At 43.1% G+C, this 72089-nt stretch overlaps 3 protein-coding genes across 5 annotated transcripts in view; 2 read left to right on the top strand and 1 right to left on the bottom strand.

Annotated features, from left to right (window-relative positions):
* LOC121004842 (zinc finger and SCAN domain-containing protein 20-like) overlaps nt 1–4956 on the top strand; it is a 71272-nt gene extending 66316 nt beyond the window's left edge. For all 3 annotated transcript variants that reach the window (XM_040437232.1, XM_040437231.1, XM_040437230.1), the window contains exons 4-7: nt 1613–1672; nt 1845–1992; nt 2745–3348; nt 3444–4956. In XM_040437232.1, coding sequence (XP_040293166.1) covers nt 1613–1672; nt 1845–1992; nt 2745–3348; nt 3444–3585 — 954 coding nt within the window. In that variant the 3' untranslated portion in view covers nt 3586–4956. The remainder of the gene's footprint in view (nt 1–1612; nt 1673–1844; nt 1993–2744; nt 3349–3443) is intronic.
* A 5162-nt stretch (nt 4957–10118) lies between these two features.
* Nucleotides 10119–11669, bottom strand: LOC121005823 (E3 ubiquitin/ISG15 ligase TRIM25-like). The gene has a single exon (XM_040438585.1). It carries the CDS (start codon nt 11667–11669, stop codon nt 10119–10121), a length of 1551 nt encoding a protein of 516 aa, XP_040294519.1.
* Nucleotides 11670–47522: 35853 nt separating this feature from the next.
* On the top strand, nt 47523–50712 carry LOC121005235 (manganese-dependent ADP-ribose/CDP-alcohol diphosphatase-like). Its single transcript, XM_040437849.1, has 4 exons — nt 47523–47629; nt 48603–49204; nt 49506–49622; nt 49724–50712. Exons 2-4 carry the CDS (start codon nt 48604–48606, stop codon nt 50089–50091), a joined length of 1086 nt encoding a protein of 361 aa, XP_040293783.1. The 5' UTR covers nt 47523–47629; nt 48603; the 3' UTR covers nt 50092–50712.
* The last annotated feature ends 21377 nt before the right edge of the window (nt 50713–72089 follow it).

Here is a 72089-nt window from a genome sequence, read left to right as displayed (position 1 = left end):
GCAAATCCTTTGCAGTCAATTACAGCCTGAAGTCTGGAACGCATAGACATCACCAGGCGCTGGGTTTCATCCCTGGTGATGCTCTGCCAGGCCTCTACTGCAACTGTCTTCAGTTCCTGCTTGTTCTTGGGGCATTTTCCCTTCAGTTTTGTCTTCAGCAAGTGAAATGCATGCTCAATCGGAGTGATTGACTTGGCCATTGCAGAACATTACACTTCTTTCCCTTAAAAAACTCTTTGGTTGCTTTTGCAGTATGCTTTGGGTCATTGTCCATCTGCACTGTGAAGCGCCGTCCAATGAGTCTGAAGCATTTGGATGAATATGAGCAGATAATATTGCCCGAAACACTTCAGAATTCATCCTGCTGCTCTTGTCAGCAATCACATCATCAATAAATACAAGAGAACCAGTTCCAATGGCAGCCATACATGCCCACGCCATGACACTACCACCACCATGCTTCACTGATGAGGTGGTATGCTTAGGATCATGAGCAGTTCCTTTCCTTCTCCAAACTCTTCTCTTCCCATCAGTCTGGTACAAGTTGATCTTGGTCTCATCTGTCCATAGGATGTTGTTCCAGAACTGTGAAGGCTTTTTTAGATGTCGTTTGGCAAACTCTAATCTGGCCTTCCTGGTTTTGAGGCTCACCAATGGTTTCCATCTTGTGGTGAACCCTCTGTATTCACTCTGGTGAAGTCTTCTCCTGATTGTTGACTTTGACACACATACACCTACCTCCTGGAGAGTGTTCTTGATCTGGCCAACTGTTGTGAAGGGTGTTTTCTTCACCAGAGAAAGAGTTCTTCGGTCATCAACCACAGTTGTTTTCTGTGGTCTTCCAGGTCTTTTGGTGTTGCTGAGCTCACCGGTGCGTTCCTTCTTTTTAAGAATGTTCCAAGCAGTTGTTTTGGCCACGCCTAATGTTTTTGCTATCTCTCTGATGGGTTTGTTGTGTTTTTTCAGCCTAATGATGGCTTGCTTCACTGATAGTGACAGCTCTTTGGATCTCATCTTGAGAGTTGACAGCAACAGATTCAAAATGCAAATAGCAGACGTGAAATGACCTCTGGACCTTTTATCTGCTCATTGTATCTGGGATAATGAGGGAATAACACACACCTGGCCATGGAACAGCCGAGAAGACAATTGTCCCATTACTTTTGGTTCCTTAAAGGGCTTCTACCACCAGATTTGGTCCTATTTAGCTGACTGACACTAGCGATCTGCTAGTGTCAGCAGTCCATAACAGTTTTTAAGGTGAACGGCAGCAGACAGATGATAAGTAAGAACACTGTTATGGACTGCTGACACTAGCACATCGCTAGTGTCTTTTAGCTAAATAGGACCAAATCTGGTGGTAGAAGCCCTTTAACAAGTGGGAGGCACATATGCAAACTGCTGTAATTCCTGCACCGTTCACCTGATTTGGATGTAAATTCCCTCAAATTCCCTCAAATTCAAGCTGACAGTCTGCAGGTAAAGCACATCTTGTTTGTTTCATTTCAAATCCATTGTGGTGGTGAATAGAGCCAAAAACTTTAGAATTGTGTCCATGTCCCAATATTTATGGACCTGACTGTATGTGATGTTTTTTTCCATGGTTTTCCAGGAATGGGTCATTGTGAACAAGAACTCTATCCATCAAGGCGTGCACCAGCTGACCGGAGAGGTGAGCAGCCATGTTGTCTCATGCTAGTGACATTCCCCAACCTTTGATACCGGAATTCATGAGTTCTGTAAGAGAGGAATATAAACGGCTATTGAGCATTTCTGTTACTGAGGAGACGGTGGAGCAATCCGTCTGCTCTGCGGTCAGCTAATAGAAGTCGCATGTTTTTCAGTTTCCCGTGAAGTGTGACGACGTGGCCGTCTACTTTACAGTAGATGAATGGAGCTATATAGACCAGCACAAGGATGACTACGCGGACTTTGTTACAGATAATATCCCAATGAATCGCACATGGGAAGTCCCAAAATATTGGGATTCTGGTAAGAACTGCTTCACGTCCCTGTGATGGCACTGTCGGCTCTGCTGCATATGGGCATCTTCGCTTAGCCCTGTAGATTACTGGGAGGTCATGGCTATATGGGATGATTTGTTCCATGGTGCACCACGTGATGCAAGTTCTCCATAATGCATTGCCCTCTACAGGACAGTGGAAAAAGCAGCATCTTATCTGTTTTTAACGTCCAGTTTTCGTCCTTCTTGCATCAGTTTTTAACAGCCATTAAAAACCGACCAGTTGGCTTTTTTTTTATGTTTTAAAAACCTCAACACCTGCAGGGCCTCCAGTATATATTATTCCCCCCTAGTGGCCCCAGAACATTTAATGGCCCCCATAGTGCCTCCTGTATTATAAATGGCCCCCGTTTATATAATGTCTCCCTCTTTCCCCGTAGTGCCAACGAATAAAATTATAAAAACCTCATACTCTCCTCACCACAGGCACTTGGCGGGGACACTTGCTCCGCACTGGATGCAGCAGGACCTGACGCTCCCAGCATAGAGATGTCACATGATCAAGCTGATGATGTCAGGTCCTGCTGCCTCCAGTGCGGAGCAAGTGTTCCTGCACCTGCCTGTGGTGAGCAGAGTATTCTTCTGAGGACTAACAGCTAGGACCTGTGTCATCCTGTGATTGAGAGCTGACAGAAAACTGGCAGAATTGGGAATAAAGCTTTGTATGTGACAAGAGTATAGGACTGTGCCTTGTTTTTGTACCTGACAGATCCCATGACAGATCCCATGACTGAGGATGATGATATAGAGAATATCCCAAATGAAGTAACCTCCTCAGACTGGGAACCAGGCAGCGAATGTGGCAGCGAATCTGAGAAAGAAATAGATGAAGAGCCCAGCAAGAGCCCTGAGAGACCATATAAGTGTGAGAAGTGTGAAGAGGCTTTCCTGGATACAGAGTCTCTGGAGACACACAAAATAACACACGTGGAGACGTGCGAGGACTGTGAGGAGCAGTTCAGCTCTAAAGCAGAACTCATCAAACACCGGGCCGAGAACCACGCTGTCAAACGCTACGCCTGCACCATCTGCGGGATCCAGTACGACTACAAGTCTCAGTTCGTCATACACCAGAGGGCGCACACCGGGGAAAAGCCCTTCGAGTGTGAAGAGTGCGGGGTGAAGTTTGGCTACAAAAGCAGTTTGCTGGTTCACCAAAGGAGGCACACAGAAGGAAAAACGTTTGAGTGCAGCAAATGCGATAAACGGTTCGACAAAAGAAGCGAAATGATCAAGCACGAGAAGATCCACACCAAGACAAAGCAGTACAAGTGCCAGAAATGTGGGAAGACGTTCGTCCATAAAGGGCGTTACGACAAACACAAGTGGGCTCATGATGACTGCTAAAAACCTTTTGTATTTCAGAAACGAGACTTGAGTTTTGGGTGTTTATTTTATCTTTTTTTTTCTGTTTTTCTAGGTCAAGCGACAAAGAATGCGAGATGGCCAACTGTGATGAAATCTACTACAGAAAAAAGTACAAGTGCCGGAAATGTGAGAAAAGGTTTGTTCTGAAATGGGCTTACGAGAAGCACAAATGGACTCATGATGGCGAAGACTGAAGACGTTTCACATCTTTTTGAACAGAGACTTGACTTTTTGGGTTTTGTTTACTTCTGTTCTTTCTCGTTTTTCTAGGTTATGTCTGGGAGAGAGGTGTGTTTAAGAGTTTGTTGTTGTACCACATCATCTCCATCAGGTTGTCTTGTCATGTGGAAGTTCTGCTTCCTTCTAGCTTCTCGGAACTGATGTAACCTGGTCATCTGGTTGATGGACCAATGACCTGGTTGTCGGTGCCAAGTCCATTCTAGTCTATAGTTCATTCAAAGCAATAGTTACATCCATCAAGTGATTTAGAAAATAAGGAAATGTCCACTGTATTGATTGGAGCCCCCCTTTGGCTGGTACCTGAGGGGTTGTCCAAACAGAACAGTCTATTTTTGGGGTGGGGCATTTAAGTTCAGATTTCTTCATAGACATGCCAATAATATGAATGATGGAACCAAACCATCGACACCTCTGTGGACACCAATCATTTGTGATCACAATTGAACCAATGGTCTGTCCGTTTTTTTGTTCTTAGCCAAGTCTACCAGATTATTGCCACTGCTGTGGCCCCTTTAAGAGATTTCTCAGGAACGATCCATGATCAGTATTACTACTGTTGTAGTGCCTAATGATAACATGGGGTGACGGAGTTGTGCCCTCTGTACAGACGCTTGCCAGCATGGGAAGGGTATCCCCCCCCCCAATTAAAGGGGTTGTCTGGGTTCAAATCTGAACCTGGACACATCTCCTCCTTGACCTAGCCAGCCCCTCAGAGATGAGCATTTCATGCTCTGATGCTATCCCTTGTCCTGCACTGAATCGCACAGGGCAAGGGCTTTTTCTGCAGATCCAGGTGACATACTAGGTCTCTGCCAAGCGGTGGCTTCCACCTAGCAGTGTTCCGGGTGACGTCACCGGCACTAATGGACGGACTTTAGCACTGCCCTAGCCTGTAAAACATAAGTGCCGGTGACATCACCAGCAACACTGCTAGGTTGAAGCCACCGCCTAGCAATGTAAACAAAAAAGCCCTTGCCCTGCGCGATACAGTGGGGGGGGGGGGGGGGGGGGGGGGTATGAAATGCTCCAATTCCCATCTCAGAGGGTCTGCCTGGGTGAAGGAGGGGATATTTCCGGGTTCTGAACCTGCACAACCCCTTTAAATCACAATCACTGCTCAATGTCTGCGCACATGTGCTGAGGTCAGACACTTTGAACATAGCCGCCGGTAACAATGTACTGAATAAACAGGAAGGCTGTAGTTACTTTCAACTATTAGGACTTCTCTTCTTAGGTTTTTACACTGGTCACTTTACATTTTATATGTTTATTGAACTTGTTTAATAAATTTGTATTCTAAAAGAAAGGAATCGGATGCGGCTGTTCTGTAGGCTCCTTGGTGACCCTAGTACGACACACATAGCACTGCCGAGGTCACAACTAATGCACATGAATGGGGTTGCATTGCAAGTAGTGTTGAGCGAACTTGTGTTTTAAGTTCGGCGTCTAAAGTTCGGGTTATCGAAGTATCCCGTTATGGATTCCGCTATCCCATAACGGGATAATTCGATAACCCGAACTTTAGACGCCGACCTTGCAATTAGTGTTGAGCAAACTTGTGTTTTAAGCTCGGCCTCTAAAGTTTCGGGTTCGGGTTATCGAACTATCCCGTTATGGATATACCGAACTTTAGACGCCGAACTTAAAACACAAGTTCGCTCAACACTAATTGCAAGTTACTGTAACCGGACAGTCACAACTCGCACGGTGTTACAGGAGTTGCCATAAAACCTGTATCGTTATCATTTAAAGGGGTTTCCTGATTATTTTATATTGATGACCTAGATTCAGAATTAGTCAGTGATGGCTAACCTCCGGCACTCCAGCTGTGGAGAAACTACGACTCCCAGCATGCTCCATTAATTTCTGGGGAGCTCTGAGAACAGACAAGCAAGTGTCCATCTTGGGAGTTGTAGTTTTACCACAGCTGGAGGTTAGCCACCACAGGGATAGGTGATTGATGGGGGCCTGCACATTACGTAGTGGCCCTATTCATAGGCCATGTGACCGCGCAGGCTGGGGAAGAGGCAGCAGTCTCTCCAAAAACGGATAGGCTGCGGAGCTGGACCCCCCTGATAAGATATTAATGACCTACGATTAGAAAAACATGACTGCTTTCAGAAGCACCACACCAGGCCTCAGGTTGTGTGTGGTATTGCAGTTCAGCCCTAATGGAGTTGAGCTTCAATACTAATCACAATGGATGGATGGATGGATGGAGGTGCAGCTGTATTTTGGAAGAAAGCAGCTATTTTTTTTTTTTCTAATCCTGGGCAACCCCTTTAGTTGGGCAGAAGAATCTTCATAGGGGCACCATCTGTGATGATGTCACATCATGTCCTGCAAAACGGCAAATTGTCTAGAATGGACCATCTGGTGAAGTATCCTGTCCCATCAACAAGTTCGCTTTCGTGTTGTCATCAACCAGAATGTTATAATCTCAAATATCATAAGATTGCAGGGCGAGTCCTCGAGCTCCGGCCACTGCATAACAAAGGGGCTACAGTAGAGCACTGGTGCCCCCAATCATTGGTGGTGAAAGATCATAGGCTCCACTGTGTCATCCTCTCACCTCTATGGCGTGTTAGATGGTCCTTTCAGGCTGCCTTGGAACCCAGCCATAGATCACCGTTTATGGCAGACCTGGGCAAACTACGGCCCGCGGGCCGTATACGGCCCGGCGGACCTTTTAATCCGGCCCCCGGGCGGAGCCAGAGGCGTGCCAAGCAACGATACCCCTCCTCCGCGAATGAAGAGGACTTCCGACTCGGCGTGCTGCGTGTGGCATGGCGCGGTGGCAGGGAGGCAGCGTCAGCGGCAGTACTGTCTAGGTAAGACACAGCAGGGGGGGGGGGTGCCTCGTGCGAGCCGTACCCGGGACCCGGCCGCAATTATTCCCTTCTCTGTAACAGCGCAGCGCCCGCGGCTCTCATAGTATCGGCTGTGACTGTCTGACACTGACAGTCACAGAGCCGACAAGCATGAAGCTGCGGCCGCCTCCCCCTGTGCTGTGTGTAGTCAGTGTGACTAACACATGGCTGATCATCTCTGAGCATTACGTTTCTAAAGGCAAGGGGGGGGGGGGGGGGGTGTGTACTTTTGTAAGGGGGGGGGGGGTGTTCTGTATATGATGGGGGGGCCGGGGGGGTGTTCTGTACACAAGGGGACAATGGCTGGATTCACAGGGGACAATGGCTGGATTCACAGGGGACAATGGCTGGATTCACATTGGACAATGGCTGGATTCACAGGGGGACAATAGCTGGATTCACAGGGGACAATGGCTGGATTCACATGGGGACAATGGCTGGATTCACAGGGGGACAATGGCTGGATTCACAGGGGGACAATGGCTGGATTCACAGGGGGACAATAGCTGGATTCACAGGGGGACAATGGCTGGATTCACAGGGGGACAATGGCTGGATTCACATTGGACAATGGCTGGATTCACAGGGGGACAATGGCTGGATTCACAGGGGGACAATTGCTGGATTCACAGGGGACAATGGCTGGATTCACAGGGGGACAATGGCTTTCACTAATATGAGTCACAAATAGTGAAAAATGTTCATTGTTTTGGGAAATTTTGTTTAATAAATTTAAATTTTTTTCTTGTAAGGCAACCTCACTTTTTCATTGTTTAACTATAACAAGTACTCGTACCAGTTGTCCAACAATGATATTTACTGCTTTTTATAAAGAAATACAATTGATTTTATGCAGTATTGAGTTTAGCCTTTTGGCCCGGCCCTCCAAAATATTTTCAGTTTCTCATGTGGCCCCATCGAAAAAATAATTGCCCACCCCTGGTTTATGGGATTCTGCATGTCATCCATGAGCGGCACGATGGCAGAGTGGTTTGCACTGGTGGGGCCTGGGTTCAGATCTGACCAGGGACCACGTCTGCATGGAGTTTGTAAGACAGTGACGGGCCTCATATACAATGGAAGGTATGTGTCTCCGAGACTGGTGCAGGAAGCATATTGAGACGTGCCACCAAGGTATCCGGCCTTGGAGTGGAAGCCACTAGCTAGAGCAGGTATGCCCAACCTGAGGCTCTCCAGCTGTTGCAAAACTACAACTCCCACCATGCCCAGACTACCTACAGCCATCAGCTTACAGCAGGGCATGGTGGGAGTTGTAGTTTTACAACAGCTGGAGAGCCGTAGGTTGGCCATGCCTGAGCTAGAGTGTCTACTAAGGGCTCTTTCACACCTGCGTTCTTGTCTTCCGGCATAGAGTTCCGTCGCCGGGGCTCTATGCCGGAAGAATCCTGATCAGGATTATCCTAATGCATTCTGAATGGAGAGAAATCCGTTCAGGATGTCTTCAGTTCCGGAACGGAACGTTTTTTGGCCGGAGAAAATACCGCAGCATGCTGCGCTTTTTGCTCCGGCCAAAAATCCGGAACACTTGACGCAAGGCCGGATCCGGAATTAATGCCCATTGGAAGGCATTGATCCGGATCCGGCCTTAAGCTAAACGTCGTTTCGGCGCATTGCCGGAGCCGACATTTAGCTTTTTCTGAATGGTTACCATGGCTGCCGGGACGCTAAAGTCCTGTTTGCCATGGTAAAGTGTAGTGGGGAGCGGGGGAGCAGTATACTTACCGTCCGTGCGGCTCCCGGGGCGCTCCAGAGTGACGTCAGGGCGCCCCAAGCGCATGGATCACGTGATCGCATGGCACGTCATCCATGCGCATGGGGTGCTCTGACGTCACTCTGGAGCGCCCCGGGAGCCGCACGGACGGTAAGTATACTGCTCCCCTGCTCCCCACTACTACTATGGCAACCAGGACTTTAATAGCGTCCTGGCTGCCATAGTAACACTGAAAGCATTTGGAAGACGGTTCCGTCTTCAAATGCTTTCAGTACACTTGCGTTTTTCCGGATCCGGCGGGCACCTCCGGCAACGGAAGTGCACGCCGGATCTCAACAATGCAAGTGTGAAAGAGGCCTAAGATAGATAGTGGACACTGTTGCTACCTAGTATAGCTGGTATCAGCTAATCCGGGCCTGGCTTTTACTGGGAGCAAGCAAAGAGCTGGGTGGGTGCTTACTCCCCACGATCCACTCCGGGGTTTACACGTGGCTCATGTCCACGATTGTTTTTTAAAAGTCAGCAGCATGAAGCAGGGTGTGTCTGTGGAGTGAGCGGCTGCAGATCACAGAGTGCAAAGCACGTGTGGAGCAAACACCGGCCTGTGGACCGATTACCTGACCCGGCTGTAACTGAACTCTAAGGCCTTTTTCGCACGAGTGTGACGGATTACGTCCGGATGAGTCAGTGAAACTCGCACCACTTTGCAAGCAAACTCAGTCAGTTTTATCTGTGATTGCGTTCAGTTTTTTCAGCGCGGGTGCAATGCGTTTTTCATGTGCGTGATAAAAAAAAACCTGAAGGTTTACAAACATCTAGCAACCATCAGTGAAAAACGCATTGCATCCGCACTTGCTTGCGGATGCAATGCGTTTTTCACGGAAGCCCCATTCACTTCTATGGAGCCCAGGGCTGCGTGAAACACACACACACACACTTTGGCTTCCTATGAAATTCACCATCGTGAGTGTTGTGTTGGGGTCCAGCCACTGACTTCCCAGGGAGTCTCCTCAGCCACACAACTATCTCTGCATTTTTGAGCCCCTGTGAGAAGAGCGCCTTACAAATGTCGTTGACCGGCTGCGGACAGTCATAACTTCACAGTTGCACATAAAGAAATTCCCTAAAGCACTAACCTGTGTATGAGCATTTCAAGTAGTGACCACCTGGGTTCCTTGGTCTCAGCAGGACGTCGACTCCATGCATGCTCTGTCTTCCTCAGTTTCTGGAGAGAGTGGACATGGACCCCTCGTTCTCAGAGGTTCCACCATAACACTTCCTACTAGGACAACCCACTCAAGTATGAAATTATATTACACTTAACCATTGCATCAAGAGGCCATGTGTGGTCCACCTCAAGGGAATAGATGTTTGGCTATGATGTATGATGGACTAGTCTCAGCTTTGCCGTTTTTAATTCTCACGGTTACAATTGTATTACATTTATTTGCTTTGGTGTAGAAGCTCCAGATCCACCACCGATGAGGAAAGAAAACCATTACATATTTTAAAGAACATGTAAATAAAAGGATAGGATATTAAAAAGGGTTGTCCAGGATTTTCTTATTGATGGCCTATCCCCAGTGACCACGTGACAGATGTACGGTGACAACACTGGCCTAGGATGACGCTGGGGCACTCACCGGAGCAAAACAGCCACTTCGTACAGCTGATCGGCAGGGGTGCCAGGAGTCGGACCCCTGCTGATCTCATTGATGACCTATACTGAGGATAGGCCATCAGTAGGAAAATCCTGGAGAACCCCTTTAATGATGTTTCTCCTATACATGGGATCCACAATTTTTGCATGGATGGGGCAGTAGTAGCAGAATGAAAATTTGTACAAATAGTGACTATGTTTGGAGTCTCCCTTTAAACAGCCCTCTCATGATTTCCTGATTTTTATCCACCCATTATCATTTACCCAGAATGCAGCATGGAGGGGCTCGGTGAAGGTTCCACTGAAAGTGTATACATGTCTGATGGGCTCACACAGGTGGTAAAAGGACAGCTGGCCTGAGTCATAGTCCACGTGTATCCCATAACGATTAGAGGACATACCGGAGAAGAGCTGAATGTCTTTACTGTTATGTCGTATGGAGTATTCCTCATGCCACCTGCAGAAGCACCAGGACCTCTTATTGTTCCCTATCCACGACTGTTCCCCTTCGGTCTCCGTACTGGGGTAAGCCATGCCCACCATCCAGTATTCTGCCTCGCTGGCCTCCACTTCCCAGTAATGTTGTCCTGAAAGAATTCCCTGGATGCTGAAAACTTGATATTGTTGGAACCTCTTGGGCGTTTCTTTTCGGCGTTGACTCATCACTGACCACGTGGCGGATTTGAGGTCCTCTGTAATGGCCACGTTATTGGCGGCAGTGTTTTTATCCAGTAATATCTCTGAAGACTCAATTACGTAAAAGTCCTCCTTTGCCTTTGTCACAATGTTGCCTAAACCATCATATATGGTCAGAGCTATTAGGAAATGATTGAGGTTCCCAGAGCTGTGGATATTTTTGTCAGTCTCCTCTGCATCATTTTTCTTGACACCATCTAAGAAGGTCACCACCTGACATTTTAAGACAGATGAGGGATCAGTAGAGGTGAGAAGCTTTTCAATGTGACGGATCTCGCTGGACAACTCATCTTTCTGTATTTCCAGCTGCTGGATCAGATTGGAAATGGAGGCTGTCACCTGGACCTTCTGCCTGGAGACTTCACTCAGGACTTTCTTCTCTAAATCTTCCAGTTGTCTTCTGATTTCTGTAAAGAGAGCCGTCACGGTTTCTGTGAGACTGGTTACTTTGTCAGGAATCTCATTCTGACCTTTCAGTAAATTCTGGATCTCTTTATCTGTCTTTTCTCTCTTTGTGTCTAGTGTTTGTAGAACATCTTTTAGTCTCTCCTTCCTCTTTTCGGTGGCCTCGTTTAGTGGCTCCAGCTGGTGTGTCCTGTGCGTCTCAGCCAGGCAGTACACACAAATACAAGTCTCATCCTCATTGCAGTAATACTCCAGGATCTTCCTATGTACAGAGCACTTCTGCTCCTCCAGAACAGTGGTGGGCTTAGATAAGACATGTTCTGGGCTCTTGATGTGGACTCTTAGGTGGTCGTCACATAGGGAAGCCTCACAATGCAGACAGGTTTTAACAGCAGGTGTGGAAGAGTGAATACAATAAGAACAAGGAATGACCAGCTGCACCTCCTGTACCTGAGAAGACGGGAGTTCCTCAACTTCATTCCTCCAAGTCCAGGTTTTTAGGGAGGGATGTTCCTCAGGTTCTTTGCACTTAGGACAGAAGTTTACTTTAGACTCTGCCTGTGTGTCCTGGACTTGATCAATGCACCCCTGGCAGACGCTGTGTCCACATCTCAGGGTGACTTCTTCCGTATACTTGGTCAGGCAGATGCAGCAGGTTTCTGGAGCAGACGCCATTGCAGGAGGCAGGAAGATGAATCAGGAAGTGGGTTTGTTTCTTTGGCTCCAGTGACTCCCGGCCGCTCATGTGCATTGAATGTTCACTGATCAGTTCACTTGTGATCTCCTGAGCCTCCAGGTCCTAGGGAGGAGAAGGTCTGAGACCAGGGGACTGCTGGACTGTCCCGCCATTACACTGCCGAGGGGGGGAGTAGCTTCATCTTAACCCTTCACTCTCCAAGTCTTTCAGATGATTCTTTACCTTAGTACTAAATAAACCTGACGGTCATATTTATCAAGCTTTATACTGGCTCAGCATGCAGTATCACACATGAGGGGCTTAGATACACAGCTCAGCAGACAGTATCACACAGGATAGGATTAGATACACAGCTCAGCAGACAGTGTCACACATGAGGGGCTTAGATACACAGCTCAGCAGACAGTATCACACAGGGTAGGATTAGATACACAGCTCAGCATGCAGTATCACACAGGATAGGATTAGATACACAGCTCAGCAGACAGTATCACACAGGATAGGATTAGATACACAGCTCAGCAGACAGTATCACACAGGATAGGATTAGATACACAGCCCAGCAGACAGTATCACACAGGATAGGATTAGATACACAGCTCAGCAGACAGTATCACACAGGATAAGATTAGATACACAGCTCAGCAGACAGTATCACACAGGATAGGATTAGATACACAGCTCTGCAGACTGTATCACACAGGATAGGATTAGATACACAGCTCAGCAGACAGTATCACACAGGATAGGATTAGATACACAGCTCAGCAGACAGTATCACACAGGATAGGATTAGATACACAGCTCAGCAGACAGTATCACACAGGATAGGATTAGATACACAGCTCAGCAGACAGTATCACACAGGATAGGATTAGATACAGCTCAGCAGACTGTATCACACAGGATAGGATTAGATACAGCTCAGCAGACAGTATCACACAGGATAGGATTAGATACACAGCTCAGCAGACTGTATCACACAGGATAGGATTAGATACACAGCTCAGCAGACAGTATCACACAGGATAGGATTAGATACACAGCTCAGCAGACAGTATCACACAGGATAGGATTAGATACACAGCTCAGCAGACAGTATCACATAGGATAGGATTAGATACACAGCTCAGCAGACAGTATCACACAGGATAGGATTAGATACACAGCTCAGCAGACAGTATCACACAGGATAGGATTAGATACACAGCTCAGCAGACAGTATCACACAGGATAGGATTAGATACACAGCTCAGCAGACAGTATCACACAGGATAGGATTAGATACACAGCTCAGCAGACAGTATCACACAGGATAGGATTAGATACACAGCTCAGCAGACAGTATCATATAGGATAGGATTAGATACACAGCTCAGCAGACAGTATCACACAGGATAGGATTAGATACACAGCTCAGCAGACAGTATCACACAGGATAGGATTAGATACACAGCTCAGCAGACAGTATTACACAGGATAGGATTAGATACACAGCTCAGCAGACTGTATCACACAGGATAGGATTAGATACACAGCTCAGCAGACAGTATCACACAGGATAGGATTAGATACACAGCTCTACAGACATTATCACACAGGAGGGGATTAGATACACAGCTCAGCAGACAGTATCACTCAGGATAGGATTAGATACACGGCTCAGCAGGCAGTATCACACAGGATAGGATTAGATACACAGCTCAGCAGACAGTATCACACATCATAGGATTAGATACACAGCTCAGCAGACAGTATCACACAGGATAGGATTAGATACACAGCTCAGCAGACAGTATCACACAGGATAGGATTAGATACACAGCTCAGCAGACAGTATCACACAGGATAGGATTAGATACACAGCTCAGCAGACAGTATCACACAGGAGAGGATTAGATACACAGCTCAGCAGACAGTATCACACAGGATGGGATTAGATACACAGCTCAGCAGACAGTATCACACATGATGGGATTAGATACACAGCTCAGCAGACAGTATCACACAGGACAGGATTAGATACACAGCTCAGCAGACAGTATCACACAGGATAGGATTAGATACACAGCTCAGCAGACAGTATCACACAGGATAGGATTAGATACACAGCTCAGCAGTCAGTATCACACAGGCTAGGATTAGATACACAGCTCAGCAGACAGTATCACACAGGATAGGATTAGATACACAGCTCAGCAGACAGTATCACACAGGATAGGATTAGATACACAGCTCAGCAGACGGTATCACACAGGATAGGATTAGATACACAGCTCAGCAGACGGTATTACACAGGATAGGATTAGATACACAGCTCAGCAGACAGTATCACACAGGATAGGATTAGATACACAGCTCAGCAGACGGTATCACACAGGATAGGATTAGATACACAGCTCAGCAGACGGTATCACAAAGGATAGGATTAGATACACAGCTCAGCAGACAGTATCACACAGGAGAGGATTAGATACACAGCTCAGCAGACAGTATCACACAGGATAGGATTAGATACACAGCTCAGCAGACTGTATCACACAGGATAGGATTAGATACACAGCTAAGCAGACAGTATCACACAGGATAGGATTAGATACACAGCTCAGCAGACAGTATCACACAGGATAGGATTAGATACACAGCTCAGCAGACAGTATCACACAGGATAGGATTAGATACACAGCTCAGCAGACAGTATCACACAGGATAGGATTAGATACACAGCTCAGCAGACAGTATCACACAGGATAGGATTAGATACACAGCTCAGCAGACAGTATCACACAGGATAGGATTAGATACACAGCTCAGCAGACAGTATCACACAGGATAGGATTAGATACACAGCTCAGCAGACAGTATCACACAGGATAGGATTAGATACACAGCTCAGCAGACAGTATCACACAGGATAGGATTAGATACACAGCTCAGCAGACAGTATCACACAGGATAGGATTAGATACACAGCTCAGCAGACAGTATCACACAGGATAGGATTAGATACACAGCTCAGCAGACTGTATCACACAGGATAGGATTAGATACACAGCTCTGCAGACAGTATCACACAGGATAGGATTAGATACACAGCTCAGCAGGCAGTATCACACAGGATAGGATTAGATACACAGCTCAGCAGACTGTATCACACAGGATAGGATTAGATACACAGCTCAGCACCATATTACACTTTATTCAGCTGATCACAGATATTTCATCCCGTCTTTATGATGCTGCGTTCCTATTACGGTTGCCACCTTTCCCAAGAAAAATACCGTCCAAGTTAAGCCACACCCCAAAGGTGGTGTGGTTGTTTGGGCGTGGCTTAACACAGGGTGTTAAGTCGCTATGTCATTATGTGCCCCCCCCCCCCAGTAATATTAGTTCCCCCATTAATAGTAAGTCCCAATTAGTGCCCCCATTAATAGTTATGCCTTCATTAGTGCCCCCAGTATTAATAATGCTCCCATTAGAACTCCCCAGTAATATTAATACCCCATTAGTGCTGCCAGTAATAGTAATGACCCCATTAGTGCAACCCAGTAATATTAATACACCATTAGTGCCCCCAGTAATAATAATACCCCCATTAGTGCCCCCAGTAACAGTAATGCCTTCATTAGTGCCCCCAGTAATAATAATACCCCCATTAGTGCCCCCAGTAACAGTAATGCCTTCATTAGTGCCCCCAGTAATAGTAATGCTTTCATTAGTGACCTCCAGTATTAATAATGCTTTCATTAGGCTCTCCAGTAATATTAATGCCCCATTAGTGCCCCCCAGTATTAATAAGGCCCCCATTAGTGCACCCAGTAATAGTAATGCTTCCATTAGTGCTCCCCAGTAATAATAATACCCCATTAGTGCCCCCAGTAATAGTAATGACCCAATTAGTGCCGCCAGTAATAGTAATGCCCCCATTAGTGCCCCCAGTAATATTAATACGCCATTAGTGCCCCCAGTAATAATAATACCCCTATTAGTGCCCCCTTCTCTGCAATTCACCTCCTCCATTTGATGCTGCCGGGTTCAGGACCTGCATTTCAGCGCGATGAAGTTTCACAGCATTGACTGGAAGCAGCAGGACCTGCGAGACGTCATCACACGGGAGTGCAGGTCCTGAGCTTCCAGTCAGCAGTGAGCGTTCACCACCGCGCCATCAATGAAAGCGCTCATTAGTAACAGACCGCCAATTATCATGGACAGAAAAAGACAATTACCGGCACTGGCAGGGGCTCTAACTTACTGGCTTGGCCAGCGAGTTACTGGCCGGGTGGCACCCCTAGTCCACTCCACATCATGGTTTTGTCCTATGTTTAACATGTTCTATGCTTTTCCAAAAAAATGCGTGCAGATATGTTATTTTGGTTGCAGGCATCTGTTTAACATACATGTCATGCAGAGACATTAACTCCTTAAAGGGGTCCTCTCACTTCAGTACATGGCATTTATAGAGGAAGTCTATAGTATGGGGATTCTCCATATTGCCTCCTTCGCTGACTTCATTATACGCGTCACCTCATCCCGCAAAAAAATGGGAGACACTAAAGTGGAGACACAAACAAAATTTAGATTTTTAAAAAATACTTTTATTGTGTAAAACCAATATATATATATTAAGTATTGCTGTATCTGTAATGACCGGCTGTATAAAATTATCACATGATCAACCTCGTTAGATGAACGCCGTAAAAAATCTAAGTAAAAACACTGCTAAAAGAGACATTTTTTTTCACCTTACAACACAAAAATACCAAGCGATCAAAAAAGTGTTATGTACCGCAAAATACTACCAATAAAAACCGTCATCTCATCCCGAAAAAAAATTAGCCCCTACATAAAACAATCTCCTGAACAATAAAAAAAAATATAGCTTTCAGACAATGGGGACAAAAAGGGTTGTTTTTCTTTAAAAAATTCTTTTATTGTGTAAAACCTAAATAAATTTAAAAATAGGTATTTCCGCATCCGTAACAACCTGCTCTAAAGAAAAATCACACGATCCACCCCGTCAAGAGAACACTGTAAAAAAACTAAATAAATAAAAACCGTGCCAAAAAGCAATTTTTTTGTCATCTTACATCAAAGAAAGTGTAATACCAAGCGATCAAAAAGTCGTATGTACCTCAAAATAGTACTTATCAAACCGTCTTCTCATGCCACATAAAATAAGCCCCATATAAGGTAATCACACAATAAATAAAAACAAAATAAGCCTTTCAGAAATGTGCATTCTTGTACATAGGAGCAGTATTATAGTAGTTATATTCTTGTACATAGGAGCAGTATTATAGTAGTTATATTCTTGTACATAGGAGCAGTATTATAGTAGTTATATTCTTGTACATAGGAGCAGTATTATAGTATTTATATTCTTGTACATATGAGGCAGTATTATAGTAGTTATATTCTTGTACATAGGAGCAGTATTATAGTAGTTATATTCTTGTACATAGGAGCAGTATTATAGTAGTTATATTCTTGTACATAGGAGCAGTATTATAGTAGTTATATTCTTGTACATAGGAGCAGTATTATAGTAGTTATATTCTTGTACATAGGAGGCAGTATTATAGTAGTTATATTCTTATACATAGGAGCAGTATTATAGTAGTTATATTCTTGTACATAGGAGCAGTATTATAGTAGTTATAGTCTTGTACATAGCAGCAGTATTATAGTAGTTATATTCTTGTACATAGGAGCAGTATTATAGTAGTTATATTCTTGTACATAGGAGCAGTATTATAGTAGTTATATCCCTGTACATAGGAGCAGTATTATAGTAGTTATATTCTTGTACATAGGAGCAGTATTATAGTAGTTATATTCTTGTACATAGGAGGCAGTATTATAGTAGTTATATTCTTGTATATAGGAGGCAGTATTATAGTAGTTATATTCTTGTACATAGGAGCAGTATTATAGTAGTTATATTCTTGTACATAGGAGCAGTATTATAGTAGTTATATTCTTGTACATAGGAGCAGAATTATAGTAGTTATATTCTTGTACATAGGAGCAGTATTATAGTAGTTATATTCTTGTACATAGGAGCGGTATTATAGTAGTTATATTCTTGAACATAGGAGGTAGTATTATAGTAGTTATATTCTTGTACATAGGAGGCAGTATTATAGTAGTTATATTCTTGTACATAGGAGCAGTATTATAGTAGTTATATTCTTGTACATAGGAGCAGTATTATAGTAGTTATATTCTTGTACATAGGAGCAGTATTATAGTAGTTATATTCTTGTACATAGGAGGCAGTATTATAGTAGTTATATTCTTGTACATAGGAGGCAGTATTATAGTAGTTATATTCTTGTACATAGGAGCAGTATTATAGTAGTTATATTCTTGTACATAGGAGCAGTATTATAGTAGTTATATTCTTGTACATAGGAGCAGTATTTTAGTAGTTATATCCATGTACATAGGAGCAGTATTATAGTAGTTATATTCTTGTACATAGGAGCAGTATTATAGTAGTTATATCCATGTACATAGGAGCAGTATTATAGTAGTTATATTCTTGTACATAGGAGCAGTATTATAGTAGTTATATTCTTGTACATAGGAGGTAGTATTATAGTAGTTATATTCTTATATATAGGAGGCAGTATTATAGTAGTTATATTCTTGTACATAGGAGCAGTATTATAGTAGTTATATTCTTGTACAGAGGAGCAGTATTATAGTAGTTATATTCTTGTACATAGGAGCAGTATTATAGTAGTTATATTCTTGTCCATAGGAGCAGTATTATAGTAGTTATATTCTTGTACATAGGAGGCAGTATTATAGTAGTTATATTCTTGTACATAGGAGAGGATAGACGTGTGCTGCTGAGCTCCCTGCAGGGAGGGGGCATGGCTTCTGACCCAGGTGGAGCAGAGGGAAGCTGGGCTGATGATCCTGGGAAAGCCCAGAGCCTGGAGTGTGGCCTGCAGCATGGAGAGGAGAGTTTGGAAATGGTGGCTGGTGAGTCTTCTGAATGCAGCAATGTTTCTGACTTAAACATAAATGTGACCAGGAAAAATATATTTAAACTTGAAATGAAGATCCACAGATTAAGAGATGAAATTAGCAAAGAGTCTGATCCTAAAACAAAGCTGATGAAGTGTGAGTGTCTGGATGGTTGCACACGTGAGCTGGCTGTACTGAAGGGGAGTCTGGAGGAAGATAAAAGTATAATATCTAAAATACAAAACTGGGCAAGTGACAAAAAGAAAGAATCTAGAGCCCAAGTTGTGAAAAGGAGAGAAATTCTTAGAAAAAAAGAAACTGAATATGAGACTGGTCGCAATGTTGTGAAGCAGAGGAGCCCTATGGTATATGGGGGTGCAGAGACTGGAGGATCACAGCTCTTGTGTGAACCATGTTTGGGGCCTGAGCCATCAACCTCTGCAAATGCTGCAGAACAAAGTGTGCCAGACAGCAAGGGGTTAAGCACAGTGGACTTTGTTTGTAGCACTGATGAATTGAATTCTAGTGTCAGTCCTGTGATTCAGCAAGAAAACTCTTTATGTGCTGATATGGTCAGTGAGACCCCGCTCAGTGCTGCGAGTGACAATGTACCCCATATTGAGCCAACTGCACAGCGTGCAGCAGAGGTTACAGACATTGTACAGGACCCTCAGCTCTCCACAGTGCAGGCAGGACTATCTGCAGCTGAGGAGCGGCCGAGTACTGATCCATCTGCTGAAGAACCTCAGTACAGGAGACTGTTCTCTAATGTCACCAGACCGGCGAACCCCCCACCTCAGAGGAGGAACGCAGTAAGAATCAGGTACACAGGACCAGAGGAGAACATCCCCTCCAGACTGCACATTGGGAAAGTTCTTCTGAAAGAGTTCATGAAGTTTAAGGCTTCTGAGGTGTACGCTCTGATCCATATTCCTTCCACTAGGAATTATGACGTCAGCTTTAAGCTTCAGTTCAGTCTGGATTTATTCTGGAGCATTTATAATGATACTAAAGAGAACAAGATTTGGGAGCACCTCAGAGTGATCCAGCTGTCTAGGCCCCAGGTGGTCACGGCCACTGTCCTCTTCCAGTCAGAGGTGGTCGCACTGGCAGATCTGGAGCTCTGGCTGAACAGACAGTGTATAGTAGAAAGCCGGCCAGCAAAAATCTATGATGAGGAGGGTATATGGAATGGGGGCTACACTGTCAGAGTTCAGCTCGTCCAGCACAACGGGGTGACCAGCCATCTGCCGCACTCCTTCTACCTGGGCTCTGAGAGAGGGATATGTTATTACCCTGGGCAGCCGCGCCTGTGCCATAGATGTGGGGGCAGACACTTCGCCCACAGCTGCTCTCGCACCAAGTGCTCATTATGTGGACAGTTGGGGCATGTAAAGGACGAGTGCACAGGCCCGGTCATCTGTAACCTGTGCTTAGGACAGGGCCACACGTTTCGGGACTGTCCGCACGCAGAACACAACAAGGTCACTGAGGAGATGTTCACAGAAAACATGGAGGAAGACCAGGAGGATGTCCCTACAACTACAGATATAGTCCCAGAAACTGTCAATCCCAATGATGTTAGAAGGCAAGGTACCAGTGACCCTGCTGTAGAGACTGATGTGCCACCCATGGGTGCTGCTTCACAAATATCACCAGCCACCGAAGAGAAATTCCTTTCAAGCAGCAAAATATTCAAGAAAGTTATCAATGAATTAATGAAACAAAAGCTCAGCACGCCTGAAGAACCAGCTGCCACCAAACCACCTGAACAGAGGGCCTGCGTGTCAACAGAACCAGCTAACCCTGCAGGGGTCACACTTGTAGAACGAACTGATCCAGCCACAAAGACCATGTCCACAGAGCCAGCTGGTCCAGCCACAGAGACCATGTCCACAGAGCCAGCTGGTCCAGCCATAGAGACCAGTGTGGATGATGATGGGTTCCAGACAGTAAGAAGGAAAAACAGCACAGTGAAGAGAACACCTGAGCTATCGGTGCTGGAAGTAGCTTCTGGACGTTACAGTGTACTGGGAGAAGAAGATCAGAAGGAAGAGGCACAAATGGAGCAAGTTCATTCACTCAATCATGAGGATGACCCTCAGAAAGAAGATCTTGTTTCCTCAGTGTCCACCAAAAGATGGGGCTCTACAGTTCACAACAGTGGGAGGAGGAAAAAAAGGGCAAAGAAGTTTAAGTGACCTGAATAAAACTGCAAAAAAAAAAAAACCCTCTTAATGTGAACAGTGTAAAGACTAAGAACAGGCGGCAGGCGAGTTTCTTAGGAGAGATCTGATGTCTTCTCCATCCATACAGGAGACTTATCTGAAGAGCAATGCTCATGAGTTTGCAGCCGGGAGACAAGAGGCGTCTTTCTAATCCTTTGTGCTGGAGATAAATGATTGTGTGATAGGATAGAAGATGAGAAAAATAACTGCAATAATGTGTAGTGGAGGAACATCCGTGTGTCAGCATGTGTATAATGTTTGTGATGTAACTTTATTTCATTTATTTTCTATGACTTTATTGTAAATATATTGTAATATTTTGTTGCTTGATTTTAAATAAAAAGATCATTATAGTAGTTATATTCTTGTACATAGGAGCAGTATTATAGTAGTTATATTCTTGTACATAGGAGTCAGTATTATAGTAGTTATATTCTTGTACATAGGAGCAGTATTATAGTAGTTATATTCTTGTACATAGGAGCGGCATTATAGTAGTTATATTCTTGTACATAGGAGCAGTATTATAGTAGTTATATTCTTGTACATATGAGGCAGTATTATAGTAGTTATATTCTTGTACATAGGAGCAGTATTATAGTAGTTATATTCTTGTACATAGGAGCAGTATTATAATAGTTATATTCTTGTACATAGGAGCAGTATTATAGTAGTTATATTCTTGTACATAGGAGGCAGTATTATAGTAGTTATATTCTTGTACATAGGAGGCAGTATTATAGTAGTTATATTCTTGTACATAGGAGGCAGTATTATAGTAGTTATATTCTTGTACATAGGAGCAGTATTATAGTAGTTATATTCTTGTACATAGGAGGCAGTATTATAGTAGTTATATTCTTGTACATAGGAGGCAGTATTATAGTAGTTATATTCTTGTACATAGGAGCAGTATTATAGTAGTTATATTCTTGTACATAGGAGCAGTATTATAGTAGTTATATTCTTGTACATAGGAGCAGTATTATAGTAGTTATATTCTTGTACATAGGAGCAGTATTATAGTAGTTATATCCCTGTACATAGGAGCAGTATTATAGTAGTTATATTCTTGTACATAGGAGCAGTATTATAGTAGTTATATTCTTGTACATAGGAGGTAGTATTATAGTAGTTATATTCTTGTATATAGGAGGCAGTATTATAGTAGTTATATTCTTGTACATAGGAGCAGTATTATAGTAGTTATATTCTTGTACAGAGGAGCAGTATTATAGTAGTTATATTCTTGTACATAGGAGCAGTATTATAGTAGTTATATTCTTGTACATAGGAGCAGTATTATAGTAGTTATATTCTTGTACATAGGAGGCAGTATTATAGTAGTTATATTCTTGTACATAGGAGGCAGTATTATAGTAGTTATATTCTTGTACATAGGAGCAGTATTATAGTAGTTATATTCTTGTACATAGGAGCAGAATTATAGTAGTTATATTCTTGTACATAGGAGCAGTATTATAGTAGTTATATTCTTGTACAGAGGAGCAGTATTATAGTAGTTATATTCTTGTACATAGGAGCAGTATTATAGTAGTTATATTCTTGTACATAGGAGCAGTATTATAGTAGTTATATTCTTGTACATAGGAGGCAGTATTATAGTAGTTATATTCATGTACATAGGAGCAGTATTATAGTAGTTATATTCTTGTACATAGGAGCAGTATTATAGCAGTTATATTCTTGTACATAGGAGCAGTATTATAGTAGGTATATTCTTGTACATAGGAGGCAGTATTATAGTAGTTATATTCTTGTACATAGGAGCAGCATTATAGTAGTTATATTCTTGTACATAGGAGCAGAATTATAGCAGTTATATTTTTGTACATAGGAGCAGTATTATAGTAGTTATATTCTTGTACATAGGAGCAGTATTATAGTAGTTATATTCTTGTACATAGGGGCAGTATTATAGTAGTTATATTCTTGTACATAGGAGGCAGTATTATAGTAGTTATATTCTTGTACATAGGAGCAGTATTATAGTAGTTATATTCTTGTACATAGGAGGCAGTATTATAGTGGTTATATTCTTGTATATAGGAGGCAGTATTATAGTAGTTATATTCTTGTACATAGGAGCAGTATTATAGTAGTTATATTCTTGTACATAGGAGCAGTATTATAGTAGTTATATTCTTGTACATAGGAGGCAGTATTATAGTAGTTATATTCTTGTACATAGGAGGCAGTATTATAGTAGTTATATTCTTGTACATAGGAGCAGTATTATAGTAGTTATATTCTTGTACATAGGAGCAGTATTATAGTAGTTATATTCTTGTACATAGGAGGCAGTATTATATTAGTTATATTCTTGTACATAGGAGGCAGTATTATAGTAGTTATATTCTTGTACATAGGAGGCAGTATTATAGTAGTTATATTCTTGTACATAGGAGCAGCATTATAGTAGTTATATTCTTGTACATAGGAGCAGAATTATAGCAGTTATATTTTTGTACATAGGAGCAGTATTATAGTAGTTATATTCTTGTACATAGGAGCAGTATTATAGTAGTTATATTCTTGTACATAGGGGCAGTATTATAGTAGTTATATTCTTGTACATAGGAGGCAGTATTATAGTAGTTATATTCTTGTACATAGGAGCAGTATTATAGTAGTTATATTCTTGTACATAGGAGGCAGTATTATAGTGGTTATATTCTTGTATATAGGAGGCAGTATTATAGTAGTTATATTCTTGTACATAGGAGCAGTATTATAGTAGTTATATTCTTGTACATAGGAGCAGTATTATAGTAGTTATATTCTTGTACATAGGAGGCAGTATTATAGTAGTTATATTCTTGTACATAGGAGCAGTATTATAGTAGTTATATTCTTGTACATAGGAGGCAGTATTATAGTGGTTATATTCTTGTATATAGGAGGCAGTATTATAGTAGTTATATTCTTGTACATAGGAGCAGTATTATAGTAGTTATATTCTTGTACATAGGAGCAGTATTATAGTAGTTATATTCTTGTACATAGGAGGCGGTATTATAGTGGTTATATTCTTGTACATAGGAGCAGTATTATAGTAGTTATATTCTTGTACATAGGAGCAGTATTATAGTAGTTATATTCTTGTACATAGGAGCAGTATTATAGTAGTTATATTCTTAACCATATTTCTTTTTTTTGAAAGAGAGCAAAAGATTAGGGTCGAGATCCATACATGACATTACAGTGGCGGTGGCAAATCTCCATACGTTCATCCAGCATATACATCATGTATAGACATTACTTGCAATCTTGCCATAGTCAATAAGAGACATCAAATAAAAATGTAAAAGGGAAGAGGGGAAAGGGACAATCAGGAGGGAGAGAAGGGAGGAGGGGGGAAAACGGGGAAGTGAGGTAACTTCTGCTCTATCATGTAAAATTTCTATGAGCTTTCCATGGGGACCACAATTTTAAGAAGCGGGCACGTGAGTTAGTCTCCCAATGCGCAAGCTCCTCAAAACGGTAAATTTGATCCACCTTATCAGTCCACATATGGAGAGTCGGTGGGGAGTCATTCTTCCACAAAAAGGGAATAAGTAGCTTAGCTGCTGTAAGCAACATCGTAGGTAGGTCATGCTTAGAGGGGGTGAGAGAGCTGTTAGGGCACCATAAGAGCACTAGTTTAGCATCTATTGATATCTTAGTGTCGCATATTTGGTTGACCACCGTCTCGATTGATTTCCAAAACGGTTGAATCTTGTGACAAAACCACCAAATATGCGACAAAGACCCAATACCTGTACCACATCTCCAACACGATTCAGGGACCTCAGGGTTTAATTTATGCAAAAACTCGGGTGTTTTATACCATCTACTGAGAAGCTTAAAGGAATTCTCCTGAATCCTCACACAACGACTGAAGCCGTGTGAGTGGGATAAGATGAACGCCTTCTCCGGCTCAGTGAGAGACATGGAGAGCTCACGCTCCCAAGAGACCACATAATGTAGCTCTGGGGGTAATGAAGAAAGTATTTCTTTATACATCTGGGATAACGGTCTAAAGGGGGGTTTAGTAGCTAAAACTCTTTTTTCAAGCCAGGAGGGGGAACTATGACCTGCAAAAGGCCCAGTACACTTTTTAGTGTCTCGCTTAAAATCTGCTAAGTGGAAAAAAGGCGCAGCTTTAACCTCAGGGAGGTCCACCACTGAATCCCAGTTCAAACTTCCGTCCGGGCGAAGGACATCTCGCAGAGGAATGTCAGCGAGCTTAGACCAAATCCCGGAGGGGTTCAACACAGAGGGGTGAATGTGGCTCTGCAACAAGTTAAGTGGCATACTAGGGTTAGGAAAATTAAAAATGCGAGACTGAACCATTTTGGACCATTCAACCAGCATACCCTTCCAAACCGGAGAGGAGTAGTAGTGACTGGCCGAAAGAGGCCTAATGCCCCATAAAGTAAGTAGTTCTTGGTCCGTGAACAGCACCTTTTCAAGGCGGGAACAAAGGGAAACGGAGTGACGAGTCATGATAGCTACACATCTACAAAGCTGTACTGCATTATAATATAATTTCACATCTGGCATCCCAAAACCACCAAACCTTCTGTCCCTTGTGAGAACCGAATAAGCTATACGCGGAGATTTCCCGTTCCACAGGAAGCGTGTGAATACTCTCCGTAGTTCTGTAAAATATGAGTTTGGCAACCAAATAGGGAGCACTTGCATCAAGTACAAAAATTTGGGAAGAATAAAGGTCTTAAGGTAGTTCTTTCTCCCTACCCAGGAGACAAATGGAAGCTTCAAATTTTGTAAATGCGTACGCACTGTTTTCAGAAGTGGTATATAGTTAAGGGAAGCCAGATCCTGTACATTGGCCGATATGTGAGTCCCCAAATACGCAATGTCTCTGGAGGCCCAGGTGAATGGAGTGGCACGCTTGGTAGCCTTAATCACCGCTTGTGGGCAGGAGATGTTAAGTGCCATGGACTTCCCATAATTAATTTTGAAATTAGATATAAATCCAAAGTCCTCAAATATGGTCAGTAGTTTGGGTAAAGCCTCCTTAGGATTAGAGATCATGACCAACAAGTCATCTGCAAATGCTGCAGCAACATGTGTAGAAGCACCGATCTGAAGACCTTTAATATCCGGGTCTTCTCTTATTTTACACAAAAGGGTCTCCATTACTAAGACGAATTGCGCAGGAGAGAGGGGGCAACCCTGCCTCGTCCCGTTAGTGATGCGAAATGGTGGTGACAATGCACCGTTGACTTTGACCCTGGCAGAGGGGGACGAATACAGGGTATAAATGGCTGCAATGAATTGTTCTGGAAGACCAAACCCCGACAGGGTCCGCGACATATAGTGCCAGCTGACCCTGTCGAAGGCTTTTTCCGCATCGGTGCTAACCAACACTAAGGGCTTAGAGGATCTTTTGGCCCAATTTACAAGATGAAGAAGCCGTACCGTATTATCGGACCCCTGTCTGCCATGGACAAAGCCAACTTGCTCTTCATGAACGATGTCAGGAAGAACCTCCTGAAGCCTTGTAGCCAAGATCTTCGCCCACCACTTCACATCACAGTTAAGCAAAGAGATCGGTCTGTAATTGCTGCAGCAAGTTGGATCCTTATTCTCCTTATGCAGGACAGTGATGTCCGCCAATAAGGAGTGAGGAGCGAGGGAACCTCCTGAGAGAAGATAGTTGCACAAATCCCTGAAGCGGGGTATTAAAACGTCCTTAAAGGACTTATAATACATGATGGAGAAACCATCTGGGCCCGGACTTTTGCCCGAAGGGATGGACGCGAGCACCTTCTGAATCTCAGAGTCAGTAATGGGTCTAGTAAGCTGGGACGCCTTGGCTGAGGATATAGAAGGAAGGTCTAGTGTCTGCAAAAACTTATCTGTCGCCTCTGAAAGATCACTAGTAGTGGACCCCTCAGGGTTGGGTAAGTTATATAAGGCTTCATAAAAGGCGCAAAATGCCTTGGCGATATCAGGAGTGGACTTATGCATTTTGCCATTGGAGTCCTTAATAGAGGAAACAAAAGAGTCAGAAAACTGCTTCTTGGCAATCGCCGACATCAGTCTGTTTCCTCTATCTCCGTGTGCGTATGCTTTAAATCGTGAGCGTAGGACCAGCTTAGCAGAGGTGACATCCAATAGATTTTTTAAGCGTACTCTGGCTTCAGTAAGATCCTTCAAGCAGCGCTTGGCCTGTGACTCCTTGTGAGAGGATTCAAGGCGAGCAATGTCTGCTAGTACAGTATCCAAGGCCTGCGTCCTCTGTTTCTTCACATGAGCTCCTAGCGCGATAAGTTCCCCCCTAATTACTACCTTATGGGATTCCCATAATATGGAAGGAGAAGGAGGGGAGTTAGGCGTATCATTAAGTTTGAAAAATTCAGAAATCGACTTCTTGATTTTGCAAGCGTGGGTGGGATCCAAAACCAAGGTGTCGTTGGGCCGCCATAAGCGTTCCTTTCTGAGTGGTCCAGACAGGGAAAAATTAATAATGACAGGTGCGTGATCGGATAGCGTGATACTACCAATCCGGGCCCCAGAGACATTGCGCATGTGCGAGTCAGACAAGAACAGATAATCCAATCTATGGAAGGACGACTTGGCATGTGAATAATATGTATAATCCCTGCTACTGGGATTAAAAGTACGCCATACATCCCTGACCTTCAATTTTCGTAGGGAAGATTTAAGCCTTTTCAAAAGCCTGTAGGACACAGACGGTCTGCCCACTGAGGTGTCCACCGCCGGTTCCAGGGCAACATTGAAGTCGCCCCCTAAAACTAACAGTCCCTCAGAAAAGGATGCCAGTAGGTCAAGGGTCTGAACGAGCCATGGTACTTGGCCTCTATTAGGCGCATAAAGATTGGCAAATGTAACCAGTGAATCGCTTAAAACACCCTTTACAAAAATGTACCGTCCCTCAGGGTCTGCTGAGGTAGCGGTGTGCTTGAATGGTAGATTTTTGTGCATAGCCACACTAACTCCCCTACTTGCTGAGTCATTTGTGCTATGGAACCACTGAACAAATTTCTTAGGGGGGAGATTGGGGATTCTACCTGTCCTAAAGTGAGTCTCCTGTAGGAAAGCAACTGAGACCTTATCCCTCAGGAGGAGGGAGATAATTTGAGACCTTTTGCATGGCTCGTTCAGCCCATGAGCATTTAGGGAGGCGACTACAATTGATGACATATCAACATACGTGTATGAGAGAGATAGTGCCAGATACCCAGGAAAGTATTAGATAGCGCATAGAATATATGAGCAGAGCAGGGAATATAAGGAGAAAGGGGGGAAAGGTAAAAAGGAATAAAAAATAAGAAAAACATTACAATCAACATGTGAGACTGGCAATGAGCCAGTGCAGACAGAATATCCATCTAAAAAAGAGTGAGTGCTTCACCTATCACCATCCAAGACAGGGTTGGATTGGCAAGGGGGCAGGTAAAGCACCCTATGGTCTGTAACAAAAAGAGACCAACAACAAAAAACATATCCAGCACCGGAAACGCTCCGGTCATTACCCTGCATGTGGGGATCAAAGTTCTCAGTTCAGAGATAACGTCCATCACATAATAAGGAGGTAACTGCAGTTCCTTACAACATCATATTCCCATCCGCCAATATGGAAAAAGCAGCTCAGGCCCCAAAAACAAAAAAAAATATAAAAAAAAATAGGTCAGGATCTCCCCTGGCCCCATGGAGACTGAAAAAAGGCAGGACAAGAGATGTAAAACAGACATCCCCATAACCAAGGGGAAAATGAAACCTCAGGCCCATAAACTTATCCTGAAAGAAAAAAAGGTTAGCATAAATCAGGTGGGGGCCCTCTCCGCCTTGTTACGATTCGGGCGCTCTGGTCTGCCCGATGAGGCCTTCTGCCAGGCCGAGATCCGCGGCGGAACCGGTAAGGGGCCATCTTGGTCGGCCGGTAGCCAGGAAGGGATCTCCACAGGAGGGACATCCAGAGAGTTCCAGACTGAGGCGTGATCGGCAGGGGATCGTATGGTAAGTACTTTACCGTTTCTAGATACAGCAAGCCCAAAGGGGTATAACCATCGGAATGGCGTTGATGATTTCCTCAAGACATCCAGGAGGGGCTTTAGCAGGCGCCGCTTCGCCAGAGTCGATGGCGCCAAATCTTGGTACATCTGGAATGGCGTTCCTTCATATTCGAGTGTCTCCATCTCTCTTTGCCTCTTCAAGAGGGCCGCAGTGTCCACGTAGCTCAACAAGCCACAGATGATGTCTCGTGGGGGCTCTTGCGGCTTAGGCCTGGGCCGCAGCGCCCGGTGTATCCGCTCCACCACGACACCCTCCGCTCTATCCGGGCCCAGCAGCATGGAGAAGATTTCGCGCGCCATTGTCGGCAGGGCCTCCGCCGCTATCGATTCAGGTAAGCCGCGGAATCGAATATTGCGCCTACGGCTGCGGTTCTCCTGGTCCTCAAGCTTTAAAAAGGCATCATTCAATAAGGCCCTATGGGCCGCCAGCACCTCCGAGGCTTTGCCTTCATACTCCATGATGGATTCCTGCGCTGTTTCTAGCGCAACCACCCTCTGGCCTAAGTGCCTCAGGTCATCTTTTATATCGGATAGGTCTTGCTTGATGGGCGAGAGGGCTGATTCCAGGACCCGTCGGAGAGTCCGTTCTGAAATCGGTGGGTCTCTGGGTCTCCTGTCTGAGATGTCAGATCCGCTGCACGCGTCTGAGAGGTCTCCGGCATCGGAGTCATGGACAGCAGACTCCGCCATATTGGGGCCTTTCTGTGCTACAAGCCGCGGCGTTTTCCGGAGGAACTTCTCCATTTCTGGCTGTTTGGAATGCCTCGGAGTCGTCTCTGTACTTCCTCTGACCTTGTCCTTGCCAGGTTTCCCCATAATAAGGCAAAATTATATGCTTAATTAGGGCAAATGAGCCGGAATGCTGGAGGAGCTCAAGCTCGTGCGGCCATTCAGCAGCGTGGCTAGGCTCCGCCCCCCTATAGTAGTTATATTCTTGTACATAGGAGCAGTATTATAGTAGTTATATTCTTGTACATAGGAGGCAGTATTATAGTAGTTATATTCTTGTACATAGGAGGCAGTATTATAGTAGTTATATTCTTATACATAGGAGCAGTATTATAGTAGTTATATTCTTGTACATAGGAGGCAGTATTATAGTAGTTATATTCTTGTACATAGGAGCAGTATTATAGTAGTTATATTCTTGTACATAGGAGCAGTATTATAGTAGTTATATTCTTGTACATAGAAGCAGTATTATAGTAGTTATATTCTTGTACATAGGAGGCAGTATTATAGTAGTTATATTCTTGTACATAGGAGCAGTATTATAGTAGTTATATTCTTGTACATAGGAGCAGTATTATAGTAGTTATATTCTTGTACATAGGAGCAGTATTATAGTAGTTATATTCCTGTACATAGGAGCAGTATTATAGTAGTTATATTCTTGTACATAGGAGCAGTATTATAGTAGTTATATTCTTGTACATAGGAGGCAGTATTATAGTAGTTATATTCTTGTACATAGGAGCAGTATTATAGTAGTTATATTCTTGTACATAGGAGCAGTATTATAGTAGTTATATTCTTAACCATATTTCTTTTTATTGAGGTAAGAAAACAAAGCCACCCGCCTACACAAGACAACTGTTTCATAACATTAAGAGTCACAATAGTTATCCAGCATACAAGTCATGTGTAAGCAATACCAGCTATTATCATCTTCATCAAAAACATACATCAAAAGAAGCGAAAAGAAGGAAGGAAAAAGGGAAGGAGAAGTGAGGGAATCCTGCTCTATCATGTGAAATTCCTGTGTGATTTCCACGGGGACCATAGCTTTAGGAAACAATGGCGAGAGTTTGTTTCCCAATGTGCCAGTTCCTCAAAGCGGTAGATTTGATCTACCTTGTCCGTCCACATATCTAGATTTGGAGGGGAATCGGTTTTCCACAAAAAGGGGACTAGTAGTCTAGCTGCTGTAATCAGCATTGTAGGGAGATTATTTTTGGCCGGGGTTATCGTGCTATTAGGGCACCATAGTAAGATAAGTTTAGCATCTAGTACGACTTTGGTTTTGCAAACACTATTAATCATTGATTCTACCAATTTCCAAAACGGTTGAATCTTATGGCAGAGCCACCAGATGTGTGATAATGAACCGGTTTCTATGCCACACCTCCAACACACCTCGGGTACCTCAGGGTTAAGTTTGTGCAAGAATTCAGGAGTTTTGTACCATCTACTTAGTAGCTTAAAAGAATTCTCCTGAACTCTCACACAACGACCAAAGCCATGAGAATGAGCCAAAACAAAGGCCCTCTCTGGTTCCGTCAGGGTCATAGAAAGCTCTCGCTCCCATGAAGTCAAATACCCAAGTTCTGGTGGTAAGGAGGAAAGCATTTCCTTATACATCTGGGATAATGGCCTAAGAGGAGGCCTAGGGGCTAGGACTTTCTTCTCAAGCCAAGAGGGGGAGCTGCTACTAGCAAAGGTTCCAACGCATAATTTGGTATCTCTCTTGAAATCTGCCAAGTGGAAAAAGGGAGCTGTCTTGATTTCAGGGCGATCCAATATTAAATCCCACTGCAAACTACCATCTGGGAGAAGGACATCCCGCAGGGACAAACCAGCGAGCCTAGACCAAATCCCAGAGGGGCTTGACACAGAAGGATGAATATAGCTCTGTAACAGTTTAAGAGGCATACAGGGGTTAGGGAAGCTAAACTGCTGGGATTTGACCATTTTAGACCATTCTACTAGCATTCCCTTCCAAACCGGGGATGAGGCGTAATGATTAGCTGAAAAGGGCCTAACACCCCATAGAGTGAGCTGATCTTGGCTGGTGAGTAGTACAGATTCAAGCCGTGAGCAAAGAGAGTTAGATTTACATGTTAGGGTAGATACACATCTACATAACTGAACAGCAGTGTAATATGACTTTATATCAGGCATCCCAAAGCCTCCAAATTTCTTATCTCTTGTGAGAACAGAATATGCAATGCGTGGCGACTTACTATTCCAGAGAAAGCGCGTGAACACTCGGCGGACCTCTGAAAAGTATGAGTTTGGCAGCCATATAGGGATGGCTTGTAGCAAATAAAGAAATTTGGGGAGAATGAAAGTTTTCAGGTAGTTTTTCCTCCCTATCCATGAAACAAAGGGGAGTTTCAGATTCAGTAAGTGAGTGCGAACCTCTTGCAGGAGTGGAGCATAGTTAAGGGAGGCTAGATCTAGAATATTGGCCGAAACATGTGTTCCTAAAAACGTAATGTCTCTGGAGGCCCAGGTAAATGGAGTGGAACGTTTTAGGCTGTTGACTACAGATTGGGGGCAAGAAATATTAAGTGCCATGGATTTCCCATAATTTATTTTGAAGTTGGATACAAATCCGAAGTCCTCAAAAGTATTCAGCAACTTGGGCAAGGCTTCCGCAGGGTTGGAGGTCATGACTAAAAGGTCATCCGCGAATGCTGCAGTAACATGGGTTTGTGGGCCAATCTGGAGGCCTCTAATGACAGGGTCTGATCTAATTTTACACAGAAGGGTTTCCATGACCAGTACAAATAGTGCCGGGGAGAGGGGGCACCCCTGTCTTGTCCCGTTGGTGATGCGAAATGGTGGGGATAATGCTCCATTGACTTTGACCATGGCAGAGGGGGCCGAATAAAGGGTGTTGACAGCACTGATAAACTGGTCCGGGAGGCCAAACTTCGACAGGGTCCGCGACATAAAGAGCCAGCTGACCCTGTCGAAGGCTTTTTCCGCATCCGTGCTCACTAGAACTAAAGGCTTAGAGGATCTCTTGGCCCAATTCACCAGATGTAGAAGCCGTACCGTGTTCTCCGACCCCTGTCTGCCATGGACAAAACCTACTTGTTCTTCATGCACAATGTCAGGGAGAACATCCTGAAGCCTGGTAGCCAGAATTTTCGCCCACCACTTCACATCATTATTAAGTAAAGATATTGGCCTATAGTTACTGCAGCATGTTGGATCCTTGTTTTCCTTATGGAGGACAGTAATGTGCGCCAATAAGGAATGAGGAGCGAGAGAGCCCCCTGTCAGAAGGTAGTTGCACAAGTTCCTGAAACGTGGGATTAACACATCCTGAAAGGCTTTATAGTATGCAATGGAAAATCCATCAGGGCCCGGGCTTTTGCCCGATGGGATAGACATAAGGACCTTGCGAACCTCTGAATCGGAAATAGGTTTAGTCAGGAGGGAAGTTTTTGATGGGGATATAGAGGGGAGGTCTAGAGACTGCAAGAATTTATCAGTGGCCTCAGATAGATCTCCAGGGGTAGTCCCATTAGGGGAGGGCAAATTATATAAGGCCTCATAGAAGGTACAAAACGCCTTAGCGACATCTGGGGTGGACTTATGTATTTTGCCCTTGGAGTCTTTAATAGAGGAAACAAAGGAGTCAGAGAACTGCTTCTTGGCAATTGCCGACATCAGTCTGTTTCCTCTATCCCCATGTGCATAGGCCTTGAATCGGGAACGGAGGACCAACTTTGCTGAGGTGACATTCAATAAATTTTTTAGTTTTGTTCTGGCTTCAGTTAGTTCTGCTAGGATGCTTATAGCGCGAGATTCCTTGTGGGAAGATTCTAGACGAGATATGGTCGCCAATAAGGCGTCCAGGGCTAGTGTCCTTTGTTTTTTCACAAAGGCTCCCAAAGCTATGAGTTCCCCCCTTAGGACCACCTTATGGGATTCCCATAGTATAGAAGGTGAAGGAGGTGAATCTGGGGTGTCATTAAGTGTGAAAAATTCAGATATTGAGGCCTTAAGTTTATCTGCATATCTAGGGTCTAGAATCAGGGTATCGTTGAGACGCCATAAGCGCTCCCTTCTCTGCGGGCTAGACAGGGAAAAATTTACAATGACAGGGGCATGGTCGGATAATGTTATATTGCCTATCCGGGCTCCAGAGACATTACGTACATATGAACTAGACAGGAAAATGTAATCCAATCTGTGGAAAGATAGTTTGGCATGTGAGTAAAAGGTATAATCTCGGCCATTGGGGTTTAGGGCCCGCCAGACATCCAATACTTTAAGTTTTTTCAGGGAAATTTTCAATCTTTTCAGGAGCCTATAAGATACAGAAGGTCTACTCGCCGAGGTGTCCACCGCTGGCTCCAGAGCCACATTGAAGTCGCCCCCTAGTACTAATAAGCCCTCTGAGAAGGAGGATAACGCAGCGAGGGTCTGAACGAGCCATGGTACTTGGCCTTTATTGGGAGCGTACACGTTGGCAAAGGTCACTGGAGATTCACCCAATAAACCCTTTACAAAAATGTATCTGCCCTCTGGGTCTGCTGAGATGGCCGAGTGTTTAAAGGGGAGACATTTATGTACAGCTATACTAACCCCTCTACTAGCGGAGTCGTGAGTACTGTGAAACCACTGGACAAATTTCTTAGGAGGAAGCTTAGGAATCTTGCCCGTTCTGAAATGGGTCTCTTGCAAAAAGGCCACAGAGACCTTATCTTTCAGAAGGAGAGATAGAGTTTGAGACCTTTTACATGGCTCGTTCAGCCCGTGCGCGTTTAGTGAGGCGATCACTATAGAAGACATTTCTGAATACATTCAGGTGAGTAAATGCATAATACAACCATGGAAGTATGAAAGAGCACACATATGATATGAGCAGGAGAAGGGAAGGAAGGTAAGGTAAGTACAAAAGAACAAAAAATGAACAAGGGAACATTAAACATGTCAAGATGACCAGTGAGTAATTCAGACATGACACCCGTCTGAGGAAGGTTAGTACTCTACCTATCACCAGCCAAGACAGGGTTGGACTGGCGAGGGGGCAAGTAAAGCACCTGTGGTCTGAACAAAAGAGACCAAAACAAAAAAGTGTCCAGCATCTTAATCCGTCCGGACATCACCCTGCAATGAGGAGCAGGATGCGTTATCCTAGAGGTAGCGTCCCGTAGCAGCAATAATACGGTACAGAACCGTTAAAACATAACATTAAGCCCAATTAAGAGATAGGCCATAAAAATAAAAACTCTAAGAATGCAGAAAACCTTTAAAGTGTAGAGAGGCCAAGTCCGCCTTTAGTAACCTGTGTAACAGAGGTGAGTAACAGTCATCCCCTATTCTGGGGAGATAAAGATATCAGCAAGGTATGCTTACAAGCAGCTCTAATCAGGTGGGATCTCTATCCATCCTACCGCGTCGCAAGCGATCCGGTTTGCCTGCGGACGCCGTCTGCCATGCGGTCACACGAGGTGGTGCGGGAAGGGCGCCATCTTGGTCAGCTGGTAACCATGAGGGGATCTCTATCGGAGGAACATCCAGGGACCGCCAAACAGAATCCAGGTCAGCAGGAGAGCGAACGGTGAGTAGCTTACCATTCCTGGAAATCGCCAACCCAAAGGGGTATAACCAGCGGAATGGGGTCGAGGTTTTCCTCAGGATATCCAGGAGAGGCCTGAGAAGGCGCCGCTTGGCCAGGGTGGATGGGGCGATGTCTTGGAACATCTGAATCGGGGTATTTTCGTACTCCAGTACCTCCATTTCTCTTTGGCTTTTAAGGATGGCTGCGGTATCAACGTAGCTCAATAAGCCACAGATTACATCACGTGGCGGTTCTTGCGGTTTAGGCCTAGGGCGCAGCGCCCTGTGTATGCGCTCCACCACGATTCCCGCCGCTCTGTCAGGATCCAGCAGCTTAGAAAACAATTCACGTGCCACTGTCGGTAAGGCCTCCGCTGCAAACGACTCAGGTAGGCCGCGGATGCGGATATTGCGCCGGCGGCTGCGGTTTTCTTGGTCTTCCAATTTCAGGAAGGCATCGTTTAGCAAGGCCTTGTGAGACGCCAGCACCTCCGACGCTTTACTCTCATACGTCATGATGGCCTCCTGAGTGGCTTCTAACGCCACCACTCTCTGCCCCAGATGCTTCATGTCGCCCTTGATATCAGACAGGTCTTGTTTTAAGGGCGAGAGGGCCGATTCAAGGACCCGGCGCAGGGTTCGCTCTGAGAGAGGTGGGTCTCTGGGTCTCTTGTCCGAGACATCGGAGCCGCTGCCTGCGTCTGACAATTCCCCGGCGTCAGAGTCCTGTGCAGCAGACGTCGCCATATTGGGGCCTTTCTGCGCCGTGAACCTCGACGTTTTCCGGAGAAACTTCTCCATCTCTGGCTGTTTGGAGCGCAGTGGGGTGGACTCTGAGCTTCCTCTGTTCTTTTCTCTGCCAGGTTTCCCCATAATCAGGCAAATTATGAGCTTTTATAGGGCAAATGAGCCGGAATGCTGGAGGAGCTCAAGCTCGTGCGGCCATTCAGCAGCGTGGCTCGGCTCCGCCCCCCCATAGTAGTTATATTCTTGTACATAGGAGCAGTATTATAGTAGTAATATTCTTGTACATAGGGGCAGTATTATAGTAGTTATATTCTTGTACATAGGAGCAGTATTATAGTAGTAATATTCTTGTACATAGGAGCAGTATTATAGCAGTTATATTCTTGCACATAGGAGCAGTATTATAGTAGTTATATTCTTGTACATAGGAGCAGTATTATAGTAGTTATATTCTTGTACATAGGAGCAGTATTATAGTAGTTATATTCTTGTACATAGGAGCAGTATTATAGTAGTTATATTCTTGTACATAGGAGGCAGTATTATAGTAGTTATATTCTTATACATAGGAGCAGTATTATAGAAGTTATATTTTTGTACATAGGAGCAGTATTATAGTAGTTATATTCTTGTACATAGGAGCAGTATTATAGTAGTTATATTCTTGTACATAGGAGCAGTATTATAGTAGTTATATTCTTTTACATAGGAGCAGAATTATAGCAGTTATATTCTTGTACATAGGAACAGTATTATAGTAGTTATATTCTTGTACATAGGAGCAGTATTATAGTAGATATATTCTTGTACATAGGAGGCAGTATTATAGTAGTTATATTCTTGTACATAGAAGCAGTATTATAGTAGTTATATTCTTGTACATAGGAGGCAGTATTATAGTAGTTATATTATTGTACATAGGAGCAGTATTATAGTAGTTATATTCTTGTACATAGGAGGCAGTATTATAGTAGTTATATTCTTGTACATAGAAGCAGTATTATAGTAGTTATATTCTTGTACATAGGAGGCAGTATTATAGTAGTTATATTCTTGTACATAGGAGCAGTATTATAGTAGTTATATTCTTGTACATAGGAGCAGTATTATAGTAGTTATATTCTTGTACATAGGAGCAGTATTATAGTAGTTATATTCTTGTACATAGGAGCAGTATTATAGTAGTTATATTCTTGTACATAGGAGCAGTATTATAGTAGTTATATTCTTGTACATAGGAGGCAGTATTATAGTAGTTATATTCTTGTACATAGGAGGCAGTATTATAGTAGTTATATTCTTATACATAGGAGCAGTATTATAGAAGTTATATTCTTGTACATAGGAGCAGTATTATAGTAGTTATATTCTTGTACATAGGAGCAGTATTATAGTAGTTATATTCTTGTACATAGGAGCAGTATTATAGTAGTTATATTCTTGTACATAGGAGGCAGTATTATAGTAGTTATATTCTTATACATAGGAGCAGTATTGTAGTAGTTACCAGTGGGGTTCCACAGGGATCTGTACTGGGACCAATTTTGTTTAATATCTTCATAAGTGATATTGCAAAAGGCCTCGCTGGTAAGGTTTGTCTTTTTGCTGATGGCACAAAGATATGTAACAGGGTTGATGTTTCTGGAGGGAAACGCCAAATGGAAAAGGATTTAGGAAAACTAGAAGAATGGTCAGAACTCTGGCAACTGAAATTTAATGTGGATAAGTGCAAGATAATGCACCTGGGGCGTAAAAACCCAAGGGCAGAATATAGAATATTTGACACAGTCCTGACCTCAGTATCTGAGGAAAGGGATTTAGGAGTAATTATTTCAGAAGACTTAAAGGTGGGAAGACAATGTAATAGGGCAGCACGAAATGCCAGCAGAATGCTTGGATGTATAGGGAGAGGTATAAGCAGTAGAAAGAGTGAAGTGCTTATGCCGCTGTACAGAACACTGGTGAGACCTCACTTGGAGTATTGTGCGCAGTACTGGAGGCCATATCTCCAGAAGGATATAGATACTCTAGAGAGAGTTCAGAGAAGAGCTACTAAACTAGTACATGGATTGCAGGATAAAACTTACCAGGAAAGGTTAAAGGACCTTAACATGTATAGCTTGGAAGAAAGAAGAGACAGAGGGGATATGATAGAAACTGCTAAATACATAAAGGGAATCAACTCGGTAAAGGAGGAGAGCATATTTAAAAGAAGAAAAACTACCACAAGAGGACACAGTTTTAAATTAGAGGGGCAAAGGTTTAAAAGTAATATAAGGAAGTATTACTTTACTGAGAGAGTAGTGGATGCATGGAATAGCCTTCCTGCAGAAGTGGTAGCTGCAAATACAGTGAGGAGTTTAAGCATGCATGGGATAGGCATAAGGCTATCCTTCATATAAGATAGGGCCGGAGGCTATCCATAGTACTCAGAATATTGGGCAGACTAGATGGGCCAAATGGTTCTTATCTGCCGACACATTCTATGTTTCTATGTTATATTCTGGCACATAGGAGGCATTATTATAGCAGTTATATTCTTGTACATAGGAGGCATTATTATAGTAGTTATATTCTTGTACATAGGAGCAGTATTATAGTAGTTATATTCTTGTACATAGGAGCAGTATTATAGTAGTTATATTCTTGTACATAGGAGGCATTATTATAGTAGTTATATTCTTGTACATAGGGGGCAGTATTATAGTAGTTATATTCTTGTACATAGGAGCAGTATTATAGTAGTTATATTCTTAACCATATTTCTTTTTATTGAGGTAAGAAGATAAGGCCACACGCCCACACAGGACATCAGTACAATAACATTAAAAGTCACCATAGTTATTTGGCATACATGTCATGTGTAAACAGTACCAGCTGTCATCATCATCATCAGAAATATACATCACAAGAGACAAAAAAGAAAAGAAAAGGAGAGAAAAAGGGAGGAAAAGGGGGGACAAGAAGGGGAGGGTTCTGCTCTATCATGTGAAATTTCTATGTGATTTCCACAGGGACCATAACTTCAGAAAACAGTGGCGGGAGTTTGTCTCCCAGTGCGCCAGTTCCTCAAAGCGGTAAATTTGGTCTACTTTGTCCGCCCACATACTAGGATTTGGGGGGGAATCTGTTTTCCACAGAAGGGGAACCAGTAATCTAGCTGCTGTGATCAGCATTGTAGGGAGGTTGTTTTTGGCGGGAGTTAGCGTGTCATTAGGGCACCATAGTAAGATAAGTTTAGCATCCAAAACGACTTTAGTTTTGCAGATACTGTTGATCATTGATTCTATCGATCTCCAGAACGGTTGGATCTTGTGACAAAGCCACCAGATGTGTGATAATGAGCCAGTTTCTATGCCACATCTCCAGCACACCTCAGGTACCTCAGGATTGAGTTTGTGCAAGAATTCAGGAGTTTTATACCATCTGCTTAGTAGCTTAAAAGAATTCTCCTGAATTCTTACGCAACGACTAAAGCCGTGAGAATGAGCCAACACAAAGGCTCTCTCTGGTTCCGTCAGGGTCATAGAAAGCTCTCGCTCCCAGGAAGTCAAGTATCCCAGCTCTGGTGGCAAGGAGGAAAGCATTTCCTTATACATCTGGGATAATGGCCTAAGAGGGGGCCTAGGAGTCAGGATTTTCTTCTCAAGCCAGGAGGGGGAGTTATTACTAGCAAAGGTTCCCACGCATAACTTAGTATCTCTCCTAAAATCTGCCAAGTGGAAGAATGGAGCAGTCTTAATTTCAGGGCGGTCCATAATTAAATCCCAATGCAAACTACCATCTGGAAGAAGGACATCCCGCATAGACAAGCCAGCGAGCCTAGACCAAATTCCAGAGGGGTTTGACACAGAAGGATGAATATAGCTCTGCAACAATTTAAGAGGCATACAAGGATTAGGAAAGCTAAACTGTTGGGACTTCACCGTCTTAGACCATTCTACTAGCATTCCTTTCCAAACAGGGGATGAGGCGTAATGGTTGGCTGAAAAGGGTCTAACACCCCATAGAGTGAGCAGATCCTGGTTGGTGAGTAGTATAGATTCAAGCCGTGTGCAAAGGGAATTAGATTTACGGGTCATGACAGCTATACACCTACATAACTGGATAGCAGTATAATATAACTTTACATCAGGCATCCCAAAGCCTCCAAATTTCCTATCTCTTGTGAGAATAGAATATGCAATGCGTGGTGACTTGCCATTCCAGAGGAAGCGTGTGAACACTCGGCGGACCTCTGAAAAGTAAGAGTTTGGCAGCCATATGGGGATGGCTTGTAGCAAGTAAAGAAATTTGGGGAGAATAAAAGTTTTCAGATAGTTTTTCCTCCCTATCCAAGAAACAAAAGGGAGTCTCAAATTCTGTAAGTGAGTGCGAACCTCTTGCAGGAGTGGAGCGAAGTTAAGGGAGGCTAGATCCTGAATATTGGCTGAAACATGTGTTCCCAAGAACGTAATGTCTCTGGAGGCCCAGGTAAATGGGGTGGAGCGTTTTAGATTATTAATTATAGTTTGAGGGCAAGATATGTTAAGTGCCATAGATTTCCCATAATTTATTTTGAAATTGGATACAAATCCAAAGTCCTCAAAAGTATTCAACAACTTGGGCAATGCCTCTGCAGGGTTGGAGGTCATAACTAAAAGGTCATCCGCGAATGCTGCAGTAACATGTGTTTGTTGGCCAATCTGGAGGCCTCTAATAATAGGGTCTAATCTAATCTTACACAAAAGGGTTTCCATGACCAGCACAAATAAAGCCGGGGAGAGGGGACACCCCTGTCTTGTTCCATTGGTGATGCGAAATGGTGGGGACAAAGCTCCATTGACCTTGACCATGGCAGAGGGGGCCGAGTAAAGGGTGTTGATAGCACTGATAAACTGGTCCGGGAGGCCAAACTTCGACAGGGTCCGCGACATAAAGAGCCAGCTGACCCTGTCGAAGGCTTTTTCCGCGTCCGTGCTCACCAGGACTAAAGGCTTAGAGGATCTCTTGGCCCAATTCACAAGATGTAGAAGTCGCACCGTGTTCTCCGACCCCTGTCTGCCATGGACAAAACCTACTTGTTCTTCATGCACAATGTCAGGGAGAACATCCTGAAGCCTGGTAGCCAGAATTTTCGCCCACCACTTCACATCATTATTAAGTAAAGATATTGGCCTATAGTTACTGCAGCATGTTGGATCCTTGTTTTCCTTATGGAGGACAGTGATGTGCGCCATTAAGGAATGAGGAGCAAGAGACCCCCCTGTCAGAAGGTAGTTGCACAAGTTCCTGAAACGTGGGATTAACACATCCTGAAAGGATTTATAATATGCAATGGAAAACCCATCAGGGCCGGGGCTTTTACCTGATGGAATAGACATAAGGACCTTGCGAACCTCTGAATCAGAAATAGGCTTAGTCAGAAGGGAGATTTTTGATGGGGATACAGAGGGAAGGTCTAGAGACTGCAAGAATTTATCAGTAGCTTCGCTTAGATCTCCCGGGGTAGTCCCATTAGGAGGTGGTAAATTATATAAAGCTTCATAGAAGGCGCAAAATGCTTTAGCGACATCTGGGGTTGACCTATGTATTTTGCCCTTGGAGTCTTTAATAGAGGAAACAAAGGAGTCAGAAAACTGCTTCTTGGCAATTGCCGACATCAGTCTGTTTCCTCTATCCCCATGAGCATAGGCCTTAAATCGGGCACGAAGTATCAACTTTGCTGAGGTGACATTCAATAGATTTTTTAGTTTTGTTCTGGCTTCAGTTAGTTCTGCTAGGGTGCTTATAGCCCGTGATTCTTTGTGGGAAGATTCTAGACGGGATATGGTCGCCAGTAGGGCGTCCAGGGCCAATGTCCTTTGTTTTTTCACGAAAGCTCCTAAGGCTATGAGCTCCCCCCTTAGGACCACCTTGTGGGATTCCCAAAGTATAGAAGGAGAAGGAGGCGACTCTGGGGTATCATTGATCGCAAAAAATTCAGATATTGAGGCCCTGAGTTTATCTGCATGCCTAGGATCTAGAATCAGGGTGTCATTGAGACGCCACATGCGCTCCTTTCTCTGTGGTTCAGACAGGGAAAAGTTAACAATGACAGGGGCATGGTCGGATACTGTTATGTTACCTATCCGGGCTCCAGAGACATTACGTAAATGCGAACCAGACATGAAAATATAATCCAATCTATGGAAAGATAATTTAGCATGTGAGTAAAAGGTGTAATCACGTCCGTTGGGGTTCAAGGCCCGCCAGACATCTAATACTTTAAGTTTCCTCAAGGAAATTTTTACTCTTTTCAAGAGCCTGTAGGATACAGAGGGTTTACCCGCCGAGGTGTCCATCGCTGGCTCCAGAGCAATATTGAAGTCGCCCCCTAATACTAATAAGCCCTCTGAGAATGAGGATAATGCAGCAAGGGTCTGAACGAGCCATGGTACTTGGCCTCTATTAGGCGCATAAAGATTGGCAAACGTAACCGGTGAATCACTTAAAACACCCTTTACAAAAATGTACCGTCCCCCAGGGTCTGCTGAAGTAGCGGTATGCTTGAATGGTAGATTTTTGTGTATAGCCACACTAACTCCCTTACTAGCTGAGTCATTTGTGCTATGGAACCACTGAACAAATTTCTTAGGGGGGAGGTTGGGGATTCTACCTGTCCTGAAGTGAGTCTCCTGTAGGAAAGCAACTGAGACCTTGTCCCTCAGGAGAAGGGAGATAATTTGAGACCTTTTGCATGGCTCGTTCAGCCCATGAGCATTTAGGGAGGCGACTACAATTGACGACATATCAACATACGTTCATGAGGTAGATAGAGCCAGATACCCAGGAAAGTATTGAACAGCGTATAGCGTATATGAGCAGAGCAGGGAAAATGAGGAGAAAGGGGGGAAAGGTAAAAAAGAATAAAAAGTAAGAAAAACATTACAATCAACATGTGAGACTGGCAATGAGCCAGCGCAGACGGAATATCCATCTGAAAAAGAGTGAGTGCTTCACCTATTACCATCCAAGACAGGGTTGGATTGGCAAGGGGGCAGGTGAAACACCCTATGGTCTGTAACAAATAAAGACCAACAACAAAAAACATATCCAGCACCGGTAACGCTCCGGTCATTACCCTGTAAGTGGGGATCAAAAGTTCTCAGTTCAGAGACAACGTCCATCACGTAATAAAGAGGTAATTGCAGTTCTTTATAACATCATATTCCCATCCGCCAATATAGAAAAAACAGCTCAGGCCCCAAAAACAGAAAAATAGGTCAGGATCACCCCTGGCCACAAGGAACTGAAAAGGGGAGGAGAAGAGGTGCAACACAGACAACCCCATAACCAAAGGGGAAAATGAAACCTCAGGCCCATAAACTTTTCCTAAAAGGAAAAGGATTAGCATAACTCAGGTGGGGGGCCTCTCCGCCTTGCTACGATTTGGACGCTCAGGTCTGCCCGATGAGGCCTTCTGCCAGGCCGAGATCCGCGGTGGAATCGGTAAGGGGCCATCTTGGTCGGCCGGAAGCCAGGAAGGGATCTCCACAGGGGGGACATCCAGAGAGTTCCAGACTGAGGCGAGATCGGCAGGGGATCTTATGGTAAGTACTTTACCGTTCCTGGATACAGCAAGTCCAAAGGGGTATAACCACCGGAATGGCGTTGATGATTTCCTTAAGACATCCAGGAGGGGTTTTAGCAGGCGCCGCTTCGCCAGAGTCGATGGCGCCAAGTCTTGGTACATCTGGAATGGCGTTCCTTCATATTCGAGCGTCTCCATCTCTCTTTGCCTCTTCAAGAGGGCCGCAGTGTCCACATAACTCAACAAGCCACATATGATGTCTCGTGGGGGCTCTTGCGGCTTAGGCCTAGGCCGCAGCGCCCGGTGTATCCGCTCCACTACGACACCCTCCGCTCTATCCGGGCCCAGCAGCATGGAGAAGATTTCACGCGCCATTGTCGGCAAGGCCTCCGCCGCTATCGATTCAGGTAAGCCGCGGAATCGAATATTGCGCCTACGGCTACGGTTCTCCTGGTCCTCAAGCTTTAGAAAGGCATCGTTCAATAAGGCCCTATGGGCCTCCAGCACCTCCGAGGCTTTGCCTTCATACTCCATGATGGATTCCTGCGCTGTTTCTAGCGCAACCACCCTCTGGCCTAAGTGCCTCAGGTCATCTTTTATATCAGATTATAGTAGTTATATTCTTGTACATAGGAGCAGTATTATAGTAGTTATATTCTTGTACATATGAGCAGTATTATAGTAGTTATATTCTTGTACATAGGAGCAGTATTATAGTAGTTATATTCTTGTACATAGGAGCAGTATTACAGTAGTTATATTCTTGTACATAGGAGGCAGTATTATAGTAGTTATATTCTTGTACATAGGAGCAGTATATTATAGTAGTTATATTCTTGTACATAGGAGCAGTATATTATAGTAGTTATATTCTTGTACATAGGAGCAGTATTATAGTAGTTATATTCTTGTACATAGGAGCAGTATTATAGTAGTTATATTCTTGTACATAGGAGCAGTATTATAGTAGTTATATTCTTGTACATAGGAACAGTATTATAGTAGTTATATTCTTGTACATAGGAGGCAGTATTATAGTAGTTATATTCTTGTACATAGGAGCAGTATTATAGTAGTTATATTCTTGTACATAGGAGCAGTATTATAGTAGTTATATTCTTGTACATAGGAGCAGTATTATAGTAGTTATATTCTTGTACATAGGAGCAGTATTATAGTAGTTATATTCTTGTACATAGGAACAGTATTATAGTAGTTATATTCTTGTACATAGGAGGCAGTATTATAGTAGTTATATACTTGTACATAGGAGGCAGTATTATAGTAGTTATATTCTTGTACATATGAGCAGTATTATAGTAGTTATATTCCTGTACATAGGAGGCAGTATTATAGTAGTTATATTCTTGTACATAGGAGGCAGTATTATAGTAGTTATATTCTTGTACATAGGAGCAGTATTATAGTAGTTATATTCTTGTACATAGGAGACAGTATTATAGTAGTTATATTCTTGTACATAGGAGCAGTATTATAGTAGTTATATTCTTGTACATAGGAGGCAGTATTATAGTAGTTATATTCTTGTACATAGGAGCAGTATTATAGTAGTTATATTCTTGTACATAAGAGCAGTATTATAGTAGTTATATTCTTGTACATAGGAGCAGTATTATAGTAGTTATATTCTTGTACATAGGAGCAGTATTATAGTAGTTATATTCTTGTACATGGGAGGCTGTATTATAGTAGTTATATTCTTGTACATAGGAGCAGTATTATAGTAGTTATATTCTTGTACATAGGAGCAGTATTATAGTAGTTATATTCTTGTACATAGGGGGCAGTATTATAGTAGTTATATTCTTGTACATAGGAGGCAGTATTATAGTAGTTATATTCTTGTACATAGGAGCAGTATTATAGTAGTTATATTCTTGTACATAGGAGGCAGTATTATAGTAGTTATATTCTTGTACATAGGAGGCAGTATTATAGTAGTTATATTCTTGTACATAGGAGCAGTATTATAGTAGTTATATTCTTGTACATATGAGCAGTATTATAGTAGTTATATTCTTGTACATAGGAGCAGTATTATAGTAGTTATATTCTTGTACATAGGAGCAGTATTACAGTAGTTATATTCTTGTACATAGGAGGCAGTATTATAGTAGTTATATTCTTGTACATAGGAGCAGTATATTATAGTAGTTATATTCTTGTACATAGGAGCAGTATATTATAGTAGTTATATTCTTGTACATAGGAGCAGTATTATAGTAGTTATATTCTTGTACATAGGAGCAGTATTATAGTAGTTATATTCTTGTACATAGGAGCAGTATTATAGTAGTTATATTCTTGTACATAGGAACAGTATTATAGTAGTTATATTCTTGTACATAGGAGGCAGTATTATAGTAGTTATATTCTTGTACATAGGAGCAGTATTATAGTAGTTATATTCTTGTACATAGGAGCAGTATTATAGTAGTTATATTCTTGTACATAGGAGCAGTATTATAGTAGTTATATTCTTGTACATAGGAACAGTATTATAGTAGTTATATTCTTGTACATAGGAGGCAGTATTATAGTAGTTATATACTTGTACATAGGAGGCAGTATTATAGTAGTTATATTCTTGTACATATGAGCAGTATTATAGTAGTTATATTCCTGTACATAGGAGGCAGTATTATAGTAGTTATATTCTTGTACATAGGAGGCAGTATTATAGTAGTTATATTCTTGTACATAGGAGCAGTATTATAGTAGTTATATTCTTGTACATAGGAGACAGTATTATAGTAGTTATATTCTTGTACATAGGAGCAGTATTATAGTAGTTATATTCTTGTACATAGGAGGCAGTATTATAGTAGTTATATTCTTGTACATAGGAGCAGTATTATAGTAGTTATATTCTTGTACATAAGAGCAGTATTATAGTAGTTATATTCTTGTACATAGGAGCAGTATTATAGTAGTTATATTCTTGTACATAGGAGCAGTATTATAGTAGTTATATTCTTGTACATGGGAGGCTGTATTATAGTAGTTATATTCTTGTACATAGGAGCAGTATTATAGTAGTTATATTCTTGTACATAGGAGCAGTATTATAGTAGTTATATTCTTGTACATAGGGGGCAGTATTATAGTAGTTATATTCTTGTACATAGGAGGCAGTATTATAGTAGTTATATTCTTGTACATAGGAGCAGTATTATAGTAGTTATATTCTTGTACATAGGAGGCAGTATTATAGTAGTTATATTCTTGTACATAGGAGGCAGTATTATAGTAGTTATATTCTTGTACATAGGAGCAGTATTATAGTAGTTATATTGTAGTACTACTCATATTTATACAGTAAATCTCTTATGTATCTTGTGATATATTTGCTCTGTTATATAATACAGATAGCACAAGGTTAGAAATATTCAGTACATTTTCGGCAGCAGGAAACTAGAAATGAATGCTGTGACGCTTGTTTACTGCAGTTAGACAATGGAAAACCCTCACAACGATCAGACAAATCTGCAATGATCTCTGTGTCTTGTGTTCGTTTCTTGCTTAGCAACATTCCTGCGACACCTATAACTTATTAAGCCTCTCCCCTACGTGGCGGCATTATTCTGGGTCACAGGTGAGTGAGCTTAGTCATACAGCATTGTAACTGTAGATGTCCATCCATGTCTTCTCTCCTATGTATGGACTATATGCATGGAATTTCTTAGTTATATCTGGTCCTGGGAAAGCTGAGTGATAGCCAGTATTGGTGCCATAACTAATGTGAATAATGCAATCACATATTGTCAGTATGGCTGTGATATAACGGGGGGTTCTCATTGCACAACTGGGTGGATTTATCTTTCTTGAGTCTGGAAAAGCTGGGTTAGGCATGGAGGATGACATGAGAAGTTTGTTATTTTGAAATGATGATGTCATGTTCAGTGCATCTCCATAGGAGGCCACTGCAGACCTGGAATGTCACATGTCTGGCTGGTTACACTCCTGCCCCTTTAAGAGGGTTGGTCTAGTGTATATAAGCGGAGGGCAGAGTGACGGAGGAGCAGACGCTGTGCTCCAGGGTAAGTGACACTCCGCCGCTGCATGTCCATTATTAACATGGTGGTGGGAGGGGTATGGTCCTCCGTATCTCAGAAGTCAGGGGTAACTCTGATCCTCCCATGTCACACTCCCAGGGGTCCTGGAAGCTGAGATACACGGTGCTGTTGGGTGGGGTTCTCGCACTGTAAAGCTGACGTAACTTTCTGTGAGTGTATGACTCCCATCATCTGTGTCCCCAGGAGCTGACAATCTACTCTGACATAATATCAGTCCTATCAGAACTGTTCCCAGGAGATCTCAATCTACTTTCACAGTTATAAGGGCTCATTCACACAGCCGTTGCCGTATTGCGGCCCGCATACGGCGGGTCCGCAATACACGGGGCACCGGCCGTGTGCATTCCGCATCACGGATGCGGACCCATTCACTTGAATGGGTCCTCAAATCCGGAGATGCGGAACGGAACCATACGGAAGCACTACGGGGTGCTTCCGTGGGTTCCGATCTGTGTCTCCGCACAGCAAAACGGACAGATCGCGGACCCTGCAATTTGAACAAGCCCTAACTCTCATCATCCTTTTTCACTGGAGACCATAATCTACTTTCACATAGTATCACTCCCATAATCCCTGTCCCCTGACCATCTAACCTCCCTCTCACACGCAGCGTATCACTCCCATCATCCATGACCCCAGTTGCTTACAACCGACTCTTGCAGATGTTATATAACTCCTATCATTTCTATCCCCAGGAGCTCACAATCTACTCCCAGGATGTATCACTCCTGTCATCCCTGCCCCAGGAGCTCAGAATTTACTCACACCCATTGTGTTTCGCCCTTCATCACTGACCTTAGGACCCTTCCTCTTTTAGGTTTTGAGGAAACCATATTGTAAATGTTGGGATTCCCCTGCCGGCATCAGCTGCTCTGGTGTCTCTGGGCAGTAACGATCCTCTTGATTTATTGCTATATGTTGGTATTCTTCTCTATAGGATGGGAGAACCACAGACGGACATGAGCGGCTCCTCCAGTCGTGGTCACCCCCATTTTACATTTGGGGTGATAGCAGATATTCAGCATGCAGATAAACCAGATGGATTGAGTGGCTGGAAAACCATGAGATACTACAGCCAAAGCTGCCTCCACCTCCAGGAAGCCATAACGAAGTGGAACGCGGAGGACATCAGACCCACATTTGTGTTGCAACTTGGAGACATCATTGATGGCTACAATAAGAGATGCGAAAAGTCAGAAGCTTCACTTGAAATGGTTCTTACCATGATTAAGACGGCCAAGATGCCTTTCCACCACATCTGGGGCAATCATGAATTTTATAACTTTACTCGGGATTATTTAATGGACTCAAAGCTTAATACAACTTGGCTGGAGGACAGAAGACAAGACGAACTCGACCTTAGGAGTGAAGGATCCTCAAACAACAAGGACTATTACGCATATCACTTCAGTCCTCACTCAAAGTTCAGAATCATTGTTATAGACACTTATGATTTAAGTGTCCTTGGCCGAAAAGAGATGAGCGATGGACACCGGAAGTCTTTAGCTTTCTTAGACAGCAGCCAATATGACTTCAATGGTACGTGCTCAGAAAGATGGAGGGACTGTTAATATTGGCCTTGGCTCCCAATGTGGAGGTGGACAAGCATGGGTGGTCACTGCCCAGGGAATGAATTAGAATTATGGAAACTTCAAGGAGTTCTCACTTGGTTGTTTTCATAACTCCTCTTCATGCCAATGCATTGTGAGTTTACATGGCTGCCTCTATGCCAAGGGCAGCTGGACCTTCACAGACCTTTGGAGACCACATGTCTTAGAGGTAGAACGTTCCATGGTTTGTACATACTTGAGATCTGAACTTTGTTTTATTCTCCCTGTAGGTACACAAGGTTTTCACCTGTTGGAGTTTAATGGTGGCCTGGGAAAAGAGCAGTTGGCATGGCTGGATGGGGTCCTCACGTATTCTGACAAGAATGGCGAGAGGGTGATCATTGCCGGTAAGTGCTTTATCCTGGGGAAACTTTCTGAAAGTCAATAATATTTTTGAGAACCCTTTAAATATAAAGTATAATACATCATCATTGTATCTCCATCGCAGGTCACATCCCTATCCACCCAAAAGCCAAAAGGAGTCTCTGCTTGGCTTGGAATTACGGTGAGATCCTCAGAACCATCCAGTCTCACCAGAGCGTTGTGTGTTATTTTGCTGGGCATGACCACAGTGGTGGCTACTACCTGGACTCCCATGGAATACACCATATCACTATGGAGGGGGTCATTGAGTCACCCCCTGGTACCAATGCCTTTGGGACGGTCTTTGTGTATGCAGATGGGCTGCTTCTACGTGGGAGAGGGAGGGTGAAGAACCGCTTCTTACCATATCGTATGGGGGCTAAGACTGACGCCAGTTATGTCACATGTTCTGGAGGAAGAAAGGACACTGATGTCTCGATGTGTCAAAAGTAACGATGGACCCGTCTAAACAAATGGCAGAGACCTCGGAAGAAAGGGGAAGGGCGCAGACTCTCTGTATTAAGATGGTTATTGTTTTAAGAGTTTTTTTTTATTTTTATTTATTTTTTAAAGTAGACATCAGTGCCGTACAGTGCCCTAAATCACTCATCCGTGCCTTACGGTAACATACACTTCCCAAATGATACAATGTAACGCCGTTCAGGACCTGATTCAGTCACTAGTTCCATCATCTGAAAAATAAAGGCCTAGGACATAAAAATGTAATCCTGCCAATTCCAAGGCCTTCCCAAAACCATGGCATTACTGCTGTAAAATGCAGCCCTGTTCTCACTGACAATATCACATCACTGCTCCCCTACAAGACCAGAACACCCGCTTACTGAAATACTCTGTGCTGCTTATTTGAGTGTTGTTAAACAGTGGAGGCCTGAAAGGTGGGAACAACAAATCTCAAATCAGACTTCAGATTCATCGCTTAGTAGTCTTATAAAAATGTGAGAATGAAGGCAGAAAACGGATTATGAGCTCCCTGTGTATTGCTGTATCTAAGTAAATTTATTTTATTTATTTCTTTTGTGCACTTATATAGCGCTACTATATTCTGCAGCGCTTTACAGACATCAGCATCCAACTGTCCCCAATGGGGCTCACAATCTAAGGAAAGTGCCAAAGCTGACACAAATAGGTAGAATATAGTCGGCGGCGCTCGCCAGTGTAGAAAATAACTTCCTTTATTATCTTCAAAGGCATCAACAATAAAAGGCGGGCGGAACAGCTCTCACACAGCCAGAAAAGCAGCAACGCGCTTCCTCAGACCACTGACATCATCACGCTAACTGCGTGCTACATCTAGAAAATGGTTCAGTCACCGAGCCAATCCCTGCCACAATGGGACGCCAGGGCGTTGGCTCAGTGACTTATGGATCTTAGGCAGAAAATACCAAGATGGTTTGGTAGGGGATAGAGGTATGAGTTTCTCTGTCATGAGGCTGGAGATAAACTCCTTCTTCACATATGTGACATGTGTACTGCCTGATTCCTACATTGTTATTACACTTTCTACAAGAATATAACTACTATAATACTGCTACTATGTACAAGAATATAACTACTATAATACTGCTCCTATGTACAAGAATATAACTACTATAATACTGCTCCTATGTACAAGAATATAACTACTATAATACTGCTCCTATGTACAAGAATATAACTACTATAATACTGCTCCTATGTACAAGAATATAACTACTATAATACTGCTCCTATGTACAAGAATATAACTACTATAATACTGCTCCTATGTACAAGAATATAACTACTATAATACTGCTCCTATGTACAAGAATATAACTACTATAATACTGCCTCCTATGTACAAGAATATAACTACTATAATACTGCTCCTATGTACAAGAATATAACTACTATAATACTGCATCCTATGTACAAGAATATAACTACTATAATACTGCCTCCTATGTACAAGAATATAACTACTATAATACTGCTCCTATGTACAGGAATATAACTACTATAATACTGCCTCCTATGTACAGGAATATAACTACTATAATACTGCCTCCTATGTACAAGAATATAACTACTATAATACTGCCTCCTATGTACAAGAATATAACTACTATAATACTGCTCCTGTGTACAAGACTATAACTACTATAATACTGCCTCCTATGTACAAGAATATAACTACTATAATACTGCTCCTATGTACAAGAATATAACTACTATAATACTGCTCCTATGTACAAGAATATAACTACTATAATACTGCCTCCTATGTACAAGAATATATCTACTATAATACTGCTCCTATGTACAAGAATATAACTACTATAATACTGCTCCTATGTACAAGAATATAACTACTATAATACTGCCTCCTATGTACAAGAATATAACTACTATCATACTGCTCCTATGTACAAGAATATAACTACTATAATACTGCTCCAATGTACAAGAATATAACTACTATAATACTGCCTCCTATGTACAAGAATATAACTACTATAATACTGCCTCCTATGTACAAGAATATAACTACTATAATACTGCCTCCTATGTACAAGAATATAACTACTATAATACTACTCCTATGTACAAGAATATAACTACTATAATACTGCTCCTATGTACAAGAATATAACTACTATAATACTGCTCCTATGTACAAGAATATAACTACTATAATACTGCTCCTATGTACAAGAATATAACTACTATAATACTGCTCCTATGTACAAGAATATAACTCCTATAATACTGCTCCTATGTACAGGAATATAACTACTATAATACTGCCTCCTATGTACAAGAATATAACTACTATAATACTGTCTCCTATGTACAAGAATATAACTACTATAATACTGCTCCTATGTACAAGAATATAACTACTATAATACTGCTCCTATGTACAAGAATAGAACTACTATAATACTGCTCCTATGTACAAGAATATAACTACTATAATACTGCTCCTATGTACAAGAATATAACTGCTATAATACTGCTCCTATGTACAAGAATATAACTACTATAATACTGCTCCTATGTACAAGAATATAACTACTATAATACTGCTCCTATGTACAAGAATATAACTACTATAATACTGCCTCCTATGTACAAGAATATAACTACTATAATACTGCTCCTATGTACAAGAATATAACTACTATAATACTGCTCTCATATACAAGAATATAACTACTATAATACTGCTCCTATATACAAGAATATAACTACTATAATACTGCTCCTATGTACAAGAATATAACTACTATAATACTGCTCCTATATACAAGAATATAACTACTATAATACTGCCTCCTATGTACAAGAATATAACTACTATAATACTGCTCCTATGTACAAGAATATAACTACTATAATACTGCTCCTATGTACAAGAATATAACTACTATAATACTGCTCCTATGTACAAGAATATAACTACTATAGGGGGCGGAGCTTGACCGGCTTCCTGACCGGCTGCATGTGAGGAGAGCTCTCCTCTTCTTTGCCTCACAAAGTGGTTTATTTCGCTTCTTAACTGCACAAATATGGGGAAAATCGGCAAATACCTGCCCAAAGAAAGACCTGAACCCCTCAAGCAAGATCGGGGTCCCTCTGAGATGGAGAAATACCTTAACAAGCGGCCTGCAGCTCCAGTAACAGAGAGACCTAAGATGGCACCTCCTGACCCTGATGACAGCATGGAGGAGGCTGAGAGAGCAGACAGCCCGGCTACTAAAGGCTCCCAGGGATCGCAGGCTGAAGCTGCTGAACCTATCTCAAAGAGGTTCCTACAACAGGCCCTCCTGTCAGTGATACGGCCGGTGATGCAGGAGCTCACTGAGATAAAGGAGGACATTAAGCACATCGGCCATAGAGTGGAGAGGCTTGAAGATACACAGGGGGCCATCCTGGATTACACCCGTGCGATTGGAGATAACAGCTCTGCTTACCTGTCTTCTCTGGATCATGCATATGCCCTGATTGAAGATCAGGAAAATAGAAGCAGGCGCAAAAACGTGCGCTTCAGAGGCCTGCCAGAAGCAGTGTCACATGAGGAGCTTCCTGCAGCAGCGGCAGCCATTTTCACATCCCTGCTGGGCCCTGAAGGTGCATCTGCAGTCACAATTGAGCGCATCCATCGCTCTCTGCGACCTAAACCCAGGGAGGGAGAACCCCCTCGTGATGTGGTCTGCGGTCTCTTGCGGTACGTAGATACCGCTGCGATTTTTAAAGCGGCCAGGGAGAAGGGAGATCTAAAGCATGATGGAGCCAAGATTCTGCTATTCCAGGATCTCGCGCCTTCAACCCTGAATAAAAGAAGAATCCTGCGCCCTGTCACCGAGATTCTGCGCCAGAGAAAGATCCCCTTTAAGTGGCTTTTTCCATTTGGCCTCACATTTTCCAGGGAAGGAAAGAGGTGCACGATCCGGACCCCCAGTGATCTGCCGGCGGCATGGGAGCTGCTCAACACCACGCCACAAGATATCCCATCATGGCTGCCCTCAGCGGACACTGGCGTCCCGCTCCCAGAACTCCCTGATAGTTCCAGATGGTCGAAGGTGCCACCAAGAAAAGGAGCAAAGCAAAGAGTTACTTGAACATTCTCCACAGGTCGTATGTGGGCTGTTAGATTGCAAGCTCCTCGGTTAATGTTCAATATGTTATAGGAGCACATTTAAGATGGAGGACGTCATTGCTCCCTATGTGGAGGGTGGAAGCTGCATTCACTTCATGTTGTTATGGGCGACTACCATAGAGGTTATATAAGTAATGCATTCTCTCAGGTTGTCAGTTAGTAGGTGCACACAGTATACTGGGATTCCCTGATATGTATAGCCAGATTCTCTCAGGCAGTTATAGGAGTGGCTATGTTCACACATGTATACTAATGTCAGCACACTTTGTGGGGGTGGGGAACCCTGATTTGTGGCCAGGAGCAGTACTGTCTGACACTATGTCGGCCTGCTCCCACCTTGTCACCGGTGGTCCCTGTGCTCCCGCACGGAGTTCTCTTATTTCCTTTGACCCCCTTTTGCTTGCAGGATTACATATTTTGCTTTTATTAACAAAATTCTGGCTAAAGGGATCAAAGGACCTTGTCCAGGACAAGGCGTTCCCCTGTTTGTTCCCCCTGTTTCCCTGTCCATGCTCACGTATGTTATTATATGCACGCACATGTGTATATCACTACACTGATGGCTGCAGTTAACTGCACTACATTCAATGTACGGGGTTTTAATACCCCCCAAAAGCGCTCACAGGTGATCAGACTTCTAAAGAAGAGACGCACGGATGTCTGTTTTTTCCAAGAGCTGCACCTTAAGCTCGGCCATGTTCCTAAACTCTCCCAGTCCTACTTTAATCAGTGGTTCATCAGCTCTCATGCCAAGGCTTCCAGGGGCGCGGGGATTGCCATATTCAGGAGGGTTCCCTTCTCCCTTGTCTCATCCTTGACTGACCCAGAGGGACGCTTTATGTTCGTAAAAGGTAAAATTGGGACCGTGCTGGTAACACTGGCAAGTCTATACAGTCCTAACCGGGGTCAGGGCCTATGGTTGAAGACTACATTGACTAAATTTACTTCCTTTGCAGAGGGCATTTGTTTAATAGGGGGGGATCTTAATGTGGCCCTAAACCCACTAGTAGACGCTTCAGATCATTCCTCACAGTTGACCCAAGCGGCTATTGGCAGGATTAATAAGCATCTAGCAGGGGCCCATTTACTGGACACTTGGCGCCTGACTCATCCCACTGACTTAGATTACACATTCTTCTCAGCTGCGCACAAGGTCTATTCCAGGCTAGACTATATTTTCATCTCTGACGCTCACGCTGAACTGGTGAGTAACTCCACCATTGATCCTATGACAGTATCAGATCACGCTCCTGTCACGACATCCGTGGTGTTCTCTGAATTACCTCAGCAATCTCGACAATGGAGGTTAAATGAGACTCTGCTGGATGATGTGGAGGGAATGAGAGACATAGAAGCTAAATTACAACACTTCTTTAGGGAGAACACCACGGATGACGTCTCTGTCACGACTGTCTGGGAGACGCATAAGGCGGTCATCAGAGGGGAGCTGATTGCCCTGGGTAGTCGGAAAAAGAAGGAAAGACAAAAAACATTTCATACATTACTAGAGAAGATCTCAGCTTTAGAATCTCTGCACAAAAAATCCAGAACCACAGAGGCCCAACAAGAACTAACACTAACTAGGAAAAAATTAAAAGATCACCTTAACTATCACCAGGCCAAATCCTACCAATATGCCCAGTTCCGTTTTTATGCTCATGGAGACAAAGGGACGAGGCTTATGGCTTCGCTACTTAAGCAGAAAAAAGATGCTTCCTATATAGCTGGAATTAAAGATAAAGATGGCAGGCTATTACATAAAACTTCAGATATTGCGAAAGAATTCCATAAGTTCTATAGTCAGCTTTATGGGCTCAAATGCCCAGATGAAGACACAGAAGCTAATATAGAGGAGGCTGCTGACAAGTTCTTGGGGAACCTCAATCTGCCCAAACTGGAGACCAAAGATAGGGAACAACTCCTTGCCCCAGTCACAATAGAGGAAATATCAAATATTCTGAGCTCCATGCCAATGGGGAAATGCCCTGGACCTGATGGGTTTTCTGTGGGGTATTATAAAAAATTATCATCTGTCCTAACCCCTCGTATGGCCACTTGGTGTAATTCCCTATTAAATGGTTCTGTTCTCCATAGGCAATCCCTGGAAGCGACGGTCACAATTCTCCCAAAAGCAGGTAAAGATCCTAACCAATGCGGCAGTTATAGGCCGATATCGCTTCTCAACGTAGACGTTAAAGTATGGGCAAAGTTGCTGGCTTCCCGCCTTGCTCCCCTTCTGCCGAAACTAATTCACCCGGACCAAGCCGGGTTTGTGCCTGGACGAGAGGGAAATCAAAACTCCTGTAGGGTTCTCTCAGCAATGCAATTAGCTAAGAAAGAGAAGGCCTCACTGGTCCTTTTGGGTGTGGATGCGGAAAAGGCCTTTGACAGGGTAAGCTGGAGCTACATGAGGAAAACCCTACATAAACTTGGCATTCCAGAGCAATTCCAAACTGCCATCATGTCCCTCTACCATGAACCTAGTGCACGTATAAGGGTAAATGGTACATTATCCCAATCGTTCCCGATTACAAACGGGACTCGTCAGGGCTGTCCTCTGTCACCTACACTGTACGTCATGGTAATGGAGACATTACTGCAAGCTATAAGAGAACACCCCGGTATAAAGGGTCTCAAAATTAGGGATAGTTCTGTAGAATTTATAAATGCCGCTTATGCGGATGACCTACTGGTTATGCTCACAAACCCTGTCGAGGCCTTTCCGCATCTTCTATCCCTTTTCGAATTATATGGGAGGATCTCTAACTTTAAAGTTAATTATACAAAGTCAGAGGCGATGAACGTCTCAGCGCCAAGCAAAATGATTTCCTCTTTAAAAGGCACAACCCCGTTTATCTGGCAGGGTTCTCATCTTTCCTACTTAGGAATTAAATTACCAGCAGATTTGGACCAAACTTTCAGTTTGAACTTTAAACCCCTCTTAAATGATATACAGAAGCAGCTTCACTCGCTTAAAATCCCATATGTCTCTTGGATGGGTAGAAAGAACCTTCTGAAGGCCTTCATCATGCCCAGGCTCCTGTATGTGATGCAAATGTTGCCCGTTTTTATCCCTATGTCCTTCTTTTGCCAGGTCAGGAGGTTATTTAGAACGTTCCTTTGGGGTGGGAAATCCGCTAGATTGGCCCATAGCAGGCTGATACAGGGGAGGAGCACGGGGGGGTTTGGGTTACCAGACGCACACCTATACTATCAGGCGATTCATTTAAAAAGATGGATTCAGCTACACGCTACTAAATACCAGACTTGGGGATGCGACTTAGAACTTGCCCAACTTTCATCTGTCCAGAGGGCGGGCCTCTGGGGTCTTACTACTTCTAATCTTAGGTCGCAAGTTCTGCTTAGGGGAACCGCCTCAGTAATTCAACAGTTAAATGGCAAACTTAACCTCCTAAATAACCCCTCTCCATCTATGCCAGCGGATCTTCTTCCTTTCACTATACGACCGAATACCAAACAAATAGCCACGACCTGGCATAAACTACATAAGTTTACAACAGAGGAATTCCTGGGGGCGACCTCGGGGGACTTATCTGATCAACACCCATTACATAACCTTATAAAAAAGTGTAATTTTCTAGAACTGATTGAACTTAACTCAGTATCCAGACCACTAATAGAGAGTAATAGACATAAACCTACACAGTCTTGGTTTGAGAAACTCTTAACATTTGAGTCCATCCCACGTAAACTGATCTCTCTGTGTTACTTGGCTTTGGTTACTCCCCGCTCCCCTGGAACACCGCAATACCTGAGGCATTGGGCTGCTGAACTTGAGATGGATCTGAATGAGACTGACATTATGAGGATACATGCGCACTCCCACGGTTTCTCAAGGTGTACCAGGATACAGGAACACACATACAAAGTCCTCACCCAGTGGTATATGACTCCAAAGCAGATGTTTATCAGGGGTATGAGACAGGACGATAAATGCTGGAGGTGTCTGGAGGATACAGGTACTCTGTCTCACATCTTCTGGTCTTGTCCTAGGATCCGTCCATTCTGGGAAGGTGTCTTATCCACTATTCAGAAAATAACACATGTAGTTGTGGAAGTGCCCCCTACTCTTGTGCTCCTGTGGCTCCCGACTCCCTCTTTCTCTCCCTCAAAAAGATGCTTAACCACCCAATTACTCCAGGCGGCAAGGCTGCTCATCCCGCAGCACTGGTTGAGTACAGAACCCCCCACTGTGGAGGCATGGCTGAACAAGGTGGACCATATCTGTCGTATGGAGGAACTGGCGAGTTGGGAGGACAGGAATCACAATAAATATGTGAAGCTTTGGACACCCTGGCTCATGTTTAGGGATGACCCTCCGAATAGTCAGACGGCACACGGGTCTGCTAGTAGTGGTACATTATGAGCTCACGGGTAGAGGGTATATATGCGCATTAATGGTACGCGTTCTAGACCATGTCTGAGTCACTGACAAAATAATACCTGTGAATATGAATACATTCAATATGCACTTTAGATATCTAATATGCTGCAAACGAACGAGTGTCATGGATGGATTGTTGTTGTTTTTGGTTATTCCTCTTTATCCTTCCCTCCCCCCTATTCCTTGTCCCTATCCCCATATCCTTCCCCTCCCCTTTTTCCTCTATTTCTGCGTCATTATGTTCACCAGTCATACTACAAGACCTTTATATACTGGTAAGATGCATCTGTAACCTTTGCATAATACTTGTATAATGGGATATGATTATTCTGTCTATATGTGAAAAATGGGAAATTAGTATTGTCCTGTTATTTATATACAGAATTCTGTTTAGGTCCATATCTACAGTCCTTCAAGCTGTTATGTATACTCAAAGCAATGTACGATATCAACCACTTTGTATATGTCACTGCATAATGTTGTAGTATGTATTTTCAATATACTTTTCAATAAAAAGAGAATTTTCAAAGAATATAACTACTATAATACTGCTTCCTATGTACAAGAATATAACTACTATAATACTGCTCCTATATACAAGAATATAACTACTATAATACTGCTCCTATGTACAAGAATAAAACTACTATAATACTGCCTCCTATGTACAAGAATATAACTACTATAATACTGCCTCCTATGTACAAGAATATAACTACTATAATACTGCCTCCTATGTACAAGAATATAACTACTATAATACAGCTCCTATGTACAAGAATATAACTACTATAATACTGCTCCTATGTACAAGAATATAACTACTATAATACTGCTCCTATGTACAAGAATATAACTACTATAATACTGCTCCTATGTACAAGAATATAACTACTATAATACTACTCCTATGTACAAGAATATAACTACTATAATACTGCTCCTATGTACAAGAATATAACTACTATAATACTGCTCCTATGTACAAGAATATAACTACTATAATACTGCTTCCTATGTACAAGAATATAACTACTATAATACTGCTCCTATATACAAGAATATAACTACTATAATACTGCTCCTATGTACAAGAATATAACTACTATAATACTGCCTCCTATGTTCAAGAATATAATTACTATAATACTGCCTCCTATGTACAAGAATATAACTACTATAATACTGCTCCTATGTACAAGAATATAACTACTATAATACTGCCTCCTATGTACAAGAATATAACTACTATAATACTGCCTCCTATATACAAGAATATAACTACTATAATACTGCTCCTATGTACAAGAATATAACTACTATAATACTGATCCTATGTACAAGAATATAACTACTATAATACTGCCTCCTATGTACAAGAATATAACTACTATAATACTGCTCCTATATACAAGAATATAACTACTATAATACTACTCCTATGTACAAGAATATAACTACTATAATACTGCTCCTATGTACAAGAATATAACTACTATAATACTGCTCCTATGTACAAGAATATAACTACTATAATACTGCTCCTATGTACAAGAATATAACTACTATCATACTGCTCCTATGTACAAGAATATAACTACTATAATACTGCCTCCTATGTACAAGAATATAACTACTATAATACTGCCTCCTATGTACAAAAATATAACTACTATAACACTGCCTCCTATGTACAAGAATATACCTACTATAATACTGCTCCAATGTACAAGAATATAACTACTATAATACTGCCTCCTATGTACAAGAATATAACTACTATAATACTGCCTCCTATGTACAAGAATATAACTACTATAATACTGCCTCCTATGTACAAGAATATAACTACTATAATACTACTCCTATGTACAAGAATATAACTACTATAATACTGCTCCTATGTACAAGAATATAACTGCTATAATACTGCTCCTATGTACAAGAATATAACTACTATAATACTGCTCCTATGTACAAGAATATAACTACTATAATACTGCTTCCTATGTACAAGAATATAACTACTATAATACTGCTCCTATATACAAGAATATAACTACTATAATACTGCTCCTATGTACAAGAATAAAACTACTATAATACTGCCTCCTATGTACAAGAATATAATTACTATAATACTGCCTCCTATGTACAAGAATATAACTACTATAATACTGCCTCCTATGTACAAGAATATAACTACTATAATACTGCTCCTATGTACAAGAATATAACTACTATAATACTGCTCCTATGTACAAGAATATAACTACTATAATACTGCTCCTATGTACAAGAATATAACTACTATAATACTGCTCCTATGTACAAGAATATAACTACTATAATACTACTCCTATGTACAAGAATATAACTACTATAATACTGCTCCTATGTACAAGAATATAACTACTATAATACTGCTCCTATGTACAAGAATATAACTACTATAATACTGCTTCCTAAGTACAAGAATATAACTACTATAATACTGCTCCTATATACAAGAATATAACTACTATAATACTGCTCCTATGTACAAGAATATAACTACTATAATACTTACTCCTATGTACAAGAATATAATTACTATAATACTGCCTCCTATGTACAAGAATATAACTACTATAATACTGCTCCTATGTACAAGAATATAACTACTATAATACTGCTCCTATGTACAAGAATATAACTACTATAATACTGATCCTATGTACAAGAATATAACTACTATAATACTGCCTCCTATGTACAAGAATATAACTACTATAATACTGCTCCTATATACAAGAATATAACTACTATAATACTACTCCTATGTACAAGAATATAACTACTATAATACTGCTCCTATGTACAAGAATATAACTACTATAATACTACTCCTATGTACAAGAATATATATACTATAATACTGCTCCTATGTACAAGAATATAACTACTATAATACTGCTCCTATGTACAAGAATATAACTACTATAATACTGCTCCTATGTACAAGAATATAACTACTATAATACTGCCTCCTATGTACAAGAATATAACTACTATAATACTGCTCCTATGTACAAGAATATAACTACTATAATACTGCCTCCTATGTACAAGAATATAACTACTATAATACTACTCCTATGTACAAGAATATAACTACTATAATACTGCTCCTATGTACAAGAATATAACTACTATAATACTGCTCCTATGTACAAGAATATAACTACTATAATACTGCTCCTATGTACAAGAATATAACTACTATAATACTGCTCCTATGTACAAGAATATAACTGCTATAATACTGCTCCTATGTACAAGAATATAACTACTATAATACTGCTCCTATGTACAAGAATATAACTACTATAATACTGCTCCTATGTACAAGAATATAACTACTATAATACTGCTCCTATGTACAAGAATATAACTACTATAATACTGCTCCTATGTACAAGAATATAACTACTATAATACTGCTCCTATGTACAAGAATATAACTACTATAATACTGCTCCTATGTACAAGAATATAACTACTATAATACTGCTCCTATGTACAAGAATATAACTACTATAATACTGCTCCTATGCACAAGAATATAACTACTATAATACTGCTCCTATGTACAAGAATATAACTACTATAATATTGCCTCCTATGTACAAGAATATAACTACTATATGTCACAGCCAGACAGCTGAGAAGCGCTCACAGGAGCTTCCCAGATCCTCCTCCTTGAATTTCTTTGTTTTGGTTTAGTTTCTCATCTCGTTAGTCTATCTCAGCTGTCATGCAGTTAGACTGATCGCTACCCTTTAAGTTCCTCCCCATAATGCAGTAGTAGCTGATACAACTTCCTGGAGTGTGTGTGCATGCTGTTCCCAGTTCCCAGTTCCCAGTTCCCAGTCGTCAGTCGTCATTCGTCTGCAAGATAAGTGCTGTTTATGTATTTATGATTTTGTCTTTTCTGGATCCAGGTGACCCTGACTCCCTCCGTGTCAGTGGAGGGAGCTGGTGGTCGTGTCCCTTCACTATTGTAGGGTCTTCAGGTAATAGATAGCCGAGGAACGTGGATATGCGGCCATCCACCTTAGGGGTGTTCGCATAGGCTGAGCAGTGAGGGAGAGCGGCAGGTCTATTGCAGGGGTCTCCCTTTGTTCCTTAGTTGTGGATCCAGAGAGACATTGTTTATATGGTATTGTCTTGTTTCCTGTACACCATCCGTGACATTATCAGCCGCCAAAACTGTCTCAAGCATGGATCCGGTTTCACTTTTGGCTGAACGCTTTCAGGGTCTTTCTTTGGAGGTAGCTGATCTCCGTAAGACTTTTTCTCAGTTTCAAGTGACCGGTTCAGCTTGCGTTCATGGAGTTTGTGCTGAGCCTAAGATCTCGCTCCCGGATACGTTCTCCGGGGGTAGTGAGAATTTTGTGCGTTTTAGAGAGGCTTGCAAACTCCATTTTCGCCTTCTTCCCCATTCTTCTGGTGATGAAGAACGGAGGGTGGGGATCATTGTATCGCTGCTCAGGGGTAACGCTCAGTCCTGGGCCTTTTCGCTGCCGGAGGGGGCACGGCCCCTTCGTTCAGTGGATGAATTCTTTTTAGCCCTGGGTCAGATATATGATGATCCGGATCGTATTGCTCTGGCTGAGTCTAGACTACGTCTGTTATGCCAGGGTAAACAATCCGCAGAGATATACTGTTCAGAATTTCGGAGATGGGCAGCAGATACGGGTTGGAATGATGCTGCACTCCGAAGTCAATTTTGCTATGGTCTTTCAGAGGGATTGAAAGATGCATTTGCCTTTCATGAAAGACCTACCTCCTTGGATTCTGCTATGTCTCAGGCTGTTCGTATTGACAGGCGTCTTAGAGAGAGAGGAGAGATCTCTCCTTCCTGTCATACTCAGTCCCGGGACAGTGCAGCGGTCTCATTCTGTGCACAGGGGTCTCAGTCGCTGTCAGCCCCTTCTGAGCAGGAGCCCATGCAGCTGGGGTTGATTGCCTCTGATGATAGAAGATTCAGCCCGCATGGGAGGGTTTGTTTTTGTTGTGGAGGTATAAATCATCTGGCAAATGTTTGTCCCTCTAGGAGATTCAGGCAGTTTTCTGGGAGTAATAAAGAGACAAAAAGGAAAAAATCTTTTAAAAATGTTCCGTCTGTTACTATTGGCAGGGTTGAGGCGGAAATTGAAGGTTTTCCGTTTGCTTGTAGTTCCCGTTTTGTCCTGCCTGCTAGGGTGGCGCTAGAGAGCAAGAGCATTTTTTGTGAGATTTTTGTGGATAGTGGAGCAGCTGTCAACCTCATTGATAATCAATTTGCAATAACTCATGGTTTCCAGGTATGCACTTTGGGAAAGGATATTCCTGTTTTTGCTATTGATTCAGCTCCACTTTCTCAGAAATCATTAAAGGGTATAGTTCACAATATCCGTTTAATTGTGAGTGATGCTCATGTTGAGGATGTGTCATGTTTCGTCCTTAGCGGTTTGCCTACTCCTCTAGTGTTGGGGCTACCCTGGCTCACTAAACATAACCCCACCATTGATTGGCAAGCGAGGCAAATAAATGGTTGGAGTAACTTTTGCAGAGAGAATTGCCTCATGACATCTGTTTCTGAGGTTTCTTCTAAGACTGTACCACCTTTCCTCTCTGAATTTTTGGATGTCTTCTCTGAGAGTGGAGTTCAGGGTTTACCTCCGCACAGGGAGTATGATTGCCCTATTAATCTCATCCCAGGCGCCAAGCTGCCTAAATCTCGTTTATACAATCTCTCCCAACCTGAGAGGGTCGCTATGCGGGCTTATATCTCTGAGAGTCTGAGAAAAGGACACATACGACCCTCGAAGTCACCTGTTGCCGCTGGTTTTTTCTTTGTTAAGAAAAAAGATGGTTCTTTAAGACCTTGTCTGGATTTCAGGGAGCTGAACAGTATCACTATTCGTGATCCTTATCCGCTTCCTCTGATCCCGGACCTGTTTAACCAGGTTGTTGGGGCTAAAGTCTTTTCCAAATTAGACCTAAGAGGGGCATACAACCTGGTTAGGATCAGAGAAGGAGACGAATGGAAGACGGCTTTCAATACCCCTGAGGGCCATTTTGAGAATTTGGTTATGCCTTTTGGTTTGATGAATGCCCCAGCCGTTTTTCAGCATTTCGTCAACAGCATTTTTTATCATTTAATGGGAAAATTTGTATTAGTGTATTTGGATGACATTTTGATTTTTTCTCCTGATTTCAAGACTCATAAGGAACACTTACGTCAGGTCTTGCTCATCCTGCGGGAGAATAAATTATACGCGAAACTGGAAAAATGTGTGTTTGCGGTTCCAGAAATCCAATTTCTGGGGTTTCTTGTCTCCGCTTCTGGTTTTCGCATGGACCCCGAGAAGGTCCGCGCTGTGCTTGAGTGGGAGCTTCCTGAGAATCAGAAGGCGCTGATGCGTTTTTTGGGCTTTGCCAATTATTACAGGAAATTTATTTTGAATTATTCCTCTGTTGTTAAACCACTCACTGATATGACCAGAAAGGGGGTAGATTTTTCTTCCTGGTCGGTAGAGGCGCGTAAGGCCTTTTCTAATATCAAGGAGAGTTTTGCTTCCGCTCCCATCCTAGTACAACCTGATATTTCGTTACCCTTCATAGTTGAGGTTGATGCTTCTGAGGTAGGGGTGGGTGCTGTCTTGTCTCAGGGTTCCTCTCCTGCCAAATGGCAACCGTGTGCCTTTTTCTCAAAGAAACTCTCCTCCGCAGAGAGAAATTATGATGTGGGAGATAGGGAATTGTTGGCCATCAAGTTGGCTTTTGAGGAATGGCGCCATTGGCTAGAGGGAGCCAGACACCCTATTACCGTGTTTACTGACCATAAAAATCTGGCCTACTTGGAGTCAGCCAAACGTCTGAACCCGAGACAGGCCAGATGGTCTTTGTTCTTTTCAAGGTTTAATTTTGTTGTTACGTTCCGCCCTGGGGTTAAGAATGTGAAGCCAGATGCCCTGTCACGTTGTTTTCCGGGAGGTGGGAATTTTGAAGACCCGGGTCCCATTTTGGCTGAAGGTGTGGTGGTCTCTGCTCTTTTTCCTGAATTGGAGGCAGAGGTGCAGGCAGCCCAGTCAGAAGCTCCTGATCTTTGTCCTCCTGGGAGGTTGTTTGTGCCTCTCGCTTTGAGACACAAGATTTTTAAAGAACACCACGACACGGTCCTTGCTGGGCACCCGGGGGCAAGAGCCACACTGGATCTCATCGCTCGGAGATTCTGGTGGCCTGCGCTTCGTAAGTCGGTTGATGGTTTTGTGGCAGCTTGCGAGACTTGCGCTCGTGCTAAGGTCCCTCATTCACGGCCATCAGGTCCTCTCCTTCTTTTGTCCATTCCTTCCCGTCCTTGGACACATCTGTCCATGGACTTCATAACGGACTTGCCTCGTTCCTCGGGGAAGTCTGTGATTCTGGTGGTGGTGGACCGTTTTAGCAAAATGGTGCATTTTATCCCTTTTCCTGGTTTGCCCAATGCTAAGACGCTGGAGCAGGCATTTATTGACCACATTGTCAAATTGCATGGGATTCCTTCAGACATAGTCTCTGATAGGGGCACGCAGTTTGTTTCCAGATTCTGGAAGGCTTTCTGTTCTCGCTTGGGGGTTCGGTTGTCATTCTCTTCTGCTTTCCATCCGCAGTCAAATGGCCAGACAGAGCGCGTCAATCAGAATCCGGAGACATATCTGCGCTGTTTTGTGGCGGAGAATCAGGAGGATTGGTGTTCTTTTTTGTCCCTTGCTGAGTTTGCTTTAAATAACCGTCGTCAGGAGTCCTCTGATAAGTCACCATTTTTTGGTGCATATGGGTTCCATCCGCAGTTTGGGACTTTCTCGGGAGAGGGCTCTTCTGGTTTGCCTGATGAGGACAGATTCTCCTCGTCTTTGTCATCTATTTGGCAAAAGATTCAGGATAATCTAAAGAGCATGAGTGAGAGATATAAGCGTGTGGCGGATAAGAGACGTGTGCCTGGTCCGGACCTGAATGTTGGTGATCTGGTGTGGTTGTCTACCAAGAATATCAAATTGAAGGTTCCCTCCTGGAAGTTGGGTCCTAGGTTTATTGGGCCTTACAAGATCCTGTCTGTCATCAATCCTGTTGCCTACCATCTTGATCTTCCTCAGACTTGGAAGATCCATAATGTTTTTCATAAGTCCTTATTGAAACCTTATGTTCAACCTATTGTACCCTCGCCTTTGCCTCCTCCTCCGATTATGGTTGATGGAAATCTTGAATTTCAGGTCTCTAGGATTGTGGATTCTCGTCTTGTCCGCGGTTCCCTCCAGTACCTCGTTCATTGGGAGGGTTATGGTCCTGAGGAGAGGATGTGGGTCCCAGTGACGGACATTAAAGCCTCTCGTCTCATCAGGGCTTTCCATAGGTCCCATCCTGAGAAGGTGGGCCCTGAGTGTCCGGAGTCCACTCCTAGAGGGAGGGGTACTGTCACAGCCAGACAGCTGAGAAGCGCTCACAGGAGCTTCTCAGATCCTCCTCCTTGAATTTCTTTGTTTTGGTTTAGTTTCTCATCTCGTTAGTCTATCTCAGCTGTCATGCAGTTAGACTGATCGCTACCCTTTAAGTTCCTCCCCATAATGCAGTAGTGTGCGGCTGATACAACTTCCTGGAGTGTGTGTGCATGCTGTTCCCAGTTCCCAGTTCCCTGTTCCCAGTCGTCAGTCGTCATTCGTCTGCAAGATAAGTGCTGTTTATGTATTTATGATTTTGTCTTTTCTGGATCCAGGTGACCCTGACTCCCTCCGTGTCAGTGTAGGGAGCCGGTGGTCGTGTCCCTTCACTATTGTAGGGTCTTCAGGTAATAGATAGCCGAGGAACGTGGATATGCGGCCATCCACCTTTGGGGTGTTCGCATAGGCTGAGCAGTGAGGGAGAGCGGCAGGTCTATTGCAGGGGTCTCCCTTTGTTCCTTAGTTGTGGATCCAGAGAGACATTGTTTATATGGTATTGTCTTGTTTCCTGTACACCATCCGTGACACTATAATACTGCTCCTATGTACAAGAATATAACTACTATAATACTGCTCCTATGTACAAGAATATAACTACTATAATACTGCTCCTATGTACAGGAATATAACTACTATAATACTGCTCCTATGTACAAGAATATAACTACTATAATACTGCCTCCTATGTACAAGAATATAACTACTATAATACTGCCTAGTACAGGAATATAACTACTATAATACTGCTCCTATGTACAAGAATATAACTACTATAATACTGCCTCCTATGTACAAGAATATAACTACTATAATACTGCTCCTATGTACAAGAATATAACTGCTATAATACTGCTCCTATGTACAAGAATATAACTACTATAATACCGCTCCTATGTACAAGAATATAACTACTATAATACTGCTCCTATGTACAAGAATATAACTACTATAATACTGCTCCTATGTACAAGAATATAACTGCTATAATACTGCTCCTATGTACACAAATATAACTACTATAATACTGCTCCTATGTACAAGAATATAACTACTATAATACTGCTCCTATGTACAAGAATATAACTACTATAATACTGCTCCTATGTACAAGAATATAACTGCTATAATACTGCTCCTATGTACACAAATATAACTACTATAATACTGCCTCCTATGTACAAGAATATAACTACTATAATTCAGGATTTTCCTAAGTTATGACGTAAAGTCATGATTTTATGAAAGACACGGAGGCGAGTATTTGCTTAACTCTTTCTTTACTGAGAATATAGCAGCAAAGACAATTGAAGAAAAAAATCATCAGAGTAACCCTGGTAACAGCTCCACCCCCATAGTCCCTATATAAGGCGCATCACTGGACGGACACCTCCTCTTTCTTTGTGGACTCCAACTGTCGAGAACCTGGAACCTGGAACCATCAACAACAGCCGGAACATCGACTGAAGAAAAAACCCAACCGAACTGCAGGAAGGAGAGCACCTGGAAACCGTTGGTAAAAGGCGATCAACCTGGAGAAATCTGACAGAAGGCAATCAACCTGGAGAAAAAAATGAGAAATCATGGTAATATAGCAATAAATATCCGGATCCGAGAATTTAAACCCGGATCAATAAATAAATGAAAAATACACAAATAATAACATCAAAGTTAAAACAAGCGATAGTTAAGAAATACCCTAAATTAGTGGGATGGGTAAAGAATTAACGGGTGGGAAATACTCGCCTCCGTGTCTTTCATAAAATCATGACTTTACGTCATAACTTAGGAAAATCCTGAATTTTATATCAAGACACGGAGGCTCATATTTGCTAGTTTAAAGCTGAGCAATCACAGAGGAAAAAGCATGAGGAACAGGTCTAAAATAGAACTCCCGAAAGGTAGCGACTCGGGACCAATCCGCCAGTCTTAAAACATCCTCCAAACGAGCACCAGCTATGGACATAGAGGTAGCCGCTGCCCCGCGCACCGAATGCGCGGTAAATATGGATGTGTCAATACCCGAAAGGGACAAGATCCATTTAACCCAACGGGACAGGGTGACACTGGTAACCGGAGAAAAAGGGCGACGGAAGGAAACAAACAGCTGAGGAGCATTCCCATCGCAGAAAGGCAGCGTGCGAGCTTCATACTCCCGCAAGCAAGCTACCGGACATAACTGCAGAGACGAAGGAAAAGACGGATAAGAAACGGACTTAATACCCGTCTTAGTACGTCTAGATATATTGAACAGAACCCCATCCGGAGTAAAATAGCGTGCGTCAAAATCTAGAGCGCGGACGTCCGAGACCCGTTTGCACGAAATCAAGCAAAAAAGGGTTACTAACTTGGCCGAAAGTTGACGAAGAGACAACATAGTGTTGGAAGGCCAAGCCTCCAGAAATCTGAGAACTGTAGCAACATCCCAAGTGGAAGTAAAACGAGGTCTTGGAGGCCGAGCTAACCGGCAACCACGTAACAATCTGCACACTAAGGGATGCTGGCCGGCGGGGAACCCGTCAAAACCGGCATGCCTGGAAGAAATGGCAGAACGGTACACGTTGAGAGTACGGAAAGCCTTCCCCGCCTCAAAGAGTGAAGTGAGAAATTGAAGAATCTCCGTTACAGGAGCCTGTACGGGATCCAAGTCCCGTGGACCGCACCAACGACACCAGACGTCCCATGAGGCATGATAGGCTCGTCTAGTGCCCGGAGCCCATGCGGATTCCAATAGCTGCCTAGTCGTTGCCGAAAAGCTCGAGGAATCCCAGGAACCCCTGAAATTCGACATGCGAGAAGAAAAAGTGACCCGTCTAGAAGTAGAGGGTGAGGACGACCATAAGGGTCGAGTAGCAGCCGAGGAAAAGACGGTAAGAGCCGAGGCTCCTCCGACAATAGGTCCAGTAACTGGGGGAACCAAGACTGTGTCCTCCAGTAAGGCACTATCAAGATCAACTGAGCCTGTTGGTGACAAACGTGAGCAAGCACCCGTGGGATGAGTGCGAACGGAGGAAAAGCGTAGGGAAGAGTTCCCCCAGGGCTGGAGGAAGGCATCCACCGCTTCCGCCTCCGGGTCTGGACGCCAACTGAAGAATCTGGGGAGTTGAGCGTTCAAACGGGACGCGAATAAATCGATGGATAACGGGCCCCAAAGATATAGAATATCTTGGAAAACCGTTGAATCCAACTTCCAGTCGCTGGAATCTGAAAGACAGCGAGAACTCCAGTCGGCTAAACTGTTGTGGAGTCCTGGAAGGTATTCGGCCACAACCGATATTCCCCTGGAAAGGCAAAATTCCCAAAAGTCTTTGGCTAGAGAACACAGAACCTTGGAACGTGTCCCACCCAGGCAGTTCACATAACGGACAGCCGAGATATTGTCCATCCGTAAACGAATACACGCTCGAACCGAGCCCTGTGCAAAGCTGCGGATCGCAAAGGACCCCGCTAAGAGCTTGAGAGCATTGATATGCAAATGCAGTTCGTCCGGGGACCATGCTCCTTCCGTGGATATCCCCTGACAATGGGCTCCCCAGCCCATGAGACTGGCATCTGACTCGATGACCAGGTCTGGACGTGGGCCAAAAATAGCACAGCCGTTCCACACTGCCAAGTTGTGGATCCACCACATTAATTTCCGTATCCAAAACCAGAGTGTCTGAGTATGAGGCCCCCGCTCTGAGGTGAGCGATCTTGAGCCTCTGAAGAGCTCGATAGTGGAGAGGCGCTGGGAAGATCGCCTGGATGGACGAAGAAAGAAGACCTATCAGACGAGCCAGCTGACGAAGGGAAACCTGTGGGAGGGCGAGAGAATGACGAATCTCTTTGCGGATCGCCTTGACCTTGACTGCAGGCAAGCTTAGCGTTTGACTCCCGGAATCTATGGTAAACCCTAGGAATTCTATGGACGTGGCCGGAATGAGGCAAGATTTCTCCAGATTGAGAATAAAACCTAAATCTTGAAGAAGGTCCTTGGTCAACTTCAGGTGACCAAGCAGAAGGAGTGGACCCTGGGCCATAATCAGGATGTCGTCCAAATAGATGATCAGACGAATCCCCCTCCCTCTGAGCCAGGCCACCACTGGTTTCATGAGTTTTGTAAAGCACCATGGTGCGGAGGACAGACCAAACGGGAGGCACGTAAAACGCCAGACTTGGTCTTTCCAAAGAAATTGAAGGAGGCTGCGGGAAGCTGGAGCCACCGGGACTGTGAGATATGCGTCCTTCAGGTCTAATTTTACGAACCAGTCTCCTGGTTGAAGCATATCCCTTAACAGATGGATGCCCTCCATCTTGAAATGTCTGTAACGAACGAAGACATTCAACTGTTTGAGGTTTATGACTGGACGAAATTGGCCACCCTTTTTCTGGACCAGGAAGATACTGCTTAGTATTCCTGAATGAGGATCGGGAGATAACTCTATCGCCTGTTTCTGGAAAAGCGATGCCAGCTCCGCATCCAAGAGGATCTGGGTTAGGTTTGAGCAAGGAAAACTCTGAATGTGAGGGAGGTTCCTTGGGGTGGACACCAACTCGATGATGAACCCCTGAACCGTGGAGAGGACCCACTGATCTGAGGTTATCCTTGACCACGCATGGGAAAAGAGACGGAGTCTTCCCCCAACCTGATGTGAAATGGGATATGACACACAGAGATGACTTACCATACGGGCGTCTGGATCCTGGAGCGCCTCGGAAACCTCTGGAGAGTGAAAAACCTCCTCGTGAAGGAAAGAAGGTAGGCTGGTATTTGGGGTCCTGAAGGGACTGACAATAATTAAAGGAGCCTCTGCCTGTGCCTCTTGGCTGGAAATTGGAGCGGCCGGACAGTCGGCCCCTGAGACTGCCGGCCCTGGAGGAAAAACGAGGCTGGAAAACACTGTGCATTGAGCTTTGCGCCTTA

This window comes from Bufo bufo, chromosome 6 (genome assembly GCF_905171765.1).
Source record: "Bufo bufo chromosome 6, aBufBuf1.1, whole genome shotgun sequence".
NCBI classification, from domain to species: domain Eukaryota; kingdom Metazoa; phylum Chordata; class Amphibia; order Anura; family Bufonidae; genus Bufo; species Bufo bufo.
The sequence above is the reverse complement of the archived record's forward strand: the minus strand, read 5'-3'. Positions and strand labels throughout refer to the sequence as shown.

Coding starts and splice junctions, on each gene's coding strand:
- LOC121005823 (XM_040438585.1), bottom strand. CDS start 11,669: ATGGCGTCTGCTCCAGAAACCTGCTGCATCTGCCTGACCAAGTATACG.
- LOC121005235 (XM_040437849.1), top strand. CDS start 48,604: ATGGGAGAACCACAGACGGACATGAGCGGCTCCTCCAGTCGTGGTCAC. Junction 49,205..49,505: donor CAGCCAATATGACTTCAATG/GTACGTGCTCAG, acceptor TTCTCCCTGTAG/GTACACAAGGTTTTCACCTG. Junction 49,623..49,723: donor CGAGAGGGTGATCATTGCCG/GTAAGTGCTTTA, acceptor TCTCCATCGCAG/GTCACATCCCTATCCACCCA.